Source organism: Phyllobates terribilis, unplaced genomic scaffold (assembly GCF_046119375.1).
Source record: "Phyllobates terribilis strain yellow unplaced genomic scaffold, ASM4611937v1 Scaffold_11__3_contigs__length_659146591, whole genome shotgun sequence".
Lineage (NCBI taxonomy): Eukaryota > Metazoa > Chordata > Amphibia > Anura > Dendrobatidae > Phyllobates > Phyllobates terribilis.
The window spans coordinates 601,031,969-601,104,057 of record NW_027362771.1 but is presented as its reverse complement, the minus strand read 5'-3'; the positions used below and the strand labels follow the sequence as shown (position 1 = coordinate 601,104,057).

The window sequence follows — 72,089 nt, the reverse complement described above, 5'->3', positions numbered from 1 at the left end:
ATTGGCTGGGTTAGATGCAGAAAAAAATTATATTCAATTTGTAACCTGATGGAGGTCAGTATAGGTGGACTAATAGAACAAGTCCCACACACTGCTAGAAGGCCAAATATTTTTTCAGAGCTAGATGCAGAAAAAAATTATATTCAGTTTGCAACCTGATGGAGGTCTGTATAGATGGATTAATAGAACAAGTCCCACACACAGCTAGAAACCCAAATATTTTTTCAGAGGTAGATGCAGATAAAAATTATTTTTAATTTGCAACCTGATGGAGGTCAGTATAGATGGACTAATAGAGAAATTCCCACACACTGCTAGAAGGCCAAATATTTTTTCAGAGCTAGATGCAGATAAAAATTATTTTTAATTTGCAACCTGATGGAGTTCAGTATAGTTGGACTAATAGAGAAAGTCCCACACACTGCTAGAAGGCCAAATATTTTTTCAGAGCTAGATGCAGATAAAAATTATATTCAATTTGCAACCTGATGGAGGTCAGTATAGATGAACTAATAGAACAAGTCCCACACACAGCTAGAAGCCCAAATATTTTTTCAGAGGTACTGTAGATGCAGATAAAAATTATTTTTAATTTGCAACCTGATGGAGGTCAGTATAGATGGACTAATACAACAAGTCCCACACACAGCTAGAAGCCCAATATTTTTTCAGAGGTAGATGCAGAAAAAAATATATTCAGTTTGCAACCTGATGGAGGTCAGTATAGATGGACTAATACAACAAGTCCCACACACAGCTATAAGCCCAATATTTTTTCAGAGGTAGATGCAGAAAAAAATATATTCAGTTTGCAACCTGATGGAGGTCAGTATAGATGGAGTAATAGAACAAGTCCCACACACAGCTAGAAGCCCAAATATTTTTTCAGAGGTAGATGCAGATAAAAATTATTTTTAATTTGCAACCTGATGGAGGTCAGTATAGATGGACTAATAGAGAAAGTCCCACACACTGCTAGAAGGCCAAATATTTTTTCAGAGCTAGATGCAGATAAAAATTATATTCAGTTTGCAACCTGATTGAGGTCAGTATAGATGGACTAATAGAGAAAGTCCCACACACTGCTAGAAGGCCAAAAATTTTTTCAGAGCTAGATGCAGATAAAAATTATATTCAATTTGCAACCTGATGGAGGTCAGTATAGATGGACTAATAGAACAAGTCCCACACACAGCTAGAAGCCCAAATATTTTTTCAGAGGTACTGTAGATGCAGATAAAAATTATTTTTAATTTGCAACCTGATGGAGGTCAGTATAGATGGACTAATAGAGAAAGTCCCACACACTGCTAGAAGGCCAATATTTTTTCAGAGCTAGATGCAGAAAAAAATTATATTCTGTTTGCAACCTGATGGAGGTCAGTATAGATGGACTAATAGAGAAAGTCCCACACACTGCTAGAAGGCCACATATTTTTTCAGAGGTAGATGCAGAAAAAAATATATTCAGTTTGCAACCTGATGGAGGTCTGTATAGATGGATTAATAGAACAAGTCCCACACACAGCTAGAAGCCCAATATTTTTTCAGAGGTAGATGCAGATAAAAATATATTCAGTTTGCAACCTGATGGAGGTCAGTATAGATGGACTAATACAACAAGTCCCACACACAGCTAGAAGCCCAATATTTTTTCAGAGGTAGATGCAGAAAAAAATATATTCAGTTTGCAACCTGATGGAGCTCAGCATAGATGGACTAATACAACAAGTCCCACACACAGCTAGAAGCCCAATATTTTTTCAGAGCTGGATGCAGAAAAAAATTATATTCAATTTGCAACCTGATGGAGGTCAGTATAGATGGACTAATAGAATGATGCTATGCCCAAAAGATTTTACTTCACTAGGTGCAGTAAAAAAATTGGTATTCTATACACAGGTGGTATATCTTGCAACACAGATAGGCTACTCCTCTGACTAACACACTCTGCAATAGGCCAAAAAGGATTAGCTTTGCTAGATGCAGCCAAATGCTGTGAAAAAAACTTGCACAGCACTGGCACAGACCTGCCTGGCAAAAACTGATAGGAACTGATGTAACCTAGTCCTGAAAAGGACTCCAAATACAATTAGTCTTTACTCCCACAATCTATCTATTTAAGAGCACAGACCTGCCTGATAAAAGTCGTAGGGAATGCTGTAACCTAGTCCTTAAAAGGACTGCAATCACAACTATTCCCTACTCCCAAGCTATCTGTAGATTTGTGCGAAAATTGGCTTGAAATTAACAAGGTATAGCGCACACAGCAACAGCGGTGCCGTCTAACACGCAGCTGCAGCAGTGAGAAAATGGTGGCGACCGGGAAAATGGCTTGGTCTTATAGGGCAAGGACATGTGACATACACTGCCAATGACACATGCCCTTGCTTGTGTGAAAAAAAGCACTTCGCTTCGTGTGTGCGCTGCTGATAGGCTAACAGATTGCACCTCCCCACTGTAAATGCGGGAAAGAGAAAAAAAAAATGGAGATCTTCATTGTTCCTGCAGAGATCCATCCCCTGCCCCTCCCCCCACCCCGCTGTACACTCAAACTGCGTATTAACATTAATTTTCATCATTACTGAGAAAAAATCCAGTTATGATTTTGGTGCACGAACAGTTATCGAACATAACCTCGAACAGCCGAATTTTTCTCAAATTGTTCGTGTTCGCCGAACGGCTCGAACACCGCCCAAAACAGCTCGAATTTGAGATTGGCGAACAGTTCGAGTAGAACAACGCTCATCTCTACTGGGTAGATGGAGCATTAAATGGCAAATGAGGTTTAACGAGGAGAAATGTAAGGTCATACATATGGGAAGGAAAAATGGAAGTCACCAGTACTCACTGAATGGGAAATCATTGGGGAATTCAGAGATGGAGAAGGACTTGGGCATCTTGATTGATAGTAAACTAAATTGGAGTGCCCAAAGTCAGGCCGCTGCTGTAAGGGCAAACAGGGTAATGGGATGTATCAGAAGAGGTATAGCTGCAAAGGATGAGAACATTCTTCTTCCACTGTACAAAGCCCTGGTCAGACCACACTTGGAATACTGTGCTCAGTTATGGGCCCCAATATATAGAAAGGATATAAATGAGCTTGAAAAGGTACAAAGGAGGGCAACAAAATTAATAAGGGGAATGGAGGGACTGCAATACCCAGAGAGATTGGCAAAACTAGGACTATTCAGCCTGGAAAAGAGAAGGTTGAGGGGGGACATAATAAATGTGTACAAATAAGTTAGGGGACAGTATAGAGACCTTGCCCGGTATTTGTTCAAAAGGAGGGATATTACGGTAACAAGAGGACATTCACTAAGACTGGAAGAGAAAAGGTTCCAGCACCAGCATAGGAAGGGGTTCTTTACGGTAAGAGCAGTGAGAATATGGAATTCACTGAGTGAGGAGACGGTAATGTCAGATTCACTACACCAGTTCAAGCAGGGACTGGATGCATTTCTAGATGCCAAGCAGATTTCAGCGTATACTTAAAAATAGAATAAAATAGTAGGTTGATACAGGGATTTATTCTGACTGCTGGTTTCAGAGTCGGGAGGGAATTTTTCCTCAGGTGAAGATTGGCTAAATCATTTGAGGTTTTTGCCCTCCTCTGGATCAACTTTAGCAATTACAGAACTTACAAGTCGAACTTGATGGACGCAAGTCTTTATTCGGCTTTACAAACTATGTTACTATGTTACTATGTTGTTTGATCTCGTGGCACAACGGTAGCGCATCTGACTCCAGATCAGAGGGTTGCATGTTCATATCACGTCGCGGTCAAAAAACTTTTTCATAACTTAACCCATGTCTGGATTAAAACTAAGGCTGTGTTGCTATCTGTCAGCACAGTGTCTAAAAAAGTGTCTTTTAGTTGAATGTTATAAATTAATATCTTATAAACAATTATTTGATGAGAAAAATCATAGGGAAGCAAAATCAAAACATTGAATATTTAAGGCACGTTGGGATCTCTTTTCACTTTGATCATAGCATTGTCATCTTTGAATCCATAAGAAAAAAGGGTTCTTTACTAGACTCTGAATTTTAAACTGGAAAACCCTGCATTCCCAATATCAAGATGTTCATTCATCCTTGTTTATGTGTTTTTCAGTCTGTAAGTAAAAGTAGCAAATTTCGAGGTGTGCCACGATTTCTTCATGCACTTTTTAATTGAGTTATATTATGGACGGAAAGTTACTTCTAATATGACATCGTGGCGCAACAGTAGCGATTCTGACTCCAGGTCAGAAGGTTGTGTGTTCAAATCAAGTCGGGATCAAAAAACTTTTTCAGAACTTAACCCATGTCTGGATTAAAATTGAAGCTGTGTTGCTATCTGTCAGCACAGTGTCTGAAAAAGTGTCTTTTAGTTGAATGTTATATATTAATATCTTATAAACAATTATTTCATGAGAAAAATAATCAGGAAGCAAAATCAAAACATTGAATATTTAAGGCACGTTGGGATCTCCTTTCACTTTGATCATAGCATTGTCATCTTTGAATCCATAAGAAAAAAGGGTTCTTTACTAGACTCTAAATTTTAAACTGGAAATCCCTGCATTCCCAATACCAAGATGTTCATTCGTCCTTGTTTATGTCTTTTTCAGTCTGTAAGAAAAAGTAGCAAATTTCGAGAAGGTGTGCCACGATTTCTTCATGCAATTTTTAAGTCAGTTATATTATGCGCGGAAAGTTTCTTTTAATATGACCTCGTGGTGCAACGCTAGCGAATCTGACTCCAGATCAGAAGGTTGCATGTTCAAATCACGCCAGGATCAAGCAACTTTTCATTACTTAACCCATGTCTGGATTTAAATTGAAACTGTGTTGCTATCTGTCAGCAAAGTGTCTAAAAAAGTGTATTTTAGTTGAATGTTATAGATTAATATCTTACAAACAATTCTTTGATGAGAAAAATCATCGGGGAACAAAAGCAAAACATTGAATATTTTTGGCACGTTGGGATCTATTTTCACTTTGATCATAGCATTGTCATCTTTGAATCCATAAGAAAAAAGGGTTCTTTACTAGACTCTGAATTTTAAACTGGAAAACCCTGCATTCCCAATATCAAGATATTCATTCGTCCTTGTTTATGTCTTTTTAGTCTGTAAGTAAAAGTAGCAAATTTCGAGAGGGTGTGCCACGATTTCTTCATGAACTTTTTACGTGAGTTATATTATGGGCGGAAAATTACTTTTCATATGACCTTGAGGTGCAACTGTATCGCATCTGACTCCATATCAGAAGGTTGCGTGTTCAAATCATGTTGGGGTCAAAAAACTTTTTCATAACTTAACCCATGTCTGGATTAAAATTGAAGCTGTGTTGTTATCTGTCGTCACAGTGTCTAAAAAATTGTATTTTAGTTGAATGTTATAGATTAATATCTTATAAACAATTATTTGATGAGAAAAATAATCAGGAAGCAAAATCAAAACATTAAATATTTAAGGCACCTTGCGATCTCCTTTCACTTTGATCTTAGCATTGTCATCTTTGAATCCATAAGAAAAAAGGGTTCTTTACTAGACTCTGAATTTTAAACTGGAAAACCCTGCATTCCCAATATCAAGATATTCATTCGTCCTTGTTTATGTCTTTTTCAGTCTGTAAGTAAAAGTAGCAAATTTCGAGCTGTGCCACGATTTCTTCATGCACTTTTTAAGTGAGTTATATTATGAGCGGAAATTTACTTTTCATATGATCTCGTGGCCCAATGGTAGGGCGTCTGACTGCAGGTCAGAAGGTTGCGTGTTCAAATCACATCGGGGTCAAGCAGCTTTTTCATAACTTAACCCATGTCTGGATTAAAATTGAAGCTTTGTTGCTATCTGTGTTTGTTGCACAGTGTCTAAAAAAGTGTCTTTTAGTTGAATGTTATAGATTAATATCTTACAAACAATTCTTTCATGAGAAAAATCATCGGGGAACAAAAGCAAAACATTGAATATTTTAGGCACGTCGGGATCTCCTTTCACTTTGATCATAGCATTGTCATCTTTGAATCCATAAGAAAAAAGGGTTCTTTACTAGATTCTAGATTTTAAACAGGAAAACCCTGCATTCCCAATATCAAGATGTTCATTCATCCTTGTTTATGTCATTTTCAGTCTGTGAGCAAAAGTAGAAAATTTCGAGAAGGTTTGCGCGATTTCTTCATACACTTTTCATGTGAATTATGGGTGGAAAGTTTCTTTTCGAATGATCTTGTGGTGCAACGGTAGCGCGTCTGACTCCAAATCAGAAGGTTGCGTGTTCAGATCACGCCAGGGTCAAGCAACTTTTTCATTACTTAACACATGTCTGGATTAAAATTGAAACTGTGTTGCTATCTGTCAGCGCAGTGTCTAAAAAAGTGTCTTTTAGTTGAATGTTATAGATTAATATCTTATAAACAATTCTTTGATGAGAAAAATCATCGGGAAACGAAATCAAAACATTGAATATTTAATGCACTTCGGGATCTCTTTTCACTTTGATCATAGCATTGTCATCTTTTAAACCATAAGAAAAAAGGGTTCTTTACTAGATTCTAAATTTTAAACTGGAAATCCCTGCATTCCCAATATCAAGATGTTCATTCGTCCTTGTTTATGTCTTTTTCAGTCTGTAAGTAAAAGTAGCAAATTTCGAGAAGGTGTGCAACGATTTCTTCATGCACTTTTTAAGTGAGTTATATTATGGGCGGAAAGTTTTTTTTCACATGACCTCGTGGTGCAATGGTAGAGCGTCTGACTCCAGATCAGTAGGTTGCGTGTTCAAATCATGTCGGGGTCAAAAACCTTTTTCATAACTTAACCTATGTCTAGATTAAAACTAAAGCTGTGTTGCTATCTGTCAGCACAGTGTCTAAAAAAGTGTCTTTTAGTTGAATGTTATAGATTAATATCTTACAAACAATTCTTTGATGAGAAAAATCATGGGGGAACAAAATCAAAACATTGAATATTTAAGGCACGTCGGGATCTCCTTTCACTTTGATCATAGCATTGTCATCTTTGAATCCATAAGAAAAAAGGGTTCTTTACTAGACTCTAAATTTTAAACTGGAAAACCCTGCATTCCCAATACCAAGATGTTCATTCGTCCTTGTTTATGTCTTTTTCAGTCTGTAAGTAAAAGTAGCAAATTTCGAGAAAGTGTGCCACGATTTCTTCATGCACTTTTTAAGTGAGTTATATTATGGGTGGAAAGTTAACTTTTGTATGACATCGTGGCGCAACGGTAGCGCGTCTGACTCCAGATCAGAAGGTTGTGTGTAGTATTGAGCCACCACCGTAGTGTTTGGTTCAGTTCGTCGAACACCTTCGAACACCGTTAAAACCAATGACAGGCAAACAAAAACACATAGAAAACACCTTCAAAGGTGTCCAAAAGCTGACAAACTGCTCAGAAGACACAACTAACACATGGAAAAGTGACAAGTACATATAGTCATGCGAAAAGAAAACAAGTGGAGGAGTAAAAGGAGGGGGAGACACAGATATAGGCATGTCATGCCCTTCTAAAATCCAAAAAGTGTGAAGCTAACACGTTCAGTCCGCTCCTGCCCGTGCCACCTCCGTGTCGCTGGGTTTGTGCCAGAGCCGCGGTGAACCCTGACAGCCAGCCCCCCTCTCCCAATACTGCTGCCTGTCTGCTGGTGGGTCGAGCGATCCCCCCTGTGGTGGAGGCAGCTCTAAACTTTTTAATTTAAATTGTCTCTCTAATTTGAATGAATACACTTTAAATCCATTTACAAGGATCTATTGGAGGGCAAGTCTCATGCCAGCAGCCGCGTAATTCCAGCTCCAGTAGCGTCCACTAAAGCTGCTGCAGTTAAAAAGCTTTTATATGGATCGAGCTCGGCTGTCCACCGCAAGGCATCCTACTGCCAGTCCCAGCCCCTATGCATTTGGGTGCCTCCTGATGCTCTTCACTGAGTATCCCGTGGTCCCGAAGCATTTCCTTTGAAAAAATTAAGTGTCCAAACTACAGGTGGTGTAGCTTGCTTAACAGCCGGGATAATCCGCTGACTAGCAGACACTGCTACTAGGCACAAAGTATTTCCTGGGCTAGATGCAGTTAAAAATTTGTAATTAGATACTCTCGTTGGATGCTGAGAAAGCATTCCATAGAGTCTCCTGGCACGCCATATATGATTCTCTTAAAAAGCTTGGGGTAGGGGTCTAGGGGACCCTTTTGTAGCCAAAATCACGGCCCTGTATCACAATACGTCACCTAGGCTGAAGATAAATGGAACTGTAGCACCCTGAGGGCTCGGTTGCTACAGAGGTATTGCACCTCACCCAGAGGTGTGATATCTCACTCTCAGGTAAGGATGGAGTGTGGATCAGGACCCGACACCTGCATGCATTACACCACATTGCCGTGGGGCAGGGCGACCAATATGCCTCTGAGATGGGCACGACAGTCCCTGTCCCTGGCTGGAGTGGGGGGAGGGAACACTGAGGAAGGGGAACCCTGTAGTGCAGGAGCAGGGAGAAAGCAGTTCCTGGGTGCATTGAGAAGGGAGTATAAAAGGTGGGCACCATCTTAGTTCAGTGCAGAGAAGTCTGAGCAGAAGTGGCAGGGAGCAGGGGCTCTGCATGAGCTCTGCTCCGGAGGTGGGCCTAGTAACAGAGGCCCAGGACTGGAAGAGGGAGAAAGAAGGAAGAGGAGCGGAGAAGGCTCCAGGAACGAGGAATGAAGGGATCCCAGGGGTGCGTACGGGCGAGTCACCACCGCACGCCCGAATCCACCTGCGTGGAGGGGTCAGGCCAAAGGGGGAGACCGGTCCCCGAAACTAGTGGAGGCAGGAAACGACCCTCAGCTAGAAACCGGAGGCTGTGACATTTTATGTGGCGCAGCCCCTCGCTACACCCGCCAGGAAGGCACCACATAGGGTCAGGGAAACTGGCGCCAAGTTTACCAAGAGGAGGCCCGAGGCAGCCGGACAGAAGGGTTGGTAAGAAAGGCCAGACAAAGGACACACAAAGGGGGTCCTGTGAAGCGCTCCAAAGTTATCTGGGAGTTGTCTGAGCCCCTCACCTGGTGAGCACAGTACGACGTGGGCAGCCGTTACCTGCAGACGTGGTCTGGATAATAAGAACTGTGAGTAAAGGCCCTGGACTGCATCACTGACTCCGTGTCGTTACTGCTGCTGCCCTGCACCATCACCCCCATCCTCCGCATACACTGCCCTGAGGCTATACTCCTCCCGTGGGGAGTTATGCTACGCTCTGCTGCACCCACAACACCAGCCTCAGCGGTCTGCCCTGCAGCGGCGGTTCACTCTGACCGCAATCCACGGGTGGCGTAGTCGGACATTTAAACATCAAAACCACATAAATAGTTCCGCCACTGGTTTGACCACCCTGAGCCACGGAACCGGGTCACCCCCACGAAGACTACAACCACCAGCATCCACCAAAAAGGGTCCGGCTCCGGGTGTCCCAAGGCCCAGGGGGTGCATCAGAACATTTTCATCACCTTTCACAATCACCAATGGGACAAGGCAGGGATGTCCTCTGTCCCCTCTCTTATACATCCTAGTGATGGAGCACCTGCTCTCATCAATTCGCCATAACCCCAATATTAAGTGGATTGAGGTGGGAGGCACCGAGTACAAGTGCTCTCTATTTCCTGATGATGTCCTAGTATATATCACTCAATTACATATATCCATCCATGCTGTTATGGCTGAAATAGATCACTTTGTTACATGGTCAAATTTTAAAATCAATGCAGCGAAGTCTGAGGCCCTCGATGTCTCCCTCCCCAAATCCATATAGGATTCCATCCAGTCCAACTTTCCCTTTGCCTGGCCCTCACAGGGTATCAAATACTTAGGAATTCCTATTCATAGAGACCTCTCCCATCTATGTTATCTTAATTTTGGGGCCTTTATTGAACAACTCCATACAGACCACGGTTGGCAAGTTAGAACTGTAAGATTCACTACGTGAACCACTGGTGTTTTGTGGAAAAGCACATGTACACTGTGTTCCAAATTATTATGCAAAAAGTGTTTAGGAGTGTTAAGGGAAGAATTTGTTTGTTTGTCAGTTAAACTCATTGATGGTGATGTGTGTCAGGGCTCTTTATATCACTGTAAGCAATTGCAGACACCTGTGCTAATTAGTTTGGCAGGTGTGTCCAATGAAAGGCAAGACTACTTAAGAAGGCTGTCTCACATTATTAAGTAGCCTACATTTTCTGCCAAAATGGGAAAGAAAAAGGATGTGTCGGCTGCTGAGAAGCAACAAATTGTGGAGTGTTTAGGTCAAGGCATGACTACAATCAACATTGTGCGATGATCAGGATGAAGTGTCTTGGCAATCAAGAAGTAAGTAGCTGATTCACAGTACACACGTGTGCGTGCTGATAAGGGCAAATTGAGGACTCTTTCCTACAGGCAATTACGTCAGGTTAAAAGAGCAGCGGCAAAAAAGCCTTGTCATAGCAGCAGACAAGTTTTTGAAGCTGCTGGTGCCTCCAACGTCCCCCGAACAAGATGCAGGGTCCTTCAGAGGTTTGCAGCTGTGCATACGCCATCCTGTCGACCTCCTCTATCCACTTCACACAAGCAGAAACGGCTCCAGTGGGCCAAACATTACATGAAGACTGATTTCAAAACTGTTTTGTTCACGGATGAGTGCCGTGCAGCGCTCGATGGTCCAGATGGATGGAGTGGAGGATGGCTGGTTGATGGACACCCCACGCAAACATGGCTACAGCGCCAACAAGGAGGAGGTGGAGTAATGTTTTGGGCTGGAATCATGGGGAGAGAGATTGTCGGCCCCTTTAGGATCCCTGAAGGCGCTAAAGATGAACTCCATAATGTATGTGGATTTTCTCAAACAGCACTTCCTGCCATGGTTCAAGAAGAAGAAACGTGTATTTCACAGCAAGATCATTTTTTTGCATGATAATGCACCATCTCATGCTGCACATAAAACATCTGCATCTCTGGCTGATATGGGCATAAAAGGGGACAAACTTATGGTGTGACCCCCATGCTCCCCTGACCTCTACCCCATTCAGAACCTCTGGAGCATCATCAAAAGGAGTGTCTATGATGGCGGGAGGCAGTTCACATCTAAGCAACAGCTCTGGGAGGGTATTCTGTCCTCATGCAAAACAATTGAAGCAGAAACCATCCAAAACCTGACAAATTCAATGGACGAGAGAGTTCAGAAGCTCCTTTCGAACAAGGGGTCCTATGTGAAAATGTGACATCAGCTAGAATAAAGTTTTGAGTTGAAAACTGTTTGATTTCAGTTTCTAATATCCTGCTAATGCTTATAATTTCAAAAATGACCATTTTTTTGGTCTTTATTAAAATGAAAAGGTTGATCGAAAAGTTTGGGGGATCTAAGAGTGTGGCAACCCAGTAGTCATGATTACTTCGAATTCTGACAATATGAGGGTCATGTTGCAGGTAGTGCAGCAAGAAGGCACTTATGTGTCTTGCGCATCTCGGAGCCCCAAAATTATTTTCCGGGCTAGATGCAGCTAAAAATTATTATTAATTTTAAATCTGGTGGAGCTTAGTATAGATGGCCTAATAGGATCAGTGCTGCACACTGCTACAAAGCCCAAATTATTTTCCAGTCAAGATACAGATAAACATGATTAGTAATTTTAAATCTGGTGGAGCTTATTATAGATGGCCTAATAGAATCAGTGCTGCACACTGCTACAAAGCCCAAATTATTTTCCAGCCAAGATACAGATAAACATGATTAGTAATTTGAAAGCTTAAAACGGTTGGTAGGGTGATTTTAACCAATCATCAAGCTTTTACTCTCCCCAGGATGACACAGGGGTAGAAAAGTCGTTTCGGATCCATGATTTGTTCATCTTTATGAACGTGAGTCTGTCTACATTATCAGTGGAGAGCCGCGTGCGCTTATCTGTCAGCACACCACCAGCAGCGCTGAACACACGTTCAGACAGAACGCTGGCTGCGGGGCATGACAAGATCTCCAAGGCGTAAGTGGCTAGCTCTGGCCATTTATCCAGATTGGAAGCCCAAAAAGAGCAAGGGTCCAGTGACACAGTCATGGCTTCAATGTTTACTTGGAGATACTCCTGCACCATCGTCTCTAGGCGTTGACTATGTGTCAGACTTCTTGTCTCCTATGGCCTTGCAAAGGATGGGCTTAAAAAAGTGGTGAAATGATTCCGCAAAATAGATGTTACCAGCAGATACTGTGGTTCTGTTACGGTTTGAGTGCTGAACACTTGACGGTCCCACGGTTTGCAAGTTGGAACTGTGAGATTCACTACGTGCACCACTGGTGTTTTGTGGAAAAGCACATGTAAGATTCTGCAACAGTCTCTGCTGATACTCCTGCATGCGTGCATCCCTTTCTATGGCAGGAATAATTTCTGCAAATTTACTTTTGTACCGGGGATCTAACAGTGTGGCAACCCAGTAGTCAGGATTATTTCTAATTCTCACAATTCGAGGGTCATGTTGCAGGTAGTGCAGCAAAAAGGCACTCATCTGTGTTGCGCATCCAGGAGCACCAAGTCCCTGTTGTGTTGGTGGCGAGGTAACAATCATGCTTCCTTCCTCTGTCCTCTCCCCCCAACCTCGCACAACAGAAATGTGATCAAGGTCTCCCTCATCTGATGAGTCTTCCATCAGTTCGTTCTCCACTTGTTCCTGGGCTCCTGCACCTTCCTCACTAGTTTGGCTGCTACCATGTGCCCTGGTAAAACCATCTCCCCCACCCTCACATGCCTGCCGCCCTGGTGCTGCCGACCGTCTGGACCTTGCAGATGTTAGCCCTTCCGCATACAACTCCTCCTCCTCTACTTCCTCCACCTCCTCTTGTGCCACCACCTGACTCCGAATTCTGTTTAACATGTGCTCCAGCATGTAAATCACCGGAATAGTCATGCTGATAATGGCATCGTCAGCACTAAACATCTTCGTCGCCATTTCAAAACTGTGCAGAAGGGTGCATAGGTCCCTGATCTGAGACCACTCCTCCAGCGTGATTTGCCCCACCTCTGGATCTCGTTGGCCCAGGCTATACGTCAGAACGTATTGCACCAGGGCTTGTCGGTGCTGCCACAGTCGCTGCAACATGTGCAGAGTTGAATTCCACCGGGTAGGCACATAACATTTTAGCCGGTGAAGTGGCAGGCCCAACGACTTCTGTAGAGATGTAAGTCGCTGAGCTGCGGGATGCGAATGGCGGAAGTGAGCACACAGCGACCGTGCCCTCTGCAGAAGGCCATCTAGTATGGGATAGTGGGCTAAAAATTGCTGGACAACCAGGTTCAACACGTGAGCCATACAAGGGACGTGTGTGACATTGCCCCGGTGAAGGGCCGCACCCAGGTTTGCAGCATTGTCGCACACGGCCTTCCCTGGTTTCAGGTCCAGTGGAGACAACCATTCATGAAATTGGTTCTCCAAAGCTGACCACAACTCCTCAGCTGTGTGACTCACATTTCCCAGACATTTCAAAGTAAAAACCGCCTGATGACGTTGAGCCCTACTGCCAGCATAGTTAGGAGGTGTGCAGGATCCCTTCTGCGCAGTTAGAAAGCTTGTGGCATGACCAGACAGGCTTTGGGTGCAGGTGGAAGACCGAGAGGAGGTTGAGGAGGCAGAAGCAGTGGAGGAACTTTGACATAAAGAGGATTGACGCACAACTCGTGGGGACGGCAAGACTTGGACAGCAGCCCCTTGTCCTGCTGTCACCATAGTTACCCAGTGCCCAGTCAGCGAAATGTAACGCCCCTGTCCATGCCTACTCGTCCAAGTGTCTGTGGTGAAATGCACCCTGTCACACACAGAGTTTCTCAAAGAAGCGGTGATGTTGTGTGCGACATGCTGGTGGAGCGCAGGCACACCTTTCTTTGAGAAGTAGTGCCAACTGGGCATCTGGTACTGGGGCACTGCGACGGACATAAGGTCTCGAAAATCCTCTGTGTCCACCAGGCGGAAAGGCAGCATTTCTGTAGCCAAGAGCTTGCAGATGGTGAAATTCAACCTCTTAGCTTTCTCATGGCTAGGAGGAAATGGTCTTTTACTTGTCCGCATCTGAGGGACCAAGGGCTGGCTATTGTGCTTAGACGGGGTTGATAAGGGTGTCCCCGGCAAACTGCCGGTCTGTGAGGAAGATGCAGGCGGACATGTTAGGTTGCCTTGATCCAAAGGTGGTGCTATCGATGTCGGACAGCGCTCAACATCAGCTGGTGTTACCACCTCCAAAGAAAATGATGACCTGCCAATCACGCTGGCTGTTGCGGGTAAAGAGGTGGCAGGTCTGCGAGCCTAAACAGGTGTGACTGCTGTACCCCCAGTCACAGAGGATGAAGTGGCCGCGGATGCACAAGATATGGCAGACGGTGGTTGGCCCGGCCGGCTAGGCCGCATTGTAGCACACTGAGCTTCCCACTGCAACTCATGCTTCATGTCCATGTGCCAGTTCATGCATGAAGTACTCAAACTATGTATCTTTATCGATCTGAAAAAATGTCCAGGCTATGCAAGGCTTAGCACCCATGCGACCTGAAGAGCTACCACGACTTGTGGTGAGAGGCAGAGTTGTGTTTGAGGATGCAGTTGTTGACGTGCTTCCAGTACTACGTCTCTGTCCAGGAAGGCGCAACCTGACCTTGTCGTCACTAGCATCTTCCTCCACCTCCTCTGCTGACCTCATCTCTTGGCTGACTGTGGGTTGACAGTAAGTGGGATCTCCAACCTCATCATCATCACCCTGTGCGTTATCACACCCGTCGTCCTCAGAGCCAACCTGTTCCTGCCCTGACAAAAAACTAAAGTTGTCGCTCCAATCAGGTATTTGAGCCTCATCATCGTCTTCCTCATTGTCTCCACAAACAGGAGTTACAGTTTGGGAATGAGGGTCTACATTATGGTCAGAACCTTCTGCGTCTGGTCCTGGATCCGACTCATAAAGATTCTGGGCATCAGTGCAGATCATTTCCTCGTCTGGATTCACAGAAGCGCTGGAGTTGACCTCTGATTCCCAGGCTATAGTATGAGTAAACAGCTCTGCAGACTCAACCATCTGTTCTACCTCATACTCAGACGGGCAGCTGGAGATTTGGGAGCTGTGAGTAAGCAAGTGCGATTGGGGTGACACCTTTGAGGACTGGAGTATTTGTGATGTTGAAGTTGATGTGGAGGAGAGCCCACTTAAAGGAGCACTTGATATCCGTTGAAGCACCTGCTGTTTTTGTGCCTCATCTGGAATTTGTAGCGATTGGCGTGGCCATAAGAATGGGATCTCATCACATTGTCCGTTAAAAGAAGTAGACATTTTAGTTTGGCTGGAAGATGGTCTTTCTTCTGCAGATGTTACTGTTGCTTTAACACCTACCCCACGGACACAACCTTTTTTCACCTTCCCAACACGCCTATTCCCCTTTACACCAGCAGCAGGCCTCTTTCCACTCATTTTGGTGGTTAACTAATTCACAACTCTGGAGTTGTTTGCACAAAAAAACAATGGATGGGAACCGAGCAGAGCTGAGTGGCCAAACTGTGGTATAAGGCCAAAACTATTGGCTGGGTTAGATGCAGAAAAAAATTATATTCAATTTGCAACCTGATGGAGGTCAGTATAGATGGACTAATAGAACAAGTCCCACACACAGCTAGAAGCCCAAATATTTTTTCAGAGGTAGATGCAGAAAAAATAGTATTCAGTTTGCAACCTGATGGAGGTCAGTATAGATGGACTAATAGAACAAGTCCTACACACAGCTAGAAGCCCAAATATTTTTTCAGAGGTAGATGCAAAAAAAAATTATATTCAGTTTGCAACCTGATGGAGGTCAGTATAGACGGACTAATAGAACAAGTCCCACACACAGCTAGAAGCCCAAATATTTTTTCAGAGGTAGATGCAGAAAAAAATTGTATTCAGTTTGCAACCTGATGGAGGTCAGTATAGACGGACTAATAGAACAAGTCCCACACACAGCTAGAAGCCCAAATATTTTTTCAGAGGTAGATGCAGAAAAAAAATATATTCAGTTTGCAACCTGATGGAGGTCAGTATAGATGGACTAATAGAGAAAGTCCCACACACTGCTAGAAGGCCAAATATTTTTTCAGAGCTAGATGCAGAAAAAAATTATATTCAGTTTGCAACCTGATGGAGGTCTGTATAGATGGATTAATAGAACAAGTCCCACACACAGCTAGAAGCCCAATATTTTTTCAGTGGTACATGCAGAAAAAAAATGTATTCAGTTTGCAACCTGATGGAGGTCAGTATAGATGGACTAATAGAGAAAGTCCCACACACTGCTAGAAGGCCAAATATTTTTTCAGAGCTAGATGCAGACAAAAAATTATTTTTAATTTGCAACCTGATGGAGGTCAGTATAGATGGACTAATAGAGAAAGTCCCACACACTGCTAGAAGGCCAAATATTTTTTCAGAGCTAGATGCAGATATAAATTATTTTTAATTTGCAACCTGATGGAGGTCAGTATAGATGGACTAATAGAGAAAGTCCCACACACTGCTAGAAGGCCAAATATTTTTTCAGAGCTAGATGCAGAAAAAAATTATATTCAGTTTGCAACCTGTTGGAGGTCAGTATAGATGGACTAATAGAACAAGTCCCACACACAGCTAGAAGGACAAATATTTTTTCAGAGGTAGATGCAAATAAAAATTATTTTTAATTTGCAGCCTGATGGAGGTCAGTATAGATGGACTAATAGAGAAAGTCCCACACACTGCTAGAAGGCCAAATATTTTTTCAGAGCTAGATGCAGACAAAAAATTTTTTGAATTTGCAACCTGATGGAGGTCAGTATATATGGACTAATAGAGAAAGTCCCACACACTGCTAGAAGGCCAAATATTTTTTCAGAGCCAGATGCAGATAAAAATAATTTTTAATTTGCAACCTGATGGAGGACAGTATAGATGGACAAATAGAGAAAGTCCCACACACTGATAGAAGGACAAATATTTTTTCAGAGCTAGATGCAGACAAAAAATTATTTTGAATTTGCAACCTGATGGAGGTCAGAATAGTTGGACTAATAGAGAAAGTCCCACACACTGCTAGAAGGCCAAATATTTTTTCAGAGCTAGATGCAGACAAAAAATTATTTTTAATTTGCAACCTGATGGAGGTCAGTATAGATGGAATAATGGAGAAAATCCCACACACTGCTAGAATGCCAAATATTTTTTCAGAGCTAGATGCAGATAAAAATTATTTTTAATTTGCAACCTGATGGAGGTCAGTATAGATGGACTAATAGAGAAAGTCCCACACACTGCTAGAAGGCCAAATAGTTTTTTCAGAGCTAGATGCAGAAAAAATTATATTCAGTTTGCAACCTGATGGAGGTCAGTATAGATGGACTAATAGAATAAGTCCCACACACAGCTAGAAGGCCAAATATTTTTTCAGAGGTAGATGCAGATAAAAATTATTTTTAATTTGCAGCCTGATGGAGGTCAGTGTAGATGGACTAATAGAGAAAGTCCCACACACTGCTAGAAGGCCAAATATTTTTTCAGAGCTAGATGCAGACAAAAAATTATATTGAATTTGCAACCTGATAGAGGTCAGTATAGATGGACTAATAGAGAAAGTCCCACACACTGCTAGAAGGCCAAATATTTTTTCAGAGCTAGATGCAGACAAAAAAATATTTTTAATTTGCAACCTGATGGAGGTCAGCATAGATGGACTAATAGAGAAAGTCCCACACACTGCTAGAAGGCCACATATTTTTTCAGAGCTAGATGCAGATAAAAATTATTTTTAATTTGCAACCTGATGGAGGTCAGTATAGATGGACTAATAGAGAAAGTCCCACACACTGCTAGAAGGCCAAATATTTTTTCAGAGCTAGATGCAGACAAAAAATTATTTTGAATTTGCAGCGTGATGGAGGTCAGTATAGATGGACTAATTGAACAAGTCCCACACACTGCTAGAAGGCCAAATATTTTTTCAGAGCTAGATGCAGAAAAAAATTATATTCAGTTTGCAACCTGATGGAGGTCAGAATAGATGGACTAATAGAACAAGTCCCACACACTGCTAGAAGCCCAAATATTTTTTCAGAGCTAGATGCAGAAAAAAATTATATTCAATTTGCAACCTGATGGAGGTCAGTATAGATGGACTAATAGAATGATGCTATGCCCAAAAGATTTTACTTCACTAGGTGCAGTAAAAAAATTGGTATTCTATACACAGGTGGTATATCTTGCAACACAGATAGGCTACTCCACTGACTAACACACTCTGCAATAGGCCAAAAAGGATTAGCTTTGCTAGATTCAGCCAAATTCTGTGAAAAAAAACTTGCACAGCACTGGCACAGACCTGCCTGGCAAAAACTGATAGGAACTGATGTAACCTAGTCCTGAAAAGGACTGCAATTACAATTAGACTTTACTCCCACAATCTATCTATTTAAGAGCACAGACCTGCCTGATAAAAGTCGTAGGAAATGCTGTAACCTAGTCCTTAAAAGGACTGCAATCACAACTATTCCCTACTCCCAAGCTATCTGTAGATTTGTGCGAAAATTGGCTTGAAATTAACAAGGTATAGCGCACACAGCAACAGCAGTGCCGTCTAACACGCAGCTGCAGCAGTGAGAAAATGGTGGCGACGGGGAAAATGGCTTGGTCTTATAGGGCAAGGACATGTAACATACACTGCCAATGACACATGCCCTTGCTTGTGTGAAAAAAAGCACTTCGCTCAGTGTGTGCACTGCTGATAGGCTGACAGATTGCATCTCCCCACTGTAAATGCGAGAAAGAGAAAAAAAAATGGAGATCTTCATTGTTCCTGCAGAGATCCATCCCCTGCCCCTCCCCCCACCCCGCTGTACACTCAAACTGCGTATTAACATTAATTTTCATCATTACTGAGAAAAAATCCAGTTATGATTTTGGTGCACGAACAGTTATCGAACATAACCTCGAACAGCCGAATTTTTCTCAAATCGTTCGTGTTCACCGAACGGCTCGAACACCGCCCAAAACAGCTCGAATTTGAGATTGGCGAACAGTTCGAGTCGAACAATGCTCATCTCTAGTTGTGTGTTCAAATCACGTTGCGGTCAAAAAACTTTTTCATCACTTAACCCATGTCTGGATTAAAACTAAAGCTGTGTTGCTATCTGTCAGCACAGTGTCTAAAAAAGTGTCTTTTAGTTGAATGTTATAGATTAATATCTTACAAACAATTCTTTGATGAGAAAAATCATCGGGGAACAAAAACAAAACATTGAATATTTACTGTATTTCGGGATCTCTTTTCACTTTGATCATAGCATTGTCATCTTTGAAACCATAAGAAAAAAGGGTTCATGAATAGATTCTAAATTTTAAACTGGAAATCCCTGCATTCCCAATATCAAGATGTTCATTCGTCCTTGTTTATGTCTTTTTCAGTCTGTAAGTAAAAGTAGCAAATTTCGAGAAGGTGTGCCACAATTTCTTCATGCAATTTTTAAGTGAGTTATATTATGGGCGGAAAGCTTCTTTTCATATTACCTCGAGGTGCAACTGTAGCGAGTCTTAGGCTATGTGCCCACGTTGCGGACCTGAAGCATATTTTTTACGCTTCTCCCTGGCGGGAAAATCGCATGCGGATATTACATGTGGTTTTCCCGCCAGGTAGAAGCGTTTGTGAGGCGTCTTTGCATGCATTTCCGCATGCGGGTTATCAAGCACTTCTCCAAGCATCACTTGGAAAAGTGCTTGACAACTTGTTCAGAATGGTAAAAAATAAAAAAATAAACTTTATACTCACCTTCTGATGCATTCTCTGCCCCGTCCGGAGGCTTGAGCGGCTCACGCTGTTGTGTGCAGGACCTGCGGTGACGTCATTGAGTCATGTGGTGGGTCACATGACTCAATGACGTGGCAGGTCCTTCAGACAACAGCGCGACGGAGGGAAAACATCAGAAGATAAGTATAAACTTTATTTTATTCTTTTTTTTACAGGTTCTTTGGTACCCAGGTCTGGATGAGAGTCTCCTCTCATCCAGACTTGGGTACCATCCGCACATTGATTCCGCTGCGCTTCCGCAAAATTAATGACCATGCTGCGGATTTTTGACTGCAGCATATACGCTGCGGAAAAATCCGCAGCATGGGCATTGACATTGCGGAATGCCATAGGGGACCATGGGGTGCGGATATACATGCGTTTTTCAAGCATTTACACTGCGGGAATTCCGCAGCATATACGCTTGAAAAACGCTACGTGGGCACTAGCCTTACTCCATATCAGAAGGTTGCGTGTTCAAATCATGTCAAGGTCAAAAAACTTTTTCATAACTTAACCCATGTCTGGATTAAAATTGAAGCTGTGTTGCTATCTGTCAGCACAGTGTCTGAAAAAATGTCTTTTAGTTGAATGTTATAAATTAATATGTTATAAACAATTATTTGATGAGAAAAATCATAGGGAAGCGAAATCAAAACATTGAATATTTAAGGCACGTTGGGATCTCTTTTCACTTTGATCATAGCATTGTCATCTTTGAATCCATAAGAAAAAAGGGTTCTTTACTAGACTCTGAATTTTAAACTGGAAAACAGTGCATTCCCAGTATCAAAATGTTCATTGGTTCTTGTTTATGTCTTTTTCAGTCTGTAAGTAAAAGTAGCAAATTTCGAGAAGGTGTGCCACGATTTCTTCATGCACTTTTTAAGTGAGTTATATTATGGGCGGAAAGTTACTTTTAAAGTGACCTCGTGGTGCAACAGTAGCAATTCTGATTCCAGGTCAGAAGGTTGTGTGTTCAAATAACGTTGGGATCAAAAAACTTTTTCATAACTTAACCCATGTCTGGATTAAAATTGAAGCTGTGTTGCTATCTGTCAGCACAGTGTCTGAAAAAGTGTCTTTTAGTTGAATGTTATAGATTAATATCTCATAAACAATTATTTGATAAGAAAAATAATCAGGAAGCAAAATCAAAACATTGAATATTTAAGGCACGTTGGGATCTCCTTTCACTTTGATGATAGCATTGTCATCTTTGAATCCATAAAAAAAAGGGTTCTTTACTAGATTCTAAATTTTAAACAGGAAAACCCTGCATTCCCAATATCAAGATGTTCATTCATCCTTGTTTATGTCATTTTCAGTCTGTGAGCAAAAGAAGCAAATTTCGAGGTTTGCGCGATTTCTTCATACACTTTTCATGTGAATTATGGGCGGAAAGTTTCTTCTCGCATGATCAATTAGTGCAACGGTAGCGTGTCTGACTCCAGATCAGAAGGTAGCGTGTTCAAATCATGCCAGGGTCAAGCAACTTTTCAATTACTTAACCCATGTCTGGATTAAAATTGAAACTGTGTTGCTATCTGTCAGCGCAGTGTCTAAAAAAGTGTCTTTTAGTTGAATGTTATAGATTAATATCTTATAAACAATTCTTTGATGAGAAAAATCATCGTGAAACGAAATCAAAACATTGAATATTTAATGCATTTCGGGATCTCTTTTCACTTTGATCATAGTATTGTCATCTTTGAAACCATAAGAAAAAAGGGTTCATGAATAGATTCTAAATTTTAAACTGGAAATCCCTGCATTCCCAATATCAAGATGTTCATTCGTCCTTGTTTATGTCTTTTTCAGTCTGTAAGTAAAAGTAGCAAATTTCGAGAAGGTGTGCCACGATTTCTTCATGCAGTTTTTAAGTGAGTTATATTGTGGGCGGAAAGCTTCTATTCGTATTACCTCAAGGTGCAACTGTAGAGCGTCTGACTCCATTTCAGAAGGTTGCGTGTTCAAATCAAGTCGGGGTCAAAACACTTTTTCATAACTTAACCCATGTCTGGATTAAAATTGAAACTGTGTTGCTATCTGTCAGCGCAGTGTCTAAAAAAGTGTCTTTTAGTTGAATGTTATAGATTAATATCTTATAAACAATTCTTTGATGAGAAAAATCATCGTGAAACGAAATCAAATTATTGAATAATTAATGCATTTCGGGATCTCTTTTCACTTTGACCATAGCATTGTCATCTTTGAAACCATAAGAAAAAAGGGTTCATGAATAGATTCTAAATTTTAAACTGGAAATCCCTGCATTCCCAATATCAAGATGTTCATTCGTCCATGTTTATGTCTTTTTCAGTCTGTAAGTAAAAGTAGCAAATTTCGAGAAGGTGTACCACGATTTCTTCATGCAATTTTTAAGTGAGTTATATTATCGCCGGAAAGTTTCTTTTCATATGACCTCATAGCGTGACGGTAGCACATCTAACTCCAGATCAGAAGGTTGCATGTTCAAATCACATTAGGGTCAAAAAACTTTTTCATAACTTAACCCATGTCTGGATTAAAATTGAAACTGTGTTGCTATCTGTAAGCACAATGTCTGAAAAAGTGTCTTTTAGTTGAATGTTATAGATTATTATCTTATAAACTATTATTTGATGAGAAAAATCATAGGGAAGCAAAATCAAAACATTGAATATTTAAGGCACGTTGGGATCTCTTTTCACTTTGATCATAGCATTGTCATCTTTGAATCAATAAGAAAAAAGGGTTCTTTACTAGACTCTGAATTTTAAACTGGAAAACCCTGCATTCCCAATACCAAGATGTTCATTCATCCTTGTTTATGTCTTTTTCAGTCTGTGAGTAAAAGTAGAAAATTTCGAGAAGGTGTGCCACGATTTCTTCATGCACTTTTCACGTGAGTTATATTATGGGCGGAAAGTTTCTTTTAATATGACCTCATGGTGCAACGGTAGCGCGTCTGGCTCTAGATCAGAGGGTTGTGTATTCAAATCATGTCAGGGTCAAAACACTTTTTCATAACTTAACCCATGTCTGGATTAAAATTGAAGCTGTGTTGCTATCTGTCAGCACAGTGTCTGAAAAAGTGTCTTTTAGTTGAATGTTATAGATTAATATCTCATAAACAATTATTTAATGAGAAAAATAATCAGGAAGCAAAATCAAAACATTGAATATTTAAGGCACGTTGGGATCTCCTTTCACTTTGATCATAGCATTGTCATCTTTGAATCCATAATAAAAAAGGGTTCTTTACTAGACTCTAAATTTTAAACTGGAAAACCCTGCATTACCAATACCAAGATGTTAATTCGTCCTTGTTTATGTCTTTTTCAGTCTGTAAGTAAAAGTAGCAAATTTCGAGAAAGTGTGCCACGATTTCTTCATGCTCTTTTTAAGTAATTTATATTATGTTTGGAAAGTTACCTTTTGTATGATCTCGTGGCGCAACGGTAGCGCGTCTGACTCCAGATCAGAAGGTTGCGTGTTCAAATCACGTCGGGGTCAAAAAACTTTTTCATAACTTAACCCATGTCTGGATTAAAACTAAAGCTGTGTTGCTATCTGTCAGCACAGTGTCTAAAAAAGTGTCTTTTAGTTGAATGTTATAGATTAATATCTTACAAACAATTCTTTGATGAGAAAAATCATCGGGGAAGAAAATCAAAACATCGAATATTTAAGGCACGTCGGGTTTTCCTTTAACTTTGATCATAGCATTGTCATCTTTGAATCCATAAGAAAAAAGGGTTCTTTACTAGAATCTAAATTTTAAACAGGAAAACCCTGCATTCCCAATATCAAGATGTTCATTCATCCTTGTTTATGTCATTTTCAGTCTGTGAGCAAAAGTAGCAAATTTCGAGAAGGTTTGCGCGATTTCTTCATACACTTTTCATGTGAATTATGGGCGGAGAGTTTCTTTTTGTATGATCTTGTGGTGCAACGGTAGCGCGTCTGATTCCAGATCAGAAGGTTGCGTGTTCAAATCACGCCAGGGTCAAGCAACTTTTTCATTAATTAACCCATGTCTGGATTAAAATTGAAACTGTGTTGCTATCTGTCAGCGCAGTGTCTAAAAAAGTGTCTTTTAGTTGAGTGTTATAGATTAATATCTTATAAACAATTCTTTGATGAGAAAAATCATGGTGAAATGAAATCAAAACATTGAATATTTAATGCATTTCGGGATCTCTTTTCACTTTGATCATAGCATTGTCATCTTTGAAACCATTAGAAAAAAGGGTTCATGAATAGATTCTAAATTTTAAACTGGAAATCCCTGCATTCCCAATATCAAGATGTTCATTCGTCCTTGTTTATGTCTTTTTCAATCTGTAAGTAAAAGTAGCAAATTTCGAGAAGGTGTGCCACGATTTCTTCATGCAGTTTTTAAGTGAGTTATATTATGGGCGGAAAGCTTCTTTTCATGTTATTTCAAGGTGCAACTGTAGAGAGTCTGACTCCTTATCAGAAGGTTGCGTGTTCAAATCATGTTGGGGTCAAAAAACTTTTTCATAACTTAACCCATGTCTGGATTAAAATTGAAGCTTTATTGCTATCTGTCAGCACAGTGTCTAAAAAAGTGTCTTTTAGTTGAATGTTATAGATTAATATCTTACAAACAATTCTTTGATGAGAAAAATCATCGGGGAACAAAAGCAAAACATTGAATATTTTAGGCACGTCGGGATCTCCTTTCACTTTGATCATAGCATTGTCATCTTTGAATCCATAAGAAAAGAGGGTTCTTTACTAGATTCTTAATTTTAAACAGGAAAACCCTGCATTCCCAATATCAAGATGTTCATTCGTCCTTGTTTATGTCATTTTCAGTCTGTGAGCAAAAGTAGCAAATTTCGAGGTTTGCGCGATTTCTTCACATACTTTTCATGTGAATTATGGGCGGTAGGTTTCTTTTCGAATGATATTGTGGTGCAACGGTAGCGAGTTTGACTCCAGATCAGAAGATTGTGTATTCAAATCACGCCAGGGTCAAGCAACTTTTTCATTACTTAACCCATGTCTGGATTAAAATTGAAACTGTGTTGCTATCTGTCAGCGAAGTGTCTAAAAAAGTGTCTTTTAGTTGAATGTTATAGATTAATATCTTATAAACAATTATTTGATGAGAAAAATCATAGGGAAGTGAAATCAAAATATTGAATATTTAAGGCACGTTGGGATCTCTTTTCACTTTGATCATAGCATTGTCATTTTTGAATCCATAAGAAAAATGGGTTCTTTACTAGACTCTGAATTTTAAACTGGAAAACCCTGCATTCCCAATATCAAGATGTTCATTCGTCCTTGTTTATGTCTTTTTCAGTCTGTAAGTAAAAGTAGCAAATTTCGAGAAGGTGTGCCATGATTTCTTCATGCACTTTTTAAGTGAGTTATATTATGGGCGGAGAGCTTCTATTCATATGACCTCGTGGCGCAATGGTAGCACGTCTGACTTCAGATCAGAAGGTTGCGTGTTCAAATCACGTTGAGTTCAAAAAACTTTTTCATAACTTATCCCATATCTGGATTAAAATTGAAGCTGTGTTGCTCTCTGTCAGCACAGTGTCTGAAAAAGTGTCTTTTAGTTGAATGTTATAGATTAATATCTCATAAACAATTATTTGATAAGAAAAATAATCAGGAAGCAAAATCAAAACATTGAATATTTAAGGCACGTTGGGATCTCCTTTCACTTTGATGATAGCATTGTCATCTTTGAATTCATAAGAAAAAAGGGTTCTTTACTAGACTCTAAATTTTAAACTGGAAAACCCTCCATTCCCAATACCAAGATATTCATTCGTCCTTGTTTATGTCTTTTTCAGTCTGTAAGTAAAAGTAGCAAATTTCGAGAAGGTGTGCCACGATTTCTTCATGCACTTTTTAAGTGAGTTATATTATGGGCGGAAAGTTACTTTTCATATGATCTCGTGGCCCACTGGTAGGGCGTCTGACTGCGGATCAGAAGGTTGCGTGTTCAAATCACTTCGGGGTCAAAAAACTTTTTCATAACTTAACCTATGTCTGGATTAAAATTGAAGCTGTGTTGCTATCTGTCAGCACAGTGTCTAAAAATGAGTCTTTTAGTTGAATGTTATAGATTAATATCTTACAAACAATTCTTTGATGAGAAAAATCATCGGGGAGCAAAAGCAAAACATTAAATATTTTAGGCACGTTGGTATCTCCTTTCACTTTGATCATAGCATTGTCATCTTTGAATCCATAAGAAAAAAGGGTTCTTTACTAGATTCTAAATTTTAAACAGGAAAACCCTGCATTCCCAATATCAAGATGTTCATTCATCCTTGTTTATGTCATTTTCAGTCTGTGAGCAAAAGAAGCAAATTTCGAGGTTTGCGCGATTTCTTCATACACTTTTCATGTGAATTATGGGCGGAAAGTTTCTTCTTGCATGATCTATTAGTGCAACGGTAGTGTGTCTGACTCCAGATCTGAAGGTTGCGTGTTCAAATCATGCCAGGGTCAATCAACTTTTTAATTACTTAACCCATGTCTGGATTAAAATTGAAACTGTGTTGCTATCTGTCAGCGCAGTGTCTAAAAAAGTGTCTTTTAGTTGAATGTTATAGATTAATATCTTATAAACAATTCTTTGATGAGAAAAATCATCGTGAAACGAAATCAAATCAATGAATATTTAATGCATTTCGGGATCTCTTTTCACTTTGATCATAGCATTGTCATGTTTGAATCCATAAGAAAAAAGGGTTCATGAATAGATTCTAAATTTTAAACTGGAAATCCCTGCATTCCCAATATCAAGATGTTCATTCGTCCTTGTTTATGTCTTTTTCAGTCTGTAAGTAAAAGTAGCAAATTTCGAGAAGGTGTGCAACGATTTCTTCATGCAATTTTTATGTGAGTTATATTATCGGCGGAAAGTTTCTTTTCATATGACCTCGTGGCGCGATGGTAGCGTGTCTGACTCCAGATCAGAAGGTTGCGTGTTCAAATCACGTTAGGGTCAAAAAACTTTTTCATAACTTAACCCATGTCTGGATTAAAATTGAAACTGTGTTGCTATCTGTAAGCACAATGTCTGAAAAAGTGTCTTTTAGTTGAATGTTATAGATTATTATCTTATAAACTATTATTTGATGAGAAAAATCATAGGGAAGCAAAATCAAAACATTGAATATTTAAGGCACGTTGGGATCTCTTTTCACTTTGATCATAGCATTGTCATCTTTGAATCAATAAGAAAAAAGGGTTCTTTACTAGACTCTGAATTTTAAACTGGAAAACCCTGCATTCCCAATACCAAGATGTTCATTCATCCTTGTTTATGTCTTTTTCAGTATGTGAGTAAAAGTAGAAAATTTCGAGAAGGTGTGCCACGATTTCTTCATGCACTTTTCACGTGAGTTATATTATGGGCGGAAAGTTTCTTTTCATATGACCTCATGGTGCAACGGTAGCGCGTCTGGCTCTAGATCCGAGGGTTGCGTATTCAAATCATGTCGGGGTCAAAACACTTTTTCATAACTTAACCCATGTCTGGATTAAAATTGAAGCTGTGTTGCTATCTGTCAGCACAGTGTCTGAAAAAGTGTCTTTTAGTTGAATGTTATAGATTAATATCTCATAAACAATTATTTAATGAGAAAAATAATCAGGAAGCAAAATCAAAACATTGAATATTTAAGGCACGTTGGGATCTCCTTTCACTTTGATCATAGCATTGTCATCTTTGAATCCATAATAAAAAAGGGTTCTTTACTAGACTCTAAATTTTAAACTGGAAAACCCTGCATTACCAATACCAAGATGTTAATTCGTCCTTGTTTATGTCTTTTTCAGTCTGTAAGTAAAAGTAGCAAATTTCGAGAAAGTGTGCCACGATTTCTTCATGCTCTTTTTACGTAAGTTATATTATGTTTGGAAAGTTACCTTTTGTATGATCTCGTGGCGCAACGGTAGCGCGTCTGACTCCAGATCAGAAGGTTGCGTGTTCAAATCACGTCGGGGTCAAAAAACTTTTTCATAACTTAACCCATGTCTGGATTAAAACTAAAGCTGTGTTGCTATCTGTCAGCACAGTGTCTGAAAAAGTGTCTTTTAGTTGAATGTTATAGATTAATATCTTACAAACAATTCTTTGATGAGAAAAATCATCGGGGAACAAAATCAAAACATCGAATATTTAAGGCACGTCGGGTTTTCCTTTAACTTTGATCATAGCATTGTCATTTTGAATCCATAAGAAAAAAGGGTTCTTTACTAGAATCTAAATTTTAAACAGGAAAACCCTGCATTCCCAATATCAAGATGTTCATTCATCCTTGTTTATGTCATTTTCAGTCTGTGAGCAAAAGTAGCAAATTTCGAGAAGGTTTGCACGATTTCTTCATACACTTTTCATGTGAATTATGGGCGGAGAGTTTCTTTTTGTATGATCTTGTGGTGCAACGGTAGCGCGTCTGACTCCAGATCAGAAGGTTGCGTGTTCAAATCACGCCAGGGTCAATCAACTTTTTCATTAATTAACCCATGTCTGGATTAAAATTTAAACTGTGTTGCTATCTGTCAGCGCAGTGTCTAAAAAAGTGTCTTTTAGTTGAATGTTATAGATTAATATCTTATAAACAATTCTTTGATGAGAAAAATCATGGTGAAATGAAATCAAAACATTGAATATTTAATGCATTTCGGGATCTCTTTTCACTTTGATCATAGCATTGTCATCTTTGAAACCATAAGAAAAAAGGGTTCATGAATAGATTCTAAATTTTAAACTGGAAATCCCTGCATTCCCAATATCAAGATGTTCATTCGTCCTTGTTTATGTCTTTTTCAATCTGTAAGTAAAAGTAGCAAATTTCGAGAAGGTGTGCCACGATTTCTTCATGCAGTTTTTAAGTGAGTTATATTATGGGCGGAAAGCTTCTTTTCTTGTTATTTCAAGGTGCAACTGTAGAGAGTCTTACTCCTTATCAGAAGGTTGTGTGTTCAAATCATGTTGGGGTCAAAAAACTTTTTCATAACTTAACCCATGTCTGGATTAAAATTGAAGCTTTATTGCTATCTGTCAGCACAGTGTCTAAAAAAGTGTCTTTTAGTTGAATGTTATAGATTAATATCTTACAAACAATTCTTTGATGAGAAAAATCATCGGGGAACAAAAGCAAAACATTGAATATTTTAGGCACGTTGGGATCTCCTTTCACTTTGATCATAGCATTGTCATCTTTGAATACATAAGAAAAAAGGGTTCTTTACTAGATTCTTAATTTTAAACAGGAAAACCCTGCATTCCCAATATCAAGATGTTCATTCGTCCTTGTTTATGTCATTTTCAGTCTGTGAGCAAAAGTAGCAAATTTCGAGGTTTGCGCGATTTCTTCACATACTTTTCATGTGAATTATGGGCGGTAAGTTTCTTTTTGAATGATATTGTGGTGCAACGGTAGCGCGTTTGACTCCAGATCAGAAGATTGTGTATTCAAATCACGCCAGGGTCAAGCAACTTTTTCATTACTTAACCCATGTCTGGATTAAAATTGAAACTGTGTTGCTATCTGTCAGCGCAGTGTCTAAAAAAGTGTCTTTTAGTTGAATGTTATAGATTAATATCTTATAAACAATTATTTGATGAGAAAAATCATAGGGAAGTGAAATCAAAATATTGAATATTTAAGGCACGTTGGGATCTCTTTTCACTTTGATCATAGCATTGTTATTTTTGAATCCATAAGAAAAATGGGTTCTTTACTAGACTCTGAATTTTAAACTGGAAAACCCTGCATTCCCAATATCAAGATGTTCATTCATCCTTGTTTATGTCTTTTTCAGTCTGTGAGTAAAAGCAGCAAATTTCGAGAGGGTGTGCCATGATTTCTTCATGCACTTTTTACGTGAGTTATATTATGGGCAGAAAGTTTCTTTTCATCTCATCTTGTGGTTCAACGGTAGCATAGCTGACTCTGTATCAGAAGATTGCGTGTTCAAATCACGTCAGGGTCAGTAAGCTTTTTCTTAACTTAACCCATGTCTGGATTAAAACTAAAGCTGTGTTGCTATCTGTCAGCAAAGTGTCTAAAAAAGTGTCTTTTAGTTGAATGTTATAGATTAATATCTTACAAACAATTCTTTGATGAGAAAAATCATCGGGGAACAAAATCAAAACATTGAATATTTAAGGCACGTTGGGATCTCCTTTCACTTTGATCATAGCATTGTCATCTTTGAATCCATAAGAAAAAAGGGTTCTTTACTAGATTCTAAATTTTAAACAGGAAAACCCTGCATTCCCAATATCAAGATGTTCATTCGTCCTTGTTTATGTCATTTTCAGTCTGTGAGCAAAAGTAGCAAATTTCGAGAAGGTTTGCGCGATTTCTTCATACACTTTTCAAGTCAATTATGGGCGGAAAGTTTCTTTTCGTATGATCTTGTGGTGCAACGGTAGTGCGTCTGACTCCAGTTCAGGAGATTGCGTGATCAACTCACGCCAGGGTCAAGCAACTTTTTCATTACTGAACCCATGTCTGGATTAAAATTGAAACTGTGTTGCTATCTGTCAGCGCAGTGTCTATAAAAGTGTGTTTTAGTTGATTGTTATAGATTAATATCTTATAAACAATTCTTTGATGAGAAAAATCATCGTGAAACGAAATCAAAACATTGAATATTTAATGCATTTCGGGATCTCTTTTCACTTTGATCATAGCATTGTCATCTTTGAAACCATAAGAAAAAAGGGATCATTAATAGATTCAAAATTTTAAACTGGAAAACCCTGCATTCCCAATACCAAGATGTTCATTCGTTCTTGTTTATGTCTTTTTCAGTCTGTAAGAAAAAGTAGCAAATTTCGAGAAGGTGTGCCATGATTTCTTCATGCAATTTTTAAGTGAGTTATATTATGGGCGGAAATTTAATTTTAATATGACCTTGTGGTGCAACGGTAGCGCGTCTGACTGCAGATCAGAAGGTTGCGTGTTCAAATCACGCCAGGGTCAAGCAACTTTTCATAACTTAACCCATGTCTGGATTAAAATTGAAACTGTGTTGCCATCTGTCAGCACAGTGTCTGAAAAAGTGTCTTTTAGTTGAATGTTTTAGATTAATATTTTATAAACAATTATTTGATGAGAAAAATCATAGGGAAGCGAAATCAAAACATTGAATATTTAAGGCACGTTGGGATCTCTTTTCACTTTGATCATAGCATTGTCATCTTTGAATCCATAAGAAAAAAAGGTTCTTTACTAGACTCTGAATTTTAAACTGGAAAACCCTGCATTCCCAATATCAAGATGTTCATTCATCCTTGTTTATGTCTTTTTCAGTCTGTAAGTAAAAGTAGCAAATTTTGAGAAGGTGTGCCACGTTTTCTTCATGCACTTTTTAAGTGAGTTATATTATGGGCGGAAATTTATCTTTCATATGATCTTGTGGTGCAATGGGAGGGCGTCTGACTCGCGATCAGAAGGTTGCCTGTTCAAATCACATCGCGGTCATATAACTTTTTCATAACTTAACCCATGTCTGGATTAAAATTGAAGCTTTGTTGCTATCTGTTAGCACAGTGTCTTAAAAAGTGTCTTTTAGTTGAATGTTATAGATTAATATCTTACAAACAATTCTTGATTAGTGTTGAGCCACCCCCGTAGTGTTCGAGTTCGGTTCGGTTTGTCGAACACCCGTGTGTTCGCCGAACTGTTCGTCGAACACCTTCGAACAACGTTAAAACCAATGGCAGGCAAACAAAAACACATAGAAACACATAGAAAACACCTTCAAAGGTGTCCAAAAGCTGACAAACTGCTCAGAAGACACAACTAACACATGGAAAAGTGACAAGTACATATAGTCATGCGAAAAGAAAAGAGGTGGAGGAGTAAAAGGAGGGGGCGACACAGATATAGGCATGTCATGCCCTTCTAAAATCCAAAAAGTGAGAAGCCGACACGTTCAGTCCGCTCCTGCCCGTGCCACCTCCGTGCCGCCGAGTTTGTGCCAGAGCCGCGGTGAACCCTGACGGCCAGCCCCCTTCTCCCAATACTGGTGCCTGTTCGCTGGTGGGTCGAGCGAGCCCCCCTGTGGTGGAGGCAGCTCTAAGCTTTTTAATTTAAATTGTCTCTCTAATTTGAATGAATACACTTTAAATCCATTTACAAGGATCTATTGAAGGGCAAGTCTCATGCCAGCTGCTGCGTAATTCCAGCTCCAGTAGCGTCCACTAAAGCTGCTGCAGTTAAAAATTGTAGCATCGGCGTCTCTGCCCCGTGCTAGGCAGAGACGCCGTCCCTCTCACCTCCCCACTCCTGGCGCGGCGTCCTCCAGCGCTTCTCTCCCCGCTGCTTCCGGCACGCGCTCCTTCCCCGGCAGTGTGCTTAGGGCATGCGCGCGCTCCCCCGCTCTTAAAGGGACCGCGCGCGCCGTCCTAAGGAGTCCCCGGCCAATTGCCGGAGGACCTCCCATTTATAAGGCACCTCCTCCAAAATGGAGGTGCCCGAGCTATGTTGTTTGCACTGTGTCTCACCTGTGCTTCAGCCCTCAGGTTCCGCTGCTAGCCTGACTTCCCGTCCTGCATGCCAGCCTGCTACTTGCTTAGTCCGTCAGACCGCTCACCTGGGTGCATCTTCTACTTACCTGCCTTGTCTGCCAGTCCGCTCACCTGGGAGCGTCCTTTAGTTACCTGCCTGTTACCTGCTTCGTCTGTCAGACCGCTCACCTGGGAGCGTACACCAGTTACTTGCCTGTTACCTGCCTTGTCTGCTGACTGCTCACCTGGGAGCGCCCACCAGTCACCTGCCTGTCTCCTGCCTCGTCTGTCAGACTGCTCACCTGGGAGCGTCCACCAGTTACCTGACTGTTTCCTGCTGTCTCAGTCTGCCCGCTCACCTGGGAGCGCCCGCCAGCTACCTGTCAGGTACCCGCCTCGCCTGTCTACCCAGAGACTGCCCCGGTCACTTGCCGTGACCACCTGCCTATCTACCCAGAGACTGCCCCGGTCACTTGCCGTGACCTCCTGCCTATCTACCCAGAGACTGCCCCCATCACTTGCCGTGACCACCTGCCTGTCTTCCCAGAGACTGTCCCCCGTCACCTGCCGTGACCACCTGCCCGCTTACCCAGAGACTGTCCCCGTCACTTGCTGTGACTACCTGCTTGCCCTCCCTGGGAGTCACCCGCTTCCTTACAAGGACTTCCCCCTTGTATTGCAGCTCAGAGGTTCCACTTCCCGGACCCGTAACAAAAAGCTTTTATAAGGATCGAGCTCGGCTGTCCACTGCAAGGCATCCTACTGCCAGTCCCAGCCCCAATGCCTTGGGGTGACTCCTGATGCTCTTCACTGAGTATCCCGTGGTCCCGAAGCATTTCCTTTGAAAAAATTAAGTGTCCAAACTACAGGTGGTGTAGCTTGCTTAACAGCCAGGATAATCCGCTGACTAGCAGACACTGCTACTAGGCACAAAGTATTTCCTGGGCTAGATGCAGTTAAAAATTTGTAATTAGATACTCTCGTTGGATGCTGAGAAAGCATTCCATAGAGTCTCCTGGCACGCCATATATGATTCTCTTAAAAAGCTTGGGGTAGGGGTCTAGGGGACCATTTTATAGCCAAAATCACGGCCCTGTATCACAATACGTCACCTAGGCTGAAGATAAATGGAACTGTAGCACCCTGAGGGCTCGGTTGCTACAGAGGTATTGCACCTCACCCAGAGGTGTGATATCTCACTCTCAGGTAAGGATGGAGTGTGGATCAGGACCCGACACCTGCATGCATTACACCACATTGCCGTGGGGCAGGGCGACCAATATGCCTCTGAGATGGGCACGACAGTCCCTGTCCCTGGCTGGAGTGGGGGGAGGGAACACTGAGGAAGGGTAACCCTGTAGTGCAGGAGCAGGGATAAAGCAGTTCCTGGGTGCATTGAGAAGGGAGTATAAAAGGTGGGCACCATCTTAGTTCAGTGCAGAGAAGTCTGAGCAGAAGTGGCAGGGAGCAGGGACTCTGCATGAGCTCTGCTCCGGAGGTGGGCCTAGTAACAGAGGCCCAGGCCTGGAAGAGGGAGAAGGAAGGAAGAGGAGCGGAGAAAGCTCCAGGAACGAGGAATGAAGGGATCCCAGGGGTGCGGACGGGCGAGTCACCACCGCACGCCCGAATCCACCTGCGTGGAGGGGTCAGGCCAAAGGGGGAGACCGGTCCCCGAAACTAGTGGAGGCAGGAAACGACCCTCAGCTAGAAACCGGAGGCTGTGACATTTTATGTGGCGCAGCCCCTCGCTACACCCGCCAGGAAGGCACCTCATAGGGTCAGGGAAACTGGCGCCAAGTTTACCAAGAGGAGGCCCGAGGCAGCCAGACAGAAGGGTTGGTAAGAAAGGCCAGACAAAGGACACACAAAGGGGGTCCTGTGAAGCGCTCCAAAGTTATCTGGGAGTTGTCTGAGCCCCTCACCTGGTGAGCACAGTACGACGTGGGCAGCCGTTACCTGCAGAGGTGGTCTGGATAATAAGTACTGTGAGTAAAGGCCCTGGACTGCATCACTGACTCTGTGTCGTTACTGCTGCTGCCCTGCACCATCACCCCCATCCTCCGCATACACTGCCCTGAGGCTATACTCCTCCCGTGGGGAGTTATGCTACGCTCTGCTGCACCCACAACACCAGCCTCAGCGGTCTGCCCTGCAGCGGCGGTTCACTCTGACCGCAATCCACGGGTGGCGTAGTCGGACATTTAAACATCAAAACCACATAAATAGTTCCGCCACTGGTTTGACCACCCTGAGCCACGGAACCGGGTCGCCGCCACGAAGACTACAACCACCAGCATCCACCAAAAAGGGTCCGGCTCCGGGTGTCCCAAGGCCCAGGGGGTGCATCAGAACATTTTCATCACCTTTCACAATCACCAATGGGACAAGGCAGGGATGTACTCTCTCCCCTCTCTTATACATCCTAGTGACGGAGCACCTGCTCTCATCAATTCGCCATAACCCCAATATTAGGTGGATTGAGGTGGGAGGCACCGAGTACAAGTGCTCTCTATTTGCTGATGATGTCCTAGTATATATCACTCAATCACATATATCCATCCATGCTGTTATGGCTGAAATAGATCACTTTGTTACATGGTCAATTTTTAAAATCAATGCAGCGAAGTCTGAGGCCCTCGATGTCTCCCTCCCCAAATCCATATAGGATTCCATCCAGTCCAACTTTCCCTTTGCCTGGCCCTCACAGGGTATCAAATACTTAGGAATTCCTATTCATAGAGACCTCTCCCATCTATGTTATCTTAATTTTGGGCCCTTTATTGAACAACTCCATACAGACCACGGTTGGCAAGTTAGAACTGTAAGATTCACTACGTGAACCAGTGGTGTTTTGTGGAAAAGCACATGTACACTGTGTTCCAAATTATTTTGCAAAAAGTGTTTAGGAGTGATAAGGGAAGAATTTGTTTGTCAGTTAAACTCATTGATGGTGATGTGTGTCAGGGCTCTTTATATCACTGTAAGCAGTTGCAGACACAGGTGCTAATTAGTTTGGCAGGTGTGTCCAATGAAAGGCAAGACTACTTAAGAAGGCTGTCTCACATTATTAAGCAGCCTACATTTTCTGCCAAAATGGGAAAGAAAAAGGATGTGTCGGCTGCTGAGAAGCAACAAATTGTGGAGTGTTTAGGTCAAGGCATGACTACAATCAACATTGTGCGATGATCAGGATGAAGTGTCTTGGCAATCAAGAAGTATGTAGCTGATTCACAGTACACACGTGTGCGTGCTGATAAGGGCAAATTGAAGACTCTTTCCTACAGGCAATTACGTCAGGTTAAAAGAGCAGCGGCAAAAAAGCCTTGTCATAGCAGCAGACAAGTTTTTGAAGCTGCTGGTGCCTCCAACGTCCCCCGAACAACAAGATGCAGGGTCCTTCAGAGGTTTGCAGCTGTGCATACGCCATCCTGTCGACCTCCTCTATCCACTTCACACAAGCAGAAACGGCTCCAGTGGGCCAAACATTACATGGAGACTGATTTCAAAACTGTTTTGTTCACGGATGAGTGCCGTGCAGCGCTCGATGGTCCAGATGGATGGAGTGGAGGATGGCTAGTTGATGGACACCCCACGCAAACACGGCTACAGCGCCAACAAGGAGGAGGTGGAGTAATGTTTTGGGCTGGAATCATGGGGAGAGAGATTGTCGGCCCCTTTATGATCCCTGAAGGCGCTAAAGATGAACTCCATAATGTATGTGGATTTTCTCAAACAGCACTTCCTGAAATGGTTCAAGAAGAAGAACCGTGTATTTCACAGCAAGATCATTTTTTTGCATGATAATGCACCATCTCATGCTGCACATAAAACATCTGCATCTCTGGCTGATATGGGCATAAAAGGGGACAAACTTATGGTGTGACCCCCCATGCTCCCCTGACCTCTACCCCATTCAGAACCTCTGGAGCATCATCAAAAGGAGTGTCTATGATGGCGGGAGGCAGTTCACATCTAAGCAACAGCTCTGGGAGGGTATTCTGTCCTCATGCAAAACAATTGAAGCAGAAACCATCCAAAACCTGACAAATTCAAAGGACGAGAGAGTTCAGAAGCTCCTTTTGAACAAGGGGTCCTATGTGAAAATGTAACATCACCTAGAATAAAGTTTTGAGTTGAAAACTGTTTGATTTCATTTTCTAATAACCTGCTAATGCTTATAATTTCAGAAATGACCATTTTTTTTGTCTTTATTAAAATGAAAAGGTTGATCGAAAAGTTTGGGGGATCTAAGAGTGTGGCAACCCAGTAGTCATGATTACTTCGAATTCTGACAATATGAGGGTCATGTTGCAGGTAGTGCAGCAAGAAGGCACTTATGTGTCTTGCGCATCTCGGAGCCCCAAAATTATTTTCCGGGCTAGATGCAGCTAAAAATTATTATTAATTTTAAATCTGGTGGAGCTTAGTATAGATGGCCTAATAGGATCAGTGCTGCACACTGCTACAAAGCCCAAATTATTTTCCAGTCAAGATACAGATAAACATGATTAGTAATTTTAAATCTGGTGGAGCTTATTATAGATGGCCTAATAGAATCAGTGCTGCACACTGCTACAAAGCCCAAATTATTTTCCAGCCAAGATACAGATAAACATGATTAGTAATTTGAAAGCTTAAAACGGTTGGTAGGGTGATTTTAACCAATCATCAAGCTTTTACTCTCCCCAGGATGACACAGGGGTAGAAAAGTCATTTCGGATCCATGATTTGTTCATCTTTATGAACGTGAGTCTGTCTACATTATCAGTGGAGAGCCGCGTGCGCTTATCTGTCAGCACACCACCAGCAGCGCTGAACACACGTTCAGACAGAACGCTGGCTGCGGGGCATGACAAGATCTCCAGTGGCTAGCTCCGGCCATTTATCCAGATTGGAAGCCCAAAAAGAGCAAGGGTCCAGTGACACAGTCATGGCTTCAATGTTTACTTGGAGATACTCCTGTACCATCGTCTCTAGGCGTTGACTATGTGTCAGACTTCTTGTCTCCTGTGGCCTTGCAAAGGATGGGCTAAAAAAGTGGTGAAATGATTCCGCAAAATTGATGTTACCAGCAGATACTGTGGTTCTGTTACGGTTTGAGTGCTGAACACTTGACGGTCCCACGGTTGGCAAGTTGGAACTGTGAGATTCACTACGTGCACCACTGGTGTTTTGTGGAAAAGCACATGTAAGATTCTGCAACAGTCTCTGCTGATACTCCTGCATGAGTGCATCCCTTTCTATGGCAGGAATAATTTCTGCAAATTTACTTTTGTACCGGGGATCTAACAGTGTGGCAACCCAGTAGTCAGGATTATTTCTAATTCTCACAATTCGAGGGTCATGTTGCAGGTAGTGCAGCAAGAAGGCACTCATGTGTGTTGCGCATCCAGGAGCACCAAGTCCCTGTTGTGTTGGTGGCGAGGTAACAATCATGCTTCCTTCCTCTGTCCTCTCCCCCCAACCTCGCACAACAGAAATGTGATCAAGGTCTCCCTCATCTGATGAGTCTTCCATCAGTTCGTCCTCCACTTCTTCCTGGGCTCCTGCACCTTCCTCACTAGTTTGGCTGCTACCATGTGCCCTGGTAAAACCATCTCCCCCACCCTCACATGCCTGCCACCTTGGTGCTGCCGACCGTCTGGACCTTGCAGATGTTAGCCCTTCCGCATACAACTCCTCCTCCTCTACTTCCTCCACCTCCTCTTGTGCCACCACCTGACTCCGAATTCTGTTTAACATGTACTCCAGCAGGTAAATCACCGGAATAGTCATGCTGATAATGGCATCGTCAGCACTAAACATCTTCGTCGCCATTTCAAAACTGTGCAGAAGGGTGCATAGGTCCCTGATCTGAGACCACTCCTCCAGCGTGATTTGCCCCACCTCTGGATCTCGTTGGCCCAGGCTATACGTCAGAACGTATTGCACCAGGGCTTGTCGGTGCTGCCACAGTCGCTGCAACATGTGCAGAGTTGAATTCCACCGGGTAGGCACATCGCATTTTAGCCGGTGAAGTGGCAGGCCCAACGACTTCTGTAGAGATGTAAGTCGCTGAGCTGCGGGATGCGAACGGCAGAAGTGAGCACACAGCGACCGTGCCCTCTGCAGAAGGCCATCTAGTCTGGGATAGTGGGCTAAAAATTGCTGGACAACCAGGTTCAACACGTGAGCCATACAAGGCACGTGTGTGACATTGCCCCGGCGAAGGGCCGCACCCAGGTTTGCAGCATTGTCGCACACGGCCTTCCCTGGTTTCAGGTCCAGTGGAGACAACCATTCATGAAATTGGTTCTCCAGAGCTGACCACAACTCCTCAGCTGTGTGACTCACATTTCCCAGACATTTCAAAGTAAAAACCGCCTGATGACGTTGAGCCCTACTGCCAGCATAGTAAGGAGGTGTGCAGGATCCCTTCTGCGCAGTTAGAAAGCTTGTGGCATGACCAGACAGGCTTTGGGTGCAGGTGGAAGACCAAGAGGAGGTTGAGGAGGCAGAAGCAGTGGAGGAACTTTGACATAAAGAGGATTGACGCACAACTCGTGGGGACGGCAAGACTTGGACAGCAGCCCCTTGTCCTGCTGTCACCACAGTTACCCAGTGCCCAGTCAGCGACATGTAACGCCCCTGTCCATGCCTACTCGTCCAAGTGTCTGTGGTGAAATGCACCCTGTCACACACAGAGTTTCTCAAAGAAGCGGTGATGTTGTGTGCGACATGCTGGTGGAGCGCAGGCACACCTTTCTTTGAGAAGTAGTGCCGACTGGGCATCTGGTACTGGGGCACTGCGACGGACATAAGGTCTTGAAAATCCTCTGTGTCCACCAGGCGGAAATGCAGCATTTCTGTAGCCAAGAGCTTGCAGATGGTGAAATTCAACCTCTTAGCTTTCTCATGGCTAGGAGGAAATGGTCTTTTACTTGTCCACATCTGAGGGACCGAGGGCTGGCTATTGTGCTTAGACGGGGTTGATAAGGGTGTCCCCGGCAAACTGACGGTCTGTAAGGAAGATGCAGGCGGACATGTTAGGTTGCCTTGATCCAAAGGTGGTGCTATCGATGTCGGACAGCGCTCAACACCAGCTGGTTTTACCACCTCCAAAGAAAATGATGACCTGCCAATCACGCTGGCTGTTGCGGGTAAAGAGGTGGCAGGTCTGCGCCCCAAAACAGGTGTGACTGCTGTCCCCCCAGTCACAGAGGATGAAGAGGCCGCGGATGCACAAGATATGGCAGACAGTGGTTGGCCCGGCCGGCTAGGCCGCATTATAGCACACTGAGCTTCCCACTGCAACTTATGCTTCATGTGTTAGAACCTTGCTCTTAGTTTTTTTTTCCTTTGCTGGTCACATGACCTTGTTGGCCTATTTAATCCTGCTCCGCCCTTCTGGCTTTGCTGGACTTCATTGTATATCTACTTTCTAGCTAGCCTGTGCTCTGTGTCTTGCTCTGTTAGTTTGCTTGGTCTACTGACCTCTATGTTCTATATATTTTGTTTGTTCGTCTTTCTGCTACTATTTCTGTTAGGAGGTGTCCCATATTCCTCCCAGTCCTTAGTACTTGTAGGGATTCCTTCCCCACATCTATAGGTCTCCGTACAGACTAGCTTAGGACTTTAGCAGGTCTGAGCGCAGGATCAGGTTCCCTGTTACATCGTAGGGATTAAGCTGAGTTCTATCGTAGGGACAGATCTCCTCCCTTTCCTTAGCTCTGGTAGCAGAACATAACATCATGTCCATGTGCCGGTTCATGCATGAAGTACTCAAACTATGTATTTTTTGGCCTCTACTTAGCTTTTGCTGACAAATGTTACAGATAACATGAGTTGGGTCATCTTTATCGATCTGAAAAAATGCCCAGGCTATGCAAGGCTTAGCACCCATGTGACCTGAAGAGCCACCACGACTTGTGGTGAGAGGCAGAGTTGTGTTTGAGGATGCAGTTGTTGACGTGCTTCCAGTACTACGTCTCTGTCCAGGAAGGCACAACCTGACCTCGTCGTCACTAGCATCTTCCTCCACCTCCTCTGCTGACCTCATCTCTTGGCTGACTGTGGGTTGACAGTAAGTGGGATCTCCAACCTCATCATCATCACCCTGTGCGTTATCACACCCGTCGTCCTCATAGCCAACCTGTTCCTGCCCTGACAAAAAACTAAAGTTGTCGCTCCAATCAGGTATTTGAGTCTCATCATCGTCTTCCTCATTGTCTCCACCAACAGGAGTTACAGTTTGGGAATGAGGGTCTACATTATGGTCAGAACCTTCTGCGTCTGGTCCTGGATCCGACTCATAAAGATTCTGGGCATCAGTGCAGATCATTTCCTCGTCTGGATTCACAGAAGCGCTGGAGTCGACCTCTGATTCCCAGGCTATAGTATGAGTAAACAGCTCTGCAGACTCAACCATCTGTTCTACCTCATACTCAGACGGGCAGCTGGAGATTTGGGAGCTGTGAGGAAGCAAGTGCGATTGGGGTGACACCTTTGAGGACTGGAGTATTTGTGATGTTGAAGTTGATGTGGAGGAGAGCCCACTTAAAGGAGCACTTAATATCCCTTGAAGCACCTGCTGTTTTTGTGCCTCATCTGGAATTTGTAGCGATTGGCGTGGCCATAAGAAAGGGATCTTATCACATTGTCCGCTAAAAGAAGTAGACATTTTAGTTTGGCTGGAAGATGGTCTTTCTTCTGCAGATGTTACTGCTGCTTTAACACCTACCCCACGGACACAACCTTTTTTCCCCTTCCCAACACGCCTATTCTCCTTTCCACCAGCAGCAGGCCTTTTTCCACTCATTTTGGTGGTTAACTAATTCACAACTCTGGAGTTGTTTGCACAAAAAAACAAAGGATGGGAACCGAGCAGAGCTGAGTGGCCAAACTGTGGTATTAGGCCAAAACTATTGGCTGGGTTAGATGCAGAAAAAAATTATATTCAATTTGCAACCTGATGGAGGTCAGTATAGATGGACTAATAGAACAAGTCCCACACACAGCTAGAAGCCCAAATATTTTTTCAGAGGTAGATGCAGAAAAAAATTGTATTCAGTTTGCAACCTGATGGAGGTCAGTATAGATGGACTAATAGAGAAAGTCCCACACACTGCTAGAAGGCCAAATATTTTTTCAGAGCTAGATGCAGACAAAAAATTATTTTTAATTTGCAACCTGATGGAGGTCAGTATAGATGGACTAATAGAGAAAGTCCCACACACTGCTAGAAGGCCAAATATTTTTCAGAGCTAGATGCAGATATAAATTATTTTTAATTTGCAACCTGATGGAGGTCAGTATAGATGGACTAATAGAGAAAGTCCCACACACTGCTAGAAGGCCAAATATTTTTTCAGAGCTAGATGCAGAAAAAAATTATATTCAGTTTGCAACCTGATGGAGGTCAGTATAGATGGACTAATAGAACAAGTCCCACACACAGCTAGAAGGCCAAATATTTTTTCAGAGGTAGATGCAGATAAAAATTATTTTTAATTTGCAGCCTGATGGAGGTCAGTATAGATGGACTAATAGAGAAAGTCCCACACACTGCTAGAAGGCCAAATATTTTTTCAGAGCTAGATGCAGACAAAAATTATTTTGATTTTGCAACCTGATGGAGGTCAGTATAGATGGACTAATAGAGAAAGTCCCACACACTGCTAGAAGGCCAAATATTTTTTCAGAGCTAGATGCAGACAAAAAATTATTTTTAATTTGCAACCTGATGGAGGTCAGTATAGAAGGACTAATAGAGAAAGTCCCACACACTGCTAGAAGGCCAAATATTTTTTCAGCGCTAGATGCAGAAAAAAATTATATTCAGTTTGCAACCTGATGGAGGTCAGTATAGATGGACTAATAGAACAAGTGGTTATCACTGGAGTAAGCTCAGGGTGTGTCAGGGTTACTAGCGGGGTGCCTCAAGGGTCTGTCTTGTGCCCTATATTATTTAATATATTTATTAATGATCTAGTGGAAGGGTTGCATAGTAAAATAGCAATTTTTGCAGATGATACTAAACTTTGTAAAGTAGTTAATACAGATGAGGATAGGGCACAGCTTCAGGAGGATTTAGATAAATTGGGGAGTTGGGCCAAAAAATGGCAAATGGAGTTCAATGCCGATAAATGTAAGGTCATGCACATGGGAAAGAAAAACAGCAGTCACCCTTACATATTAAATGGGAAACCGTTGGGGAAATCTGACATGGAGAAGGACCTGGGCGTCTTGGTTAATAGCAAATTAAATTGGAGTGCCCAGTGTCAGGCAGCAGCTGCGAAGGCAAATAGAGTCATGGCATGCATCAGAAGAGGAATAGGAGCATGTGATGTGAACATTGTTCTTCCTCTGTATAAAGCGCTGGTAAGGCCGCACTTAGAATATTGTGCACAGTTCTGGGCTCCGGTGCTCAGGAAAGACATATTGGAGCTAGAGAGGGTACAAAGGAGGGCGACTAAGGTAATAAAGGGAATGGAGGGACTAGAATACCCAGAGAGGTTGTCAAAATTAGGCCTATTTACGTTGAAAAAGAGAAGGCTTAGGGGAGACCTCATAAACATGTATAAATACATCAGGGGGCAGTACAGCGATCTCTCCCATGACCTGTTTATACCAAGGATGGTGACAAAGACGAGGGGGCACACTATGCATCTGGAGGAAAGGAGGTTCCTGCACCAGCATAGAAGGGGATTCTTTACGGTCAGAGCCGTGAGACTCTGAAACTCTCTGGGAGAGGAAGTGGTGATGTCCAACTCACTTAATGAGTTCAAGAGAGGCCTGGACTCCTTTCTTGAGAACAATAAAATTACATCTTATGCTTAGTTAATTAATCCAGGGATTTAATCTGACTGCCAGATTGGTGTCGGGAAGTGAATTTTTCCTCAATGATGTAAATTGGCCTATACCGCATGTTTTTTTGTTGCCTTCCCCTGGATCAACGCTGCGGAATAGCTGCAGTGCACAAGAAATAGGCTGAACTGGTTGGACGATTGTCTTTTTTCGGCCTTATAAACTGTGAAACTATGAAGTCCCACACACAGCTAGAAGCCCAAATATTTTTTCAGAGGTAGATGCAGAAAAAAATTATATTCAGTTTGCAACCTGATGGAGGTCTGTATAGATGGATTAATAGAACAAGTCCCACACACAACTAGAAGCCCAATATTTTTTCAGAGGATGATGCAGAAAAAAAATATATTCAGTTTGCAACCTGATGGAGGTCAGTATAGATGGACTAATAGAGAAAGTCCCACACACTGCTAGAAGGCCAAATATTTTTTCAGAGCTAGATGCAGATATAAATTATTTTTAATTTGCAACCTGATGGAGGTCTGTATAGATGGACTAATAGAACAAGTCGCACACACTGCTAGAAGGCCAAATATTTTTTCAGAGCTAGATGCCGACAAAAAATTATTTTGAATTTGCAACCTGATGGAGGTCAGTATAGATGGACTAATAGAGAAAGTCCCACACACTGCTAGAAGGCCAAATATTTTTTCAGAGCTAGATGCAGATAAAAATTATTTTTAATTTGCAACCTGATGGAGGTCAGTATAGATGGACTAATAGAACAAGTCGCACACACTGCTAGAAGGCCAAATATTTTTTCAGAGCTAGATGCAGACAAAAAATTATTTTGAATTTGCAACCTGATGGAGGTCAGTATAGATGGACTAATAGAGAAAGTCCCACACACTGCTAGAAGCCCAAATATTTTTTCAGAGCTAGATGCAAAAAAAAATTATATTCAATTTGCAACCTGATGGAGGTCAGTATAGATGGACTAATAGAATGATGCTATGCCCAAAAGATTTTACTTCACTAGGTGCAGTAAAAAAATTGGTATTCTATACACAGGTGGTATATCTTGCAACACAGATAGGCTACTCCACTGACTAACACACTCTGCAATAGGCCAAAAAGGATTAGCTTTGCTAGATTCAGCCAAATGCTGTGAAAAAAACTTGCACAGCACTGGCACAGACCTGCCTGGCAAAAACTGATAGGAACTGATGTAAACTAGTCCTGAAAAGGACTGCAATTACAATTAGTCTTTACTCCCACAATCTATCTATTTAAGAGCACAGACCTGCCTGATAAAAGTCGTAGGAAATGCTGTAACCTAGTCCTTAAAAGGACTGCAATCACAACTATTCCCTACTCCCAAGCTATCTGTAGATTTGTGCGAAAATTGGCTTGAAATTAACAAGGTATAGCGCACACAGCAACAGCGGTGCCGTCTAACACGCAGCTGCTGCAGTGAGAAAATGGTGGCGACGGGGAAAATGGCTTGGTCTTATAGGGCAAGGACATGTGACATACACTGCCAATGACACATGCCCTTGCTTGTGTGAAAAAAAGCACTTCGCTCCGTGTGTGCGCTGCTGATAGGCTGACAGATTGCACTTCCCCACTGTAAATGCGGGAAAGAGAAAAAAAAATGGAGATCTTCATTATTCCTGCAGAGATCCATCCCCTGCCCCTTCTCCCACCCCCCACCCCGCTGTACACTCAAACTGCGTATTAACATTAATTTTCATCATTACTGAGAAAAAATCCAGTTATGATTTTGGTGCACGAACAGTCATCGAACATAACCTCGAACAGCCGAATTTTTCTCAAATCGTTCGTGTTCGCCGAACGGCTCGAACACTGCCCAAAACAGATTGAATTTGAGATTGGCAACCAGTTCGAGTAGAACAACGCTCATCTCTAGTGCCACGATTTCTTCATGCACTTTTTAAGTGAGTTATATTATGGTCGGAAACTTACCTTTCATATGATCTTGTGGTGCAATGGTAGGGCGTCTGACTGTAGATTAGAAGGCTGAGTGTTCAAATCATGTCAGAGTCAAAAAACTTGTTCATAAATTAACCCATGTCTGGATTAAAATTGAATCTGTGTTGCTATCTGTCAGCACAGTGTCTGAAAAAGTGTCTTTTAGTTGAATGTTATAGATTAATATCTTACAAACAATTCTTTGATGAGAAAAATCATCGGGGAACAAAAGCAAAACATTGAATATTTTAGACACGTCGGGATCTCCTTTCACTTTGATCATAGCATTGTCATCTTTGAATCCATATGAAAAAGGGTTCTTTACTAGATTCTAAATTTTAAACAGGAAAACCCTGCATTCCCAATATCAAGATGTTCATTCGTTCTTGTTTAAGTCATTTTCAGTCTGTGAGCAAAAGTAGCAAATTTTGAGATTTGCGCGATTTCTTCATACACTTTTTATTTGAATTATGGGTGGTAAGTAGAGATGAGCGGTGTTCGACTAGAACTGTTCGCCAATCTCATATTCGAGCTGTTTTGGGTGGTGTTCGAGTTGTTCGACGAACCCGAACGATTTGCAAAAAATTCGGCTGTTCGAGGTTATGTTCGATAACTGTTCGTGCACCAAAAGCGTGTCCTGCATGTCTGGCGCTATTTAGAGCACCAATCATGCAGGGATTGTCTGCCACTCACTGTAATGCCACAGCCATGGTGGTTGTGGCATTACAGTGATTGCCCAAATCGATGGGAACAGTGCCAACAGTGAAACATGAAAAGCCGGCAATTCAGCAGCGGCATATACCGGTACCCGACAATTTAGAACCGAAAGAATAGAGCTTCACACATAGATTAGATAGATATAAACATGTCAGCCACATATATACGAAGTACAGTGAAAGTGCTGCTTACTGTACTTGTCATTTAGTGTAAAGGATTTATCAAAAAAAATAATAGTGTTTTCATGCACCGTCTCTTTAAAAAAGCCGGCCGGCAATTCAGCAGCGGTACCCGACAATTTAGAATAGAAAGAATAGAGAATCACACATAGATTAGATAGATAGAAACATGTCAGTCACATATATATGAAGTACAGTGACAGTGCTGCTTACTGTACTTGTCATTTAGCGTAAAGGATTTATCAAAAAAAATAATAGTGTTATCATGCACCGTCTCTTTAAAAAAGCCGGCCGGCAATTCAGCAGCGGTACCCGACAATTTATAACAGACAGAATAGAGCTTCACACATAGATTAGATAGATAGAAACATGTCAGTCACATATATATGAAGTACAGTGATAGTGTTGGTTACTGTACTTGTCATTTAGTATTAAAATAAAGGATTTATTATTAAAAAAATTGGCGTGGGGTTCCCCTTAATTTTAGGCTCTAGCGGAGGTTAAGCAGACGGCTGGGGCAGATGTTTGAAGCCTGGGAAGGGGGTAATATCCACGGAGCTTCCCAGGCTACTAATATCAGCCCCCAGCTGAATACATAGCCTTTACTAGCTATTAAAATGGGGGACCCCCCCAAAAAAATGACGTGGGGTCCCCCCTAATTTAATAGCTAGCAAAGGCTAGGCAGACAGCTGGGGGCTGATATTAATAGCCCAGGAAGGGAGCCATGAATATTGGCCCCCTCCCAGGCTAGAAACACCAGCCGTCAGCCGCCCCAGAAATGGCGCATTCATAGGATGCGCCAATTCTGGCACTTAGCCTCGCTCTTCCACGCTGCCCTGGTGCGGTGGCAGGGGGTAATAGGGTTGGGGTTGATGTCAGCTTATAATGCCAGCTGACATCAAGCCCAGGTTAGTAATGGAGAGGCGTCTATAAGACACCCCCATTACTAACCCCATAGTCAAAGTTAAAAAAAACACAAACACCCAGAATAAAGTCCTTTAATTGAAATAAAGACACAATCCTTTATTGTTCTAAATTAAACCATACTTACCATCACGCCCATTCCAGCTGAAGCCAACAATCTCCTGCAATATAAGAAAAATAATAAAGCAACCTCATCCTTACCTTTCCATGGTTCCCACGACGGCTCCAGCTCTGCTACATTGAGATGACAGGCTGGACCGCGTTCTGCTTGCCATGCCGCAGACACTGAGAAGCACAGGCATGCTTGCGCTCCTCAGTGTCTCTCTGTGACGGCATAAAGATGAGCCGAGGTCATGTCCAATGAACTCGGCTCACCTCATGCACGTCACTGACAGCGTTGGAGAATTCTCACGCTGAAGCGCTGAGTGCAGGAGAATTTTCCCACGCTGTCAGTGACGTGCATGAGGCTGATATTTAAATTTGGCGCACAAATCGGTGATTGGTCGCGGGCAGCGTCCGCGACCAATCAGCACAGTAGTGTTTAACTTTGGCGGCAAGTTCAGTGATTGGTCGCGCGCCAAGACCGCGACCAATCACCGATTTGGGAGCCACATTTAAATATCATCCGCGACCAATCAGCACAGCGTTGTTTAAATGTGGATCCAAGATCGGTGATTGGTCGCGGCCGATATTTAAATTTGGCGCACAAATCTGTGATTGGTTGCGGGCAGCGTCCGCGACCAATTAGCACAGTAGTGTTTAACTTTGGCGGCAAGATCATTGATTGGTCGCGGTCAAGACGGCGACCAATCACCGATTTGTGCGGCACATTTAAATAGCGGCCGCGACCAATTGGATGTCAGCACCGCTCCCCGGTCCTCCCTTCACACCCTAGCCGCATGGATGTCAGCGGCGCTGCCTGTGCGGATACTTCCGCTGCGAGAACCCGGGACATGAGCGGGCGCTCGCAGCAGAAGAATCCCGACCCGCAGCGCCGCTCCCCGGTCCTCCCTTCACACCCTAGCCGCTGATGTCCCCACAGTATCCGCATGGTGTTACAAAGGTCCGGACATTTGTGTTAAAAATCGCTGATTGGTCGCTGGCGCTGCCTGCGACCAATCACCGATTTGGGCGCCAAATTTAAATATCGGCCGCGACCAATCACCCATCTTGGCTCCACATTTAAACACCGCTGTACTGATTGGTCGCGAACGCTATTTAAATGTGGCGCCAAAATCGGTGATTGGTCGCGCCCAGCGTCGGCGACCAATCAGCACAGCGGTGTTTAAATGTGGAGCCAAGATCGGTGATTGGTTGCGGCAGATATTTAAATTTGGCGCCCAAATCGGTGATTGGTCGCGGGCAGCGCCAGCGACCAATCAGCGATTTTTAACACAAATGTCCGAATCTTTGTAACACCATGCGGATACTGTGGGGACATCAGCGGCTAGGGTGTGAAGGGAGGACTGGGGAGCGGCGCTGCGGGTCGGGATACTTCTGCTGCGAGCAGTCGCTCATCTCCCGGCTTCTCGCAGCGGAAGTATCCGACCAGGCAGCGGCGCTCCCCGGTCCTCACCAATACGATTCGCTGATTGGTCGCGCTCTCCGCACGCGACCAATCAGTGATCTTGGCGCTAAAGTTAAACACCGCTCTGCTGATTGGTCACGGACGCTGCCCGCGACCAATCACCGATTTGGGCGCCACATTTAAATAGCGGCCGCAACCAATCAGCAAGCTTGGCGCCAAATTTAAACAACGCTCTGCTGATTGATCGCGGTCGCTGTCCGCGACCAATCAACAGTATTGGCACAAAATTTAAACCCTGCTCGGCTGATTGGTCGCGGCCGGCAACCGTGACCAATCAGCAGTATTGGCGCCAAATTTAAAACCCGCTCTGCTGATTGGTCACAGTTGCCGGCCGCGACCAATCAGCGATTTTGGCGCCAAATTTAAACCCCGCTCTGCTGTTTGGTCGTGACCGCCGGCCGCGACTAATCAACATTGTTGCCGCCAAATTTAAACACCGCTCTGCTGAATGGTCGCGGTCGTGACCAATCACCATTATTGGCGCCAAATTTAAACCCCGCTCTGCTGATTAGTCGCGACCGCCGGCCGTGACCAATCAGCGATATAGTCGCCAAATTTCAACACCGCTTTGCTGATTGGTCGCGGTTGCTGGCCGCGACCAGTCAGCGATTTTGGCGCCAAATTTAAACACCGCTCTGCTGATTGCGCCGGGTCTGCCGCATACATATTCTAGAATACCCGATGCGTTAGAATCGGGCCACCATCTAGTTTCATGAAATAATTAAAAAAAAAAATTGACGTGGGGCTTCGCACTATATTTGTGTCCAGCCAGGTACAGCAGGCAGGAACGGGCTGCCCCCAACCACCAGCTGCCTATTTGTACCTGGCCGGACACAACATTATAGGGAAGCCCTTTTTTTCTTAATTATTTCATGAATTTCATGAAATAATTAAAAAAAAAATTACGTGGGGCTTCGCCCTATTTTTGTGTCCAGCCAGGTACAACTAGGCAGCTGGGGGCTGGAATCTGCAGCGCAGGGAGGCCCAAGCTTTCTGAACCTCCCCCGCTGCAAAATGCAGTCCGCAGCCACCTCGGAAAATGGCGCATTCATAGAAGCGCCATCTTCTTGCGCTGTACCCAACTCATCCAGGGCCCTGGTGCGGTGGCTCACTGGGTAATAATGGGGTTAAGGCCAGCTTGGCATTATCAGCTGGCCCTAAGCCCGAAATTCATGGGGTCACGCCAATATTAGACATGACCACCATGAATTTCTAGTAAAGTATTTAAAAAAAACACAACACCCAGAAAAAAGTCCTTTAATTGAAATAAAGACACAATTCTTTATTGTTCTAAATTAAACCATACTTACCATCACGCCGATTCCAGCTGAAGCCAATGTCTTCTGCAATAAAAGTAAAATAATTAAGCAACCTCATCCTTACCTTTCCATGGTTCCCACGACAGCTTCAGCTCTGCTACATAGAGATGACAGGCTGGACCGCAGCAGAACGCTGCCATCCAGCCTGTCATCCCGCGAACACTGAGAAGCGCAGGCATGCTTGCGCTCCTCAGTGTCTCGCTGTGACGGCATAAAGATGAGATGAGTTCATGTCCAATGAACTCGGCGCACCTCATGCACGTCACTGACAGCGTGGGAGAATTCTCCTGCACTCAACACTTCAGCGTGAGAATTCTCCCATGCTGTCAGTGACGTACATGAGGTCAGCTGAGTTCATTGGACATGAATGAGGTCACCTCTTGCACGTCACTGGCAGCGTGGGAAAATTCTCTCGCTGAAGCGCTGAGTGCAGGAGAATTTTCCCACGCTGTCAGTGACATGCATGAGGTGAGCTCATTCATGTCCAATGATCTCAGCTCACCTCATGCACGTCACTGACAGCGTGGGAGAATTCTCACGCTGAAGTGCTGAGTGCAGGAAAATTTTCCAACGCTGTCAGTGACGTGCATGAGGTGAGCCGAGTTCATTGGACATAAACTCGTCTCATCTTTATGCCGTCACAGCCAGACACTGCAGAGCGCAAGCATGCCTGCGCTTCTCAGTGTCTGCGGGATGACAGGCTGGATGGCAGCGTTCTGCTGCGGTCCAGCCTGTCATCTCGATGTAGCAGAGCTGAAGCTGTCGTGGGAACCATGGAAAGGTAAGGATGAGGTTGCTTTATTATTTTTCTTTAATTGCAGGAGATCATTGGCTTCAGCTGGAATGGGCGTGGTGGTAAGTATGGTTTAATTTAGAACAATAAAGGAATGTGTCTTTATTTCAATTAAAGGACTTTATTCTGGGTGTTTGTGTTTTCTTTTAACTTTGACTATGGGGTTAGTAATGGTGGTGTCTTATAGACGCCTCTCCATTACTAACCTGGGCTTGATGTCAGCTGGCATTATAAGCTGACATCAACCCCAACCCTATTACCCCACTGCCACCGCTACAGGGCAGTGGGAAGAGCGAGGCTAAGTGCCAGAATTGGCGCATCCTAAGGATGCGCCATTTCTTGGGTGGCTGACGGCTGGTGTTTCTAGCCTGGGAGGGGGCCAATATTCATGGCACCCTTCCTGGGCTAGTAATATCAGCCCCCAGCTGTCTGCCTAGCCTTTGCTAGCTATTAAAATAGGGGGGACCCCACGTCATTTTTTTGGGGGGTCCCCCATTTTAATAGCTAGTAAAGGCTAGGTATTCCACTGGGGGCTGATATTAGTAGCCTGGGAAGCTCCGTGGGTATTACCCCCTTCCCAGGCTTCAAACATCTGCCCCAGCCGTCTGCTTAACCTCCGCTAGAGCCTAAAATTATGGGGACCCCCACGCCAATTTTTTTTTAAATAAATCCGTTATTTTAACACTAAATGACAAGTACAGTAATCAACACTGTCACTGTACTTCATATATATGTGACTGACATGTTTCTATCTCTCTAATCTATGTGTGAAGCTCTATTCTGTCTGTTATAAATTGTCGGGTACAGATGCTGAATTGCCGGCCGGCTTTTTTAAAGAGACAGTGCATGAAAACACTATTATTTTTTTTTAAAAATCCTTTACACTAAATGACAAGTACAGTAAGCAACACTGTCACTGTACTTCATATATATGTGACTGACATGTTTCTATCTATCTATTCTATGTGTGAAGCTCTATTCTTTCGGTTCTAAATTGTCGGGTACCAGTATATGACGCTGCTGAATTGCCGGCTTTTCATGTTTCACTGTGAGCACTGTTCCCATCGATTTGGGCAATCACTGTAATGCCACAACCACCATGGCTGTGGCATTACAGTGAGTGGCAGACAATACCTGCATGATTGGTGCTCAAAATAGCGCCAGACATGCAGGACACGCTTTTGGTGCACGAACAGTTATCGAACATAACCTCGAACAGCCGAATTTTTTGCAAATCGTTCGGGTTCGTCGAACAACTCGAACACCGCCCAAAACAGCTCGAATTTGAGATTGGCGAACAGTTCTAGTCGAACACCGCTCATCTCTATTCTTTACTAGACTGTAAATTTTAAACTGGAAAACCCTGCATTCCCAATACCAAGATGTTCATTCATCCTTGTTTATGTCTTTTTCAGTCTGTAAGTAAAAGTTGCAAATTTCGAGAAGGTGTGCCACGATTTCTTCATGCACTTTTTAAGTGAGTTATGTTTTGGGCGGAAAGATGCTTTTCGTATGATCTTGTGGCGCAATGGTAGTGTGTCTGACTCCAGATCAGAAGGTTGCGTGTTCAAAGCACACCAGGGTCAAGCAACTTTTTCATTACTTAACCCATGTCTGGATTAAAATTGAAACTGTGTTGCTATCTATCAGCACAGTGTCTAAAAAAGTGTCTTTTAGTTGAATGTTATAGAATAATATCTTACAAACAATTCTTTGATGAGAAAAATCATCGGGGAACAAAAGCAAAACATTGAATATTTTAGGCACGTCGGGATCTCCTTTCACTTTTATCATAGCATTGTCATCTTTGAATCCATAAGAAAAAAGGGTTCTTTACTAGATTCTAAATTTTAAACAGGAAAACCCTGCATTCCCAATATCAAGATGTTCATTCGTCCTTGTTTATGTCATTTTCAGTCTGTGAGCAAAAGTAGCAAATTTCGAGAAGGTTTGCGCGATTTCTTCATACACTTTTCATGTGAATTATGGGCGGAAAGTTTCTTTACGTATGATCTTGTGGTGCAACGGTAGCGTGTCTGACTTCTGATCAGAAGGTTGCGTGTTCAAATCACACCAGGGTCAAGCAGCTCTTTCATTACTTAACCCATGTCTGGATTAAGATTGAAACTGTGTTGCTATTTGTCAGCGCAGTGTCTGAAAAAGTGTCTTTTAGTTGAATGTTATAGATTAATATCTTATAAACAATTCTTTCATGAGAAAAATCATTGTGAAACGAAATCAAAACATTGAATACTTAATGCATTTCAGGATCTCTTTTCACTTTTATCATAGCATTGTCATCTTTGAAACCATAAGAAAAAAGGGTTCATGAATAGATTCTAAATTTTAAACTGGAAATCCCTGCATTCCCAATATCAAGATGTTCATTCATCCTTGTTTATGTCTTTTTCAGTCTGTAAGTAAAAGTAGCAAATTTCGAGGTGTGCCACGATTTCTTCATGCAATTTTTAAGTGAGCTATATTATGGGCGGAAATTTTCTTTTAATATGACCTCATGGTGCAACGGTAGCGCATCTGACTCCAGATCAGTAGGTTGCGTGTTCAAATCACATCAAGGTCAAAAAACTTTTTCATAACTTAACCCATGTCTGGATTAAAGCTGTGTTGCTATCTGTCAGCACAGTGTCTGAAAAAGTGTCTTTTAGTTGAATGTTATAGATTAGTATCTTACAAACAATTCTTTGATGATAAAAATCATCGGGGAACAAAATCAAAACATTGAATATTTAAGGCACGTCGGGATTAGTGTTGAGCCACCCCCGTAGTGTTCAGTTCGGTTCATTGAACACCGGGATGTTCGAGGAACTGCTCGTCGAACTGTTCGTCGAACACCTTAGAACACCGTGGAACACTGTTAAAACCAATGGCAGGCAAACAAAAACACATAGGAACACATAGAAAACACCTTCAAAGGTGTCCAAAAGCTGACAAACTGCTCAGAAGACGCTTTCTTTAAAAAAGCCGGCCGGCAATTCAGCAGCGGCATACACCGGTACCCGACAATTTAGACATGAAGGAATAGAGCATCACACATAGATTAGATAGATAGAAACATGTCAGTCACACATATATGAAGTACAGTGACAGTGTTGCTTACTGTACTTGTCATTTACTGCAAAGGATTTATTTAAAAAAATAATAGTGTTTTCGTGCACCGTCTCTTTAAAAAAGCCGGCTGGCAATTCAGCATCTGTACCCGACAATTTAGAATAGAAGGAATAGAGAATCACACATAGATTAGATAGATAGAAACATGTCAGCCACATATATACGAAGTACAGTGACAGTGTTGCTTACTGTACTTGTCATTTAGTGTAAAGGATTTATTAAAAAATATAATAGTGTTTTCGTGCACCGTCTCTTTAAAAAAGCCGGCCGGCAATTCAGCAGCGGTACCCGACAATTTATAACAGACAGAATAGAGCTTCACGCATAGATTAGATAGATAGAAACATGTCAGTCACATATATATGAAGTACTGTGACAGTGTTGCTTACTGTACTTGTCATTTACTGCAAAGGATTTATTAAAAAAAATAATAGTGTATTCATGCACTTGTCATTTAGTATTAAAATAAAGGATTTATTATTAAAAAAAATTGGCGTGGGGTTCCCCGTAATTTTAGTCTCTAGCGGAGGCTAAGCAGACAGCTGGGGCAGATGTTTGAAGCCTGGGAAGGGGGTAATACCCACGGAGCTTCCCAGGCTACTAATATCAGCCCCCAGCTGAATACCTAGCCTTTACTAGCTATTAAAATGGAGGACCCCCCCAAAAAAATGACGTGGGGTCCCCCCTAATTTAATAGCTAGCAAAGGCTAGGCAGACAGCTGGGGGCTGATATTAATAGCCCAGGAAGGGAGCCATGAATATTGGCCCCCTCCCAGGCTAGAAACACCAGCCGTCAGCCGCCCCAGAAATGGCGCATCCATAGGATGCGCCAATTCTGGCACTTAGCCTCGCTCTTCCACGCTGCCCTGGTGTGGTGGCAGGGGGTAATAGGGTTGGGGTTGATGTCAGCTTATAATGCCAGCTGACATCAAGCCCAGGTTAGTAATGGAGAGGCGTCTATAAGACACCCCCATTACTAACCCCAGAGTCAAAGTTAAAAAAAAAACACAAACACCCAGAATAAAGTCCTTTAATTGAAATAAAGACACAATTCTTAATTGTTCTAAATTAAACCATACTTACCATCACGCCCATTCCAGCTGAAGCCAACGATCTCCTGCAATAAAAGAAAAATAATAAAGCAACCTCATCCTTACCTTTCCATGGTTCCCAGGACAGCTTCAGCTCTGCTACATCGAGATGACAGGCTGGACCGCAGCAGAACGCTGCCATCCAGCCTGTCATCCCGCAGACACTGAGAAGCGCAGGCATGCTTGCGCTCCTCAGTGTCTGACTGTGACGGCAACCAGATGAGCCGACAATGAACTCGGCTCACCTCATGTACGTCACTGACAGCGTGGGAAAATTCTCCTGCACTCAGCGCTTCAGCGTGAGAATTCTCCCACGCTGTCAGTGACGTGCATGAGGTGAGCCGAGTTCATTGGACATGACCTCGGCTCATCTGGATGCCGTCACAGCCAGACACTGAGGAGCGCAAGCATGCCTGCGCTTCTCAGTGTCTGCGGGATGACAGGCTGGATGGCAGCGTTCTGCTGCGGTCCAGCCTGTCATCTCGATGTAGCAGAGCTGAAGCTGTCGTGGGAACCATGGAAAGGTAAGGATGAGGTTGCTTTATTATTTTTCTTTTATTGCAGGAGATCGTTGGCTTCAGCTGGAATGGGCGTGATGGTAACTATGGTTTAATTTAGAACAATAAAGGAATGTGTCTTTATTTCAATTAAAGGACTTTATTCTGGGTGTTTGTGTTTTCTTTTAACTTTGACTATGGGGTTAGTAATGGGGGTGTCTTATAGACGCCTCTCCATTACTAATAGAGATGAGCGTTGTTCTACTCGAACTGTTCGCCAATCTCAAATTCGAGCTGTTTTGGGCGGTGTTCGAGCCGGTCGGCGAACACGAACAATTTGAGAAAAATTCGGCTGTTCGAGGTTATGTTCGATAACTGTTCGTGCACCAAAATCATAACTGGATTTTTTCTCAGTAATGATGAAAATTAATGTTAATACGCAGTTTGAGTGTACAGCGGGGCAGGGGATGGATCTCTGCAGGAACAATGAAGATCTCCATTTTTTTTTCTCTTTCCCGCATTTGCAGTGGGGAGGTGCAATCTGTCAGCCTATCAGCAGCGCACACACGGAGCGAAGTGCTTTTTTTCACACAAGCAAGGGCATGTGTGATTGGCAGTTTATGTCACATGTCCTTGCCCTATAAGACCAAGCCATTTTCCCCGTCGCCACCATTTTCTCACTGCTGCAGCTGCGTGTTAGACGGCACCGCTGTTGCTGTGTGCGCTATACCTTGTTAATTTCAAGCCAATTTTCGCACAAATATACAGATAGCTTGGGAGTAGGGAATAGTTGTGATTGCAGTCCTTTTAAGGACTAGGTTACAGCATTTCCTACGACTTTTATCAAGCAGGTCTGTGCTCTTAAATAGATAGATTGCGGGAGTAAAGACTAATTGTAATTGGAGTCCTTTTCAGGACTAGGTTACATCAGTTCCTATCAGTTTTTGCCAGGCAGGTCTGTGCCAGTGCTGTGCAAGTTTTTTTCACAGCATTTGGCTGAATCTAGCAAAGCTAATCCTTTTTGGCCTATTGCAGAGTGTGTTAGTCAGTGGAGTAGCCTATCTGTGTTGCAAGATATACCACGTGTGTATAGAATACCAATTTTTTTACTGCACCTAGTGAAGTAAAATCTTTTGGGCATAGCATCATTCTATTAGTCCATCTATACTGACCTCCATCAGGTTGCAAATTAAAAATAATTTTTTTCTGCATCTAGCTCTGAAAAAATATTTGGGCTTCTAGCAGTGTGTGGGACTTGGTCTATTAGTCCATCTATACTGACCTCCATCAGGTTGCAAATTAAAAATAATTTTTTTCTTCATTTATCTCTGAAAAAATATTTGGGCTTCTAGCAGCGTGTGGGACTTGTTCTATTAGTCCTTCTATACTGACCTCCATCAGGTTGCAAATTGAATATAATTTTTTTCTGCATCTAGCTCTGAAAAAATATTTGGGCTTCTAGCGTTGTGTGGGACTTGGTCTATTAGTCCATCTATACTGACCTCCATCAGGTTGCAAATTAAAAATAATTTTTTTCTGCATCTAGCTCTGAAAAAATATTTGGGCTTCTAGCAGTGTGTGGGACTTGGTCTATTAGTCCATCTATACTGACCTCCATCAGGTTGCAAATTAAAAATAATTTTTTTCTTCATTTATCTCTGAAAAAATATTTGGGCTTCTAGCAGCGTGTGGGACTTGTTCTATTAGTCCATCTATACTGACCTCCATCAGGTTGCAAATTAAAAATAATTTTTTTCTGCATCTAGCTCTGAAAAAATATTTGGGCTTCTAGCAGTGTGTGGGACTTGGTCTATTAGTCCATCTATACTGACCTCCATCAGGTTGCAAATTAAAAATAATTTTTTTCTTCATTTATCTCTGAAAAAATATTTGGGCTTCTAGCAGCGTGTGGGACTTGTTCTATTAGTCCATCTATACTGACCTCCATCAGGTTGCAAATTAAAAATATTTTTTTTCTGCATCTAGCTCTGAAAAAATATTTGGGCTTCTAGCAGTGTGTGGGACTTGGTCTATTAGTCCATCTATACTGACCTCCATCAGGTTGCAAATTAAAAATAATTTTTTTCTTCATTTAGCTCTGAAAAAATATTTGGGCTTCTAGCAGTGTGTGGGACTTGTTCTATTAGTCCTTCTATACTGACCTCCAGCAGGTTGCAAATTGAATATAATTTTTTTCTGCATCTAGCTCTGAAAAAATATTTGGGCTTCTAGCGGTGTGTGGGACTTGGTCTATTAGTCCATCTATACTGACCTCCATCAGGTTGCAAATTAAAAATAATTTTTTTCTGCATCTAGCTCTGAAAAAATATTTGGGCTTCTAGCAGTGTGTGGGACTTGGTCTATTAGTCCATCTATACTGACCTCCATCAGGTTGCAAATTAAAAATATTTTTTTTCTTCATTTAGCTCTGAAAAAATATTTGGGCTTCTAGCAGTGTGTGGAACTTGTTCTATTAGTCCTTCTATACTGACCTCCAGCAGGTTGCAAATTGAATATAATTTTTTTCTGCATCTAGCTCTGAAAAAATATTTGGGCTTCTAGCGGTATGTGGGACTTGGTCTATTAGTCCATCTATACTGACCTCCATCAGGTTGCAAATTAAAAATAATTTTTTTCTGCATCTAGCTCTGAAAAAATATTTGGGCTTCTAGCAGTGTGTGGGACTTGGTCTATTAGTCCATCTATACTGACCTCCATCAGGTTGCAAATTGAATAAAAAAATTTTCTGCATCTAGCTCTGAAAAAATATTTGGGCTTCTAGCGGTGTGTGGGACTTGGTCTATTAGTCCATCTATACTGACCTCCATCAGGTTGCAAATTAAAAATAATTTTTTTCTGCATCTAACCCAGCCAATAGTTTTGGCCTAATACCACAGTTTGGCCACTCAGCTCTGCTCGGTTACCATCCATTGTTTTTTTGTGCAAACAACTCCAGAGTTGTGAATTAGTTAACCACCAAAATGAGTGGAAAAAGGCCTGCTGCTGGTGGAAAGGGGAATAGGCGTGTTGGGAAGGGGAAAAAAGGTTGTGTCCGTGGGGTTGGTGCAGAAGAAAGACCATCTTCCAGCCAAACTAAAATGTCTACTTCTTTTAGCGGGCAATGTGATAAGATCCCTTTCTTACGGCCACGCCAATCGCTACAAATTCCAGATGAGGCACAAAAACAGCAGGTGCTTCAACGGATATCAAGTGCTCCTTTAAGTGGGCTCTCCTCCACATCAACTTCAACATCACAAATACTCCAGTCCTCAAAGGTGTCACCCAAATCGCACTTGCTTCCTCACTGCTCCCAAATCTCCAGCTGCCCGTCTGAGTATGAGGTAGAACAGATGGTTGAGTCTGCAGAGCTGTTTACTCATACTATAGCCTGGGAATCAGAGGTCGACTCCAGCGCTTCTGTGAATCCAGACGAGGAAATGATCCGCACTGATGCCCAGAATCTTTATGAGTCGGATCCAGGACCAGACGCAGAAGGTTCTGACCATAATGTAGACCCTCATTCCCAAACTGTAACTCCTGTTGGTGGAGACAATGAGGAAGACGATGATAAGACTCAAATACCTGATTGGAGCGACAACTTTAGTTTTTTGTCAGGGCAGGAACAGGTTGGCTCTGAGGACGACGGGTGTGATAACGCACAGGGTGATGATGATGAGGTCGGAGATCCCACTTACTGTCAACCCACAGTCAGCCAAGAGATGAGGTCAGCAGAGGAGGTGGAGGAAGATGCTAGTGACGACGAGGTCAGGTTGCGCCTTCCTGGACAGAGACGTAGTACTGGAAGCACGTCAACAACTGCATCCTCAAACACAACTCTGCCTCTCACCACAAGTCGTGGTGGCTCTTCAGGTCGCATGGGTGCTAAGCCTTGCATAGCCTGGGCATTTTTTCAGATCGATAAAGATGACCCAACTCGTGTTATCTGTAACATTTGTCAGCAAAAGCTAAGTAGAGGCCAAAAAATACATAGTTTGAGTACTTCATGCATGAACCGGCACATGGACATAAAGCATAAGTTGCAGTGGGAAGCTCAGTGTGCTACAATGCGGCCTAGCCGGCCGGGCCAACCACCGTCTGCCATATCTTGTGCATCCGCGGCCTCTTCATCCTCTGTGACTGGGGGGACAGCAGTCACACCTGTTTTGGGGCGCAGACCTGCCACCTCTTTACCCGCAACAGCCAGCGTGATTGGCAGGTCATCATTTTCTTTGGAGGTGGTAACACCAGCTGGTCTTGAGCGCTGTCCGACATCGATAGCACCACCTTTGGATCAAGGCAACCTAACATGTCCGCCTGCATCTTCCTCACAGACCGGCAGTTTGCCGGGGACACCCTTATCAACCCCGTCTAAGCACAATAGCCAGCCCTCGGTCCCTCAGATGTGGACAAGTAAAAGACCATTTCCTCCTAGCCATGAGAAAGCTAAGAGGTTGAATTTCACCATCTGCAAGCTCTTGGCTACAGAAATGCTGCCTTTCCGCCTGGTGGACACAGAGGATTTTCGAGACCTTATGTCCGTCGCAGTGCCCCAGTACCAGATGCCCAGTCGGCACTACTTCTCAAAGAAAGGTGTGCCTGCGCTCCACCAGCATGTCGCACACAACATCACCGCTTCTTTGAGAAACTCTGTGTGTGACAGGGTGCATTTCACCACAGACACTTGGACGAGTAGGCATGGACAGGGGCGTTACATGTCGCTGACTGGGCACTGGGTAACTATGGTGACAGCAGGACAAGGGGCTGCTGTCCAAGTCTTGCCGTCCCCACGAGTTGTGCGTCAATCCTCTTTATGTCAAAGTTCCTCCACTGCTTCTGCCTCCTCAACCTCCTCTCGGTCTTCCACCTGCACCCAAAGCCTGTCTGGTCATGCCACAAGCTTTCTAACTGCGCAGAAGGGATCCTGCACACCTCCTTACTATGCTGGCAGTAGGGCTCAACGTCATCAGGCGGTTTTTACATTGAAATGTCTGGGAAATGTGAGTCACACAGCTGAGGAGTTGTGGTCAGCTCTGGAGAACCAATTTCATGAATGGTTGTCTCCACTGGACCTGAAACCAGGGAAGGCCGTGTGCGACAATGCTGCAAACCTGGGTGCGGCCCTTCGCCGGGGCAATGTCACACACGTGCCTTGTATGGCTCACGTGTTGAACCTGGTTGTCCAGCAATTTTTAGCCAACTATCCCAGACTAGATGGCCTTCTGCAGAGGGCACGGTCGCTGTGTGCTCACTTCCGCCGTTCGCATCCCGCAGCTCAGCGACTTACATCTCTACAGAAGTCGTTGGGCCTGCCACTTCACCGGCTAAAATGCGATGTGCCTACCCGGTGGAATTCAACTCTGCACATGTTGCAGCGACTGTGGCAGCACCGACAAGCCCTGGTGCAATACGTTCTGACGTATAGCCTGGGCCAACGAGATTCAGAGGTGGGGCAAATCACGCTGGAGGAGTGGTCTCAGATCAGGGACCTATGCACCCTTCTGCACAGTTTTGAAATGGCGACGAAGATGTTTAGTGCTGACGATGCCATTATCAGCATGACTATTCCGGTGATTTACATGCTGGAGCACATGTTAAACAGAATTCGGAGTCAGGTGGTGGCACAAGAGGAGGTGGAGGAAGTAGAGGAGGAGGAGTTGTATGCGGAAGGGCTAACATCTACAAGGTCCAGACGGTCGGCAGCACCAAGGCGGCAGGCATGTGAGGGTGGGGGAGATGATTTTACCAGGGCGCATGGTAGCAGCCAAACTAGTGAGGAAGGTGCAGGAGCCCAGGAAGAAGTGGAGGACGAACTGATGGAAGACTCATCAGATGAGGGAGACCTTGATCACATTTCTGTTGTGCGAGGTTGGGGGGAGAGGACAGAGGAAGGAAGCATGATTGTTACCTCGCCACCAACACAACAGGGACTTGGTGCTCCTGGATGCGCAACACACATGAGTGCCTTCTTGCTGCACTACCTGCAACATGACCCTCGAATTGTGAGAATTAGAAATAATCCTGACTACTGGGTTGCCACACTGTTAGATCCCCGGTACAAAAGTAAATTTGCAGAAATTATTCCTGCCATAGAAAGGGATGCACGCATGCAGGAGTATCAGCAGAGACTGTTGCAAAATCTTACATGTGCTTTTCCACAAAATACCAGTGGTGCACGTAGTGAATCTCACAGTTCCAACTTCCAACCGTGGGACCGTCAAGTGTTCAGCACTCAAACCGTAACAGAACCACAGTATCTGCTGGTAACATCAATTTTGCGGAATCATTTCACCACTTTTTTAGCCCATCCTTTGCAAGGCCACAGGAGACAAGAAGTCTGACACATAGTCAACGCCTAGAGACGATGGTACAGGAGTATCTCCAAGTAAACATTGAAGCCACGACTGTGTCACTGGACCCTTGCTCTTTTTGGGCTTCCAATCTGGATAAATGGCCGGAGCTAGCCACTTACGCCTTGGAGATCTTGTCATGCCCCGCAGCCAGCGTTCTGTCTGAACGTGTGTTCAGCGCTGCTGGTGGTGTGCTGACAGATAAGCGCCCGCGGCTCTCCACTGATAATGTAGACAGACTCACGTTCATAAAGATGAACAAATCATGGATCCGAAACGACTTTTCTACCCCTGTGTCATCCTGGGGAGAGTAAAAGCTTGATGATTGGTTAAAATCACCCAACCAACCGTTTTAAGCTTTCAAATTACTAATCATGTTTATCTGTATCTTGACTGGAAAATAATTTGGGCTTTGTAGCAGTGTGCAGCACTGATCCTATTAGGCCATCTATAATAAGCTTCACCAGATTTAAAATTAAAAATAATTTTTAGCTGCATCTAGCCCGGAAAATAATTTTGGGGCTCCGAGATGCGCAAGACACATAAGTGCCTTCTTGCTGCACTACCTGCAGCATGACCCTCATATTGTCAGAATTCGAAGTAATCATGACTACTGGGTTGCCACACTCTTAGATCCCCCAAACTTTTCGATCAACCTTTTCATTTTAATAAAGACCAAAAAAATGGTCATTTTTGAAATTATAAGCATTAGCAGGTTGTTAGAAACTGAAATCAAACAGTTTTCAACTCAAAACTTTATTCTAGGTGATGTTACATTTTCACATAGGACCCCTTGTTCGAAAGGAGCTTCTGAACTCTCTCGTCCATTGAATTTGTCAGGTTTTGGATGGTTTCTGCTTCAATTGTTTTGCATGAGGACAGAATACCCTCCCAGAGCTGTTGCTTAGATGTGAACTGCCTCCCGCCATCATAGACACTCCTTTTAATGATGCTCCAAAGGTTCTGAATGGGGTAGAGGTCAGGGGAGCATGGGGGTCACACCATAAGTTTGTCCCCTTTTATGCCCATATCAGCCAGAGATGCAGATGTTTTATGTGCAGCATGAGATGGTGCATTATCATGCAGAAAAATGATCTTGCTGTGAAATACACGGTTCTTCTTCTTGAACCATGGCAGGAAGTGCTGTTTGAGAAAATCCACATACATTATGGAGTTCATCTTTAGCGCCTTCAGGGATCCTAAAGGGGCCGACAATCTCTCTCCCCATGATTCCAGCCCAAAACATTACTCCACCTCCTCCTTGTTGGCGCTGTAGCCGTGTTTGCGTGGGGTGTCCATCAACCAGCCATCCTCCACTCCATTCATCTGGACCATCGAGCGCTGCACGGCACTCATCCGTGAACAAAACAGTTTTGAAATCAGTCTTCATGTAATGTTTGGCCCACTGGAGCCGTTTCTGCTTGTGTGAAGTGGATAGAGGAGGTCGACAGGATGGCGTATGCACAGCTGCAAACCTCTGAAGGACCCTGCATCTTGTTGTTCGGGGGACGTTGGAGGCACCAGCAGCTTCAAAAACTTGTCTGCTGCTATGACAAGGCTTTTTTGCCGCTGCTCTTTCAACCTGACGTAATTGCCTGTAGGAAAGAGTCCTCAATTTGCCCTTATCAGCACGCACACGTGTGTACTGTGAATCAGCTACATACTTCTTGATTGCCAAGACACTTCATCCTGATCATCGCACAATGTTGATTGTAGTCATGCCTTGACCTAAACACTCCACAATTTGTTGCTTCTCAGCAGCCGACACATCCTTTTTCTTTCCCATTTTGGCAGAAAATGTAGGCTGCTTAATAATGTGAGAGAGCCTTCTTAAGTAGTCTTGCCTTTCATTGGACACACCTGCCAAACTAATTAGCACAGGTGTCTGCAATTGCTTACAGTGATACAAAGAGCCCTGACACACATCACCATCAATGAGTTTAACTGACAAACAAACAAATTCTTCCCTTATCACTCCTAAACACTTTTTGCATAATAATTTGGAACGCGGTGTACATGTGCTTTTCCACAAAACACCAGTGGTTCACGTAGTGAATCTTACAGTTCTAACTTGCCAACCGTGGTCTGTATGGAATTGTTCAATAAAGGGCCCAAAATTAAGATAACATAGATGGGAGAGGTCTCTATGAATAGGAATTCCTAAGTATTTGATACCCTGTGAGGGCCAGGCAAAGGGAAAGTTGGACTGGATGGAATCCTATATGGATTTAGGGAGGGAGACATCAAGGGCCTCAGACTTCGCTGCATTGATTTTAAAATTTTACCATGTAACAAAGTGATCTATTTCAGCCATAACAGCAGGGATGGATATATGTGATTGAGTGATATATACTAGGACATCATCAGCAAATAGAGAGCACTTGTACTCGGTGCCTCCCACCTCAATCCACCTAATATTGGTGTTATGGCGAATTGATGAGAGCAGGTGCTCCGTCACTAGGATGTATAAGAGAGGGGACAGAGGACATCCCTGCCTTGTCCCATTGGTGATTGTGAAAGGTGATGAAAATGTTCTGACGCACCCCCTGGGCCTTGGGACACCCGGAGCCGGACCCTTTTTGGTGGATGCTGGTGGTTGTAGTCTTCGTGGCGGCGATCCGGTTCCGTGGCTCAGGGCGGTCAAACCAGTGGCGGAACTATTTATGTGGTTTTGATGTTTAAATGTCCGACTACGCCACCCGTGGATTGCGGTCAGAGTGAACCGCCGCTACAGGGCAGACCGTTAAGGCTGGTGTTGTGGGTGCAGCAGAGCGTAGCATAACTCCCCACGGGAGGAGTATAGCCTCAGGGCAGTGTATGCGGAGGATGGGGGTGATGGTGCAGGGCAGCAGCAGTAACGACACGGAGTCAGTGATGCAGTTCAGGGCCTTTAATCACAGTTCTTATTATCCAGACCACGTCTGCAGGTAACGGCTGCCCACGTCGTACTGTGCTCACCAGGTGAGGGGCTCAGACAACTCCCAGATAACTTTGGAGCGCTTCACAGGACCCCCTTTGTGTGTCCTTTGTCTGGCCTTTCTTACCAACACTTCTGTCCGGCTGCCTCGGGCCTCCTCTTGGTAAACTTGGCGCCAGTTTCCCTGACCCTATGTGGTGCCTTCCTAGCGGGTGGAGCAAGGGGCTGCGCCACATAAAATGTCAGAGCCTCCGGTTTCTAGCTGAGGGTCGTTTCCTGCCTCCACTAGTTCGGGGACCGGTCTCCCCCTTTGGCCTGACCCCTCCACGCAGGTGGATTCGGGCGTGCGGTGGCGACTCGCCCGTCCGCACCCCTGGGATCCCTTCATTCCTCGTTTCTGGAGCCTTCTCCGCTCCTCTTCCTTCCTTCTCCCTCTTGCAGGCCTGGGCCTCTGTTACTAGGCCCGCCTCCGGAGCAGAGCTCATGCAGAGCCCCTGCTCCCTGCCACTTCTGCTCAGACTTCTCTGCACTGAACTAAGATGGTGCCCACCTTTTATACTCCCTTCTCAATGCACCCAGGAACTGCTTCCTCCCTGCTCCTGCACTGCAGGGTTCCCCTTCCTCAGTGTTCCCTCCCCCCACTCCAGCCAGGGACAGGGACTGTCGTGCCCATCTCAGGGGCATATTGGTCGCCCTGCCCCACGGCAATGTGGTGTAATGCATGCAGGTGTCGGGTCCTGATCCACACTCCATCCTTATCTGAGAGTGAAATATCACACCTCTGGGTGAGGTGCAATACGTCTGTAGCAACCGAGCCCTCGGTGCTACAGTTCCATTTATCTTCAGCCTAGGTGACGTATTGTGATACAGGGCCGTGATTTTGGCTATAAAAGGGTCCCCTAGACCCCTACCCCAAGCTTTTTAAGAGAATCATATTTGGCGTGCCAGGAGACTCTATGGAATGCTTTCTCAGCATCCAACGAGAGTATCTACTTACAAATTTTTAACTGCATCTAGCCCAGGAAATACTTTGTGCCTAGTAGCAGTGTCTGCTAGTCAGCGGATTATCCCGGCTGTTAAGCAAGCTACACCACCTGTAGTTTGGACACTTAATTTTTTCAAAGGAAATGCTTCGGGACCACGGGATACTCAGTGAAGAGCATCAGGAGGCACCCAAAGGCATAGGGGCTGGGACTGGCACTAGGATGCCTTGCGGTGGACAGCCGAGCTCGATCCTTCTAAAAGCTTTTTAACTGCAGCAGCTTTAGTGGACGCTACTGGAGCTGGAATTACGCGGCTGCTGGCATGAGACTTGCCCTCCAATAGATCCTTGTAAATGGATTTAAAGTGTATTCATTCAAATTAGAGGGACAATTTAAATTAAAAAGCTTAGAGCTGCCTCCACCACAGGGGGGCTCTCTCGACCCACCAGCGGACAGGCACCAGTATTGGGAGAGGGGGGCTGGCCGTCAGGGTTCACCGCGGCTCTGGCACAAACCCGGCGACACGGAGGTGGCACGGGCAGGAGCGGACTGGCCGTCTCGGCTTCTCACTTTTTGGATTTTAGAAGGGCATGACATGCCTATATCTGTGTCTCCCCCTCCTTTTACTCCTCCACCTCTTTTCTTTTCGCATGACTATATGTACTTGTCACTTTTCCATGTGTTAGTTGTGTCTTCTGAGCAGTTTGTCAGCTTTTGGACACCTTTGAAGGTGTTTTCTATGTGTTTCTATGTGTTTTTGTTTGCCTGCCATTGGTTTTAACGGTGTTCGAAGGTGTTCGACGAACAGTTCGGCGAACACACGGGTGTTCGACGAACCGAACCGAACTCGAACACTACGGGGGTGGCTCAACACTAATTACTAACCTGGGCTTGATGTCAGCTGGCATTATAAGCTGACATCAACCCCAGCCCTATTACCCCCTGCCACCGCTACAGGGCAGCGTGGAAGAGCGAGGCTAAGTGCCAGAATTGGCGCATCCTATGGATGCGCCATTTCTGGGGCGGCTGACGGCTGGTGTTTCTAGCCTGGGAGGGGGCCAATATTCATGGCTCCCTTCCTGGGCTATTAATATCAGCCCTCAGCTGTCTGCCTAGCCTTTGCTAGCAATTAAATTAGGGGGGACCCCACGTCATTTTTTTGGGGGGGTCCTCCATTTTAATAGCTAGTAAAGGCTAGGTATTCAGCTGGGGGCTGATATTAGTAGCCTGGGAAGCTCCGTGGGTATTACCCCCTTCCCAGGCTTCAAACATCTGCCCCAGCTGTCTGCTTAACCTCCGCTAGAGACTAAAATTACGGGGAACCCCACGCCAATTTTTTTAATAATAAATCCTTTATTTTAATACTAAATGACAAGTACAGTAACCAACACTATCACTGTACTTATTATATATGTGACTGACATGTTTCTATCTATCTAATCTATGTGTGATTCTCTATTCTTTCTGTTATAAATTGTCGGGTACAGATGCTGAATTGCCGGCCGGCTTTTTTAAAGAGACGGTGCATGAAAACACTATTATATTTTTTAATAAATCCTTTGCAGTAAATGACAAGTACAGTAAGCAACACTGTCACTGTACTTCATATATATGTGACTGACATGTTTCTATCTACCTAATCTATCTGTGATTCTCTATTCTTTCTGTTATAAATTGTCGGGTACAGATGCTGAATTGCCGGCCGGCTTTTTTAAAGAGGCGGTGCATGAAAACACTATTATATTTTTTAATAAATCCTTTACACTAAATGCCAAGTACAGTAAGCAACACTGTCACTGTACTTCATATATATGTGACTGACATGTTTCTATCTATCTAATCTATGTGTGATTCTCTATTCCTTCTATTCTAAATTGTCGGGTACAGATGCTGAATTGCCGGCCGGCTTTTTTAAAGAGACGGTGCATGAAAACACTATTATTTTTTTTTGATAAATCCTTTACACTAAATGACAAGTACAGTAAGCAACACTGTCACTGTACTTCATATATATGTGACTGACATGTTTCTATCTATCTAATCTATGTGTTAAGCTCTATTCTGTCTGTTATAAATTGTCGGGTACAGATGCTGAATTGCCAGCCGGCTTTTTTAAAGAGACGGTGCATGAAAACACTATTATATTTTTTAATAAATCCTTTGCAGTAAATGACAAGTACAGTAAGCAACACTGTCACTGTACTTCATATATATGTGACTGACATGTTTCTATCTACCTAATCTATCTGTGATTCTCTATTCTTTCTGTTATAAATTGTCGGGTACAGATGCTGAATTGCCGGCCGGCTTTTTTAAAGAGACGGTGCACAAAAACACTATTATATTTTTTAATAAATCCTTTACACTAAATGACAAGTACAGTAAGCAACACTGTCACTGTACTTCATATATATGTGACTGACATGTTTCTATCTATCTAATCTATGTGTGAAGCTCTATTCTGTCTGTTATAAATTGTCGGGTACAGATGCTGAATTGCCGGCCGGCTTTTTTAAAGAGACGGTGCATGAAAACACTATTATTTTTTTGATAAATCCTTTACACTAAATGACAAGTACAGTAAGCAACACTGTCACTGTACTTCATATATATGTGACTGACATGTTTCTATCTATCTAATCTATGTGTGAAGCTCTATTCTTTCGGTTCTAAATTGTCGGGTACCGGTGTATGCCGCTGCTGAATTGCCGGCTTTTCGTGTTTCACTGTGAGCACTGTTCCCATCGATTTGGGCAATCACTGTAATGCCACAACCACCATGGCTGTGGCATTACAGTGAGTGGCAGACAATCCCTGCATGATTGGTGCTCTAAATAGCGCCAGACATGCAGGACATGCTTTTGGTGCACGAACAGTTATCTAACATAACCTCGAACAGCCGAATTTTTTGCAAATCGTTCGGGTTCGTCGAACAACTCGAACACCGCCCAAAACAGCTCGAATTTGAGATTGGCGAACAGTTCTAGTCGAACACCGCTCATCTCTAGTCCTGAAAAGGACTGCAATTACAATTAGTCTTTACTCCCACAATCTATCTATTTAAGAGCATAGACCTGCCTGATAAAAGTCGTAGGAAATGCTGTAACCTAGTCCTTAAAAGGACTGCAATCACAACTATTCCCTACTCCCAAGCTATCTGTAGATTTGTGCGAAAATTGGCTTGAAATTAACAAGGTATAGCGCACACAGTAACAGCGGTGCCGTCTAACACGCAGCTGCAGCAGTGAGAAAATGGTGGCGACGGGGAAAATGGCTTGGTCTTATAGGGCAAGAACATGTGACATACACTGCCAATGACACATGCCCTTGCTTGTGTGAAAAAAATCACTTCGCTCCGTGTGTGCGCTGCTGATAGGCTGACAGATTGCACCTCCCCACTGTAAATGCGGGAAAGAGAAAAAAAAATGGAGATCTTCATTATTCCTGCAGAGATTCATCCCCTGCCCCTCCCCCCACCCCTCTGTACACTCAAACTGCGTATTAACATTAATTTTCATCATTACTGAGAAAAAATCCAGTTATGATTTTGGTGCACGAACAGTTATTGAACATAACCTCGAAGAGCCGAATTTTTTTCAAATCGTTCGTGTTCGCCGAACGGCTCGAACACCGCCCAAAACAGCTCGAATTTGAGATTGGCGAACAGTTCGAGTCGAACAACGCTCATCTCTACCGACCATCACGCTACTCTTGATGTTCGGCGAGCACCAAGCATTTCCGGGTTACTCGGGCAGGAGCTTGGGTCTCCTCCCTGCATGTTTGGCATTCTTTACAGAGCCAATGAACATGCAGTGATTGCCAGCCAGTCACTGTAATGCCGCAGCCATGTTGGTTGTGGGCATTACATTGATTCGCTGGCCGCACAGCGTCACCTCGACGCCGCCAACTTGGACACAGACGGCTGGGATCAGACAGTGTAGGGACATCACTGCTGATTTAAGGAGAGATATATGCTGCGAAATAGTTAGTGTAGGGTCTGTAAAGGCTGCCAGATCAAACAAACAGTCCTTCTCAGGACTAATATTCATCGCAGATATCAGGCAGGCAGGCAGGCTGTATAGAAGACACAGTGGTTATACCATCAAATGCTGCATTACAGTCCTGTGTGCTGCTGTTGCTGAAATTGCTGGACTTAGCTCCAGGTCTCGGGGGCCAGGAAAAATCCTTTTTCTTTCATCTGAATCCTCTTTTTTTTTTCCTCCTTCACACTGTACAAATACCCATCTTATTAACCTTTTGGTGTCCCCCCCCTAAAAAAAAAAAAAGTGTGTCTGTGACAGTTCAGACACAAATATATCTGTTGAAAATAGTCTGGTGTAGGCCAGTGAAACAGAAGTGTGGTTTTGCAGTTCCACGGTTCAAACCTCTGTATTATCCACTTTTGGGCCATTTGTATGTAAAAGAAAAACAGTTTGAGTGTGTCGCTCACTGTTCAGCCGCAAATATATATATTTAAAAAAGTCTGGTATACACCAGTAAATTATTACTGTGGTTTTGCTGTTCCATGGTAAAAAATCTCTATTATCCTGCTTTTGGCATTTTTTGCCATTAAAAAAAAACCTAATAGTGTCTCCCTTATTTTTCAGACACAAATATATCTGTTTAAAATAGTCTGGTGTAGGCCAGAGAAACAGAAGTGTGGTTTTGCAGTTCCATGGTTCAAACCTTTTATTATCCACTTTTGGGCCATTTGTATCTAAAAAAAAAACAGTTTGAGTGTGTCGCTCATAGTGTTGAGCATTCCGATACTGAAATATCGGGTATCGGCCGATATTCGCGGTATCGGAATTCCGATACTTAATTCCGATACTTTTGCAATATCGTATACCGGAATCGGAAGTTCCCATAATGCAATGAGCCATTTTCATTTTATTCAGCCAATGAGGATCCTAAGAAGTGTGGGCACATCCTGTTAGGCATGTAGGCATCTTAACTAATGGCATGGCTGTGATTGGCTGCTGAAATGATGTCATGATGCACTATAAAAGCCGCCGCCGCCATTTTGAGCTCACTCTGCTGTGAATTCAGTTAGGGATAGGACGCTGTTGTTCTGAGGGACAGTTTTAGCTACCTATTTGGTCAATTCTGCTTTACCCAAGCTACTTTATAAATCATCGCTTTCTGCAAGGTCTCTGTGTGTGAGTGCAGCTCACCCTGTAGTGTGTGCTTCAACCACGTCTGGTTGTAGTGCACTCAGTGTGTGTCACTGCCTCATACATTGTCCTTTTTTGCCAATTCATAATTTTTCCTGATATCTCCTATTAGTGTGGTGGTTCCATCCGTATTCAGCTAAATTGGTTCCAAACACACTATATAGGAGTAGATAGAGAAATTTTTTTGGTCTTGCAGCGCTAGTGCACAGTGCTCTGCATCTGTACTGTTCACCGCTGTCTGCAAGGTCTGGTGTGTGAGTGCAGCTCACCCAGTAGTGTGTGCTTCAACCACGTCTGGTTGTAGTGCACTCAGTGTGTGTCACTGCCTCATACATTGTCCTTTTTTGCCAATTCATAATTTTTCCTGATATCTCCTATTAGTGTGGTGGTTCCATCCGTATTCAGATAAATTGGTTCCAAACACACTATATAGGAGTAGATAGAGAAATTTTTTTGGTCTTGCATCGCTAGTGCACAGTGCTCTGCATCTGTACTGTTCACCGCTGTCTGCAAGGTCTGGTGTGTGAGTGCAGCTCACCCTGTAGTGTGTGCTTCAACCACGTCTGGTTGTAGTGCACTCAGTGTGTGTTACTGTCTCATAAATTGTCCTTTTTTGCCAATTCATAATTTTTCCTGATTTCTCCTATTAGTGTGGTGGTTCCATCCGTATTCAGCTAAATTGGTTCCAAACACACTATATAGGAGTAGTTAGAGGAGCCTTTCTGCAGCATTGGGCCCTGCAGCCCCAGCCAGATTAGTATTAGCCTATTTTTTGCAGCCTCATCTATTGCATTGTAGGTTACCTTCCTACATTGTAATAGCTACAAAAAGTTTGTGATACTATCGTTATTACATCTTTAGGCACATCCAGTGTCTTTTTGTGACAAAAAAAACCTAAATAAAGTTCACCAAACACTCCACTTTACAGTTGTGTAGGCCACATTAGCTCATATTAAAGTCTAGTCCACACTTTATAAAATTAGTGTTTCTTATACCTGTTAGCAGCTGTTCAGGAATAAGCACACTAAGCCCTTAGTACTTTTCTGCCTATCTTTATCAGTCTACCAAGATGAAGAAGGCAGGGAGTAAGGCATGTGGTCGTGGGCGTGGGCGTGGGTGTGGAGTTTCTGCAGGGAGAGGACGTGAGGATTCTGTGCCTGCAGGGAGAGGACGTGGGGATTCTGTGCCTGCTGCGGGCACCAGTGACTCAGCATCCCCCAGTTTTACCAGGGAACAGTCCTTTATGCGCAGCTTTGTAGGAGCTAGCCGTACCCCACTGCTGCGCGAGGACCAAATTGAAGCCGTTGTCGGATGGATGGCAGCTAACGCAT

At 43.3% G+C, this 72,089-nt stretch overlaps 9 non-coding genes across 9 annotated transcripts; all 9 read left to right on the top strand.

Moving 5' to 3' along the window:
- Positions 1–6,215: 6,215 nt before the first annotated feature.
- TRNAW-CCA (transfer RNA tryptophan (anticodon CCA)) lies at positions 6,216–6,287 on the top strand. Its single transcript has one exon. It is a non-coding gene; the product is annotated as a tRNA-Trp (tRNA).
- Positions 6,288–23,238: 16,951 nt separating this feature from the next.
- On the top strand, positions 23,239–23,310 carry TRNAW-CCA (transfer RNA tryptophan (anticodon CCA)). The gene has a single exon. It is a non-coding gene; the product is annotated as a tRNA-Trp (tRNA).
- A 424-nt stretch (positions 23,311–23,734) lies between these two features.
- TRNAW-CCA (transfer RNA tryptophan (anticodon CCA)) lies at positions 23,735–23,806 on the top strand. Its single transcript has one exon. It is a non-coding gene; the product is annotated as a tRNA-Trp (tRNA).
- Positions 23,807–25,733: 1,927 nt separating this feature from the next.
- On the top strand, positions 25,734–25,805 carry TRNAR-GCG (transfer RNA arginine (anticodon GCG)). Its single transcript has one exon. It is a non-coding gene; the product is annotated as a tRNA-Arg (tRNA).
- Positions 25,806–26,728: 923 nt separating this feature from the next.
- Positions 26,729–26,800, top strand: TRNAW-CCA (transfer RNA tryptophan (anticodon CCA)). The gene has a single exon. It is a non-coding gene; the product is annotated as a tRNA-Trp (tRNA).
- Positions 26,801–27,732: 932 nt separating this feature from the next.
- TRNAW-CCA (transfer RNA tryptophan (anticodon CCA)) lies at positions 27,733–27,804 on the top strand. The gene has a single exon. It is a non-coding gene; the product is annotated as a tRNA-Trp (tRNA).
- Positions 27,805–28,227: 423 nt separating this feature from the next.
- TRNAW-CCA (transfer RNA tryptophan (anticodon CCA)) lies at positions 28,228–28,299 on the top strand. Its single transcript has one exon. It is a non-coding gene; the product is annotated as a tRNA-Trp (tRNA).
- Positions 28,300–30,722: 2,423 nt separating this feature from the next.
- On the top strand, positions 30,723–30,794 carry TRNAC-GCA (transfer RNA cysteine (anticodon GCA)). The gene has a single exon. It is a non-coding gene; the product is annotated as a tRNA-Cys (tRNA).
- Positions 30,795–52,630: 21,836 nt separating this feature from the next.
- TRNAR-UCU (transfer RNA arginine (anticodon UCU)) lies at positions 52,631–52,702 on the top strand. Its single transcript has one exon. It is a non-coding gene; the product is annotated as a tRNA-Arg (tRNA).
- Positions 52,703–72,089: the final 19,387 nt, after the last annotated feature.